This window comes from Pipistrellus hanaki, assembly GCF_964339955.1.
Source record: "Pipistrellus hanaki genome assembly, chromosome: 16".
Taxonomy (NCBI): domain Eukaryota; kingdom Metazoa; phylum Chordata; class Mammalia; order Chiroptera; family Vespertilionidae; genus Pipistrellus; species Pipistrellus hanaki.
In genome coordinates this window covers 28,687,189-28,758,997 of record NC_140518.1, presented here as the reverse complement: position 1 = coordinate 28,758,997, position 71,809 = coordinate 28,687,189, and the positions used below count along the sequence as shown (strand labels likewise).

At 44.7% G+C, this 71,809-nt stretch overlaps 2 protein-coding genes across 2 annotated transcripts; both read right to left on the bottom strand.

Moving 5' to 3' along the window:
- Positions 1-29,569: 29,569 nt before the first annotated feature.
- On the bottom strand, positions 29,570-38,416 carry COPRS (coordinator of PRMT5 and differentiation stimulator). The gene is made up of 4 exons (XM_084862783.1): positions 38,230-38,416; positions 34,899-34,965; positions 32,367-32,585; positions 29,570-31,327 (listed from the first exon to the last, which is right to left on the bottom strand). The coding sequence occupies exons 1-4, from the start codon at positions 38,326-38,328 to the stop codon at positions 31,158-31,160; spliced, it is 555 nt and encodes a 184-aa protein (XP_084718909.1). The 5' UTR covers positions 38,329-38,416; the 3' UTR covers positions 29,570-31,157.
- A 2,349-nt stretch (positions 38,417-40,765) lies between these two features.
- On the bottom strand, positions 40,766-69,123 carry UTP6 (UTP6 small subunit processome component). The gene is made up of 19 exons (XM_084862764.1): positions 68,929-69,123; positions 67,090-67,174; positions 64,033-64,074; positions 63,704-63,796; positions 61,798-61,845; positions 61,138-61,201; positions 58,825-58,943; positions 56,121-56,198; positions 54,126-54,207; positions 53,546-53,627; positions 52,097-52,281; positions 51,463-51,542; positions 51,030-51,107; positions 46,947-47,126; positions 46,045-46,125; positions 45,726-45,835; positions 44,907-44,973; positions 43,207-43,279; positions 40,766-42,279 (listed from the first exon to the last, which is right to left on the bottom strand). The coding sequence occupies exons 1-19, from the start codon at positions 69,018-69,020 to the stop codon at positions 42,122-42,124; spliced, it is 1,797 nt and encodes a 598-aa protein (XP_084718890.1). The 5' UTR covers positions 69,021-69,123; the 3' UTR covers positions 40,766-42,121.
- Between the last annotated feature and the right edge of the window lie 2,686 nt (positions 69,124-71,809).

Genomic DNA, 71,809 nt, shown 5'->3' with positions numbered 1-71,809 from the left:
TGGCTTCTCAGGAGACGGGGGCTGAGCCAGTGAGCCTGGGCCTGCTCAGGAGCATCACCTGTGTGCTTGTTAGAAATGCAAATTCACAGCCTCCACCCAGCCCTGTGGAATCGGAATCGGAGTGCGGGCCCATCCAGGGTCCTTTATTAAATTCCTGAGGGGATTGAACCTGCTGCCCTCGGCCGATGGTGCTTAACCCCCATGTCCATTAAAATCGCCTAAAGACTAAGGTGACCAGACGTCCCGCTTTTGGCAGGATAGTCCCGATTTTTAACAATTTGTCCCGCGGCGTTTGGAAATCGGGACTTATTTTATTTTATTTTAATATATTTTATTGATTTTTTACAGAGAGAAAGAGAGAGGGATAGAGAGCCAGAAACATCAATGAGAGAGAATCATCAATCAGCTGCCTCTTGCACAACCCCTACTGGAGATGTGCACACAACCAAGGTACATGCCCTTGACAGGAATCGAACCTGGGACCCTTCAGTCTGCAGGCCGAAGCTCTATCCACTGAGCCAAACCGGCCTTGGCGGAAATCGGGACTTTTTAAAAAACGCCGCGGGATGCGGGACAAATTGTTAAAAATCGGGACTGTCCCGCCAAAAGCGGGACGTCTGGTCACTTTACTAAAGAGGCTTTGAAACATACCAGTGTCGGGGCCCAAAATGCTAATATTTTTAAAAGCATCCTAGCCTGGTTGGTGTGGCTTCAATGGTTGAACATCGACCTATGAACCAGAAGTTCCCGGTTCAATTCACTGTCAAGGCACATACATGCCTGCGTTAAGGTCTCAATCCCCAAAATGGGGCTTGCAGGAGGCAGCCAATCAATGATTCCCTCTCATCACTGCCGTTTCTATCTCTCTCTCTCCCTTTCTCTTCCTCTCTGAAATAAATAAATAAATACATAATTTTTTTTTTTAAAGAATTGTGTAAAAATAATAAGTGATAAAAGGATCCCAGGTGAGTCTAAGTCGTGGCCGGACTGAGGACCCCGGAACACACCGCTCCATGTTCGGTCCCTCCTCAGCCGTCTCTCACGTTAGGGAGCAGCTGCGTCTAGTGGGAAGCAAAGCAGAACTCATTTCCCAGTTAAATTCCCTGGTGCTTGGAAAGCATAGTCACTCCCCAGAGCTTTTTCACCTTCATAATAAGAACCGGGATTTATCAGCACGTCCTCTGCGCCAGAAATGGTGTGGAGAGCACTTTACAAGCATCATCTCATTTAATCCTCACGACAGTCCTCTGAAGTCAGAGCTATTATCCCCATGTTTCAAAACAGAACGTCTCAGACAGGTTAGGAAAGTTGCCGGCTGCTAAATTTAAAGAGTGTGAACTCTTAACCATGAAGTTAAACTGCCTCTCCTTACATATAACCCATTTCCCCTTTCACCGGCCTCCTGACTCCCCATCAGGCAGAGAAAAGCCGGATGTCCCATCACCAGGCACTGCGATTAGTCAGGGGTGAAGGGCGTGGAGCACACTGAAAAGGCTGGGTGTTTGACCTTACGGAGGAGGCTTGTCTTTCTGTGGGAAAGTTTGGGGATGAATGAGGATGATTAAAAGAATATTAAGCAACCTGGAGAACAATAATGCAATGCTGAAAGCATTAGCTATTAATGGCAGCTGCCACAACAGACACGTCTTGAAATCTCAGTGGCTTAGCCCAGAAAGGTTTATATTTCATCCACATCACAGGCCTGGCTCTCCTCCAAGGGGTGACTCAGGAGCCAGGCTGCTTCCCTCTTGCTACTCCACCATCTCAGAGTCCCTCACGCCACCTGCCTGGAGGGGAGAGCCAGCGTGTAGAGAAGGCCTCCGGCCGCCTTGGACTGAATGGCCGTATTACCTTCACTTGCATTTCCATTGGCCAAAACGTAGTCACATGGTCCCAGATGCATTGCAAAGGAGGCTGGGAAATGTAATATCCCCTGTTCCCAAGAATAGACTGGGGGATGAACTACATAGCATTTTTTCCTACCATCTTGTATAAGAAATAAAATGTAATCATTGTACCTCATGCGATTCAGCCTAGGATAATACTGACGTAGTCATAATAAGGCAAACACTGGATGTTGGTTTAACCAAAAATCACAATGTAGTCCGGCTGGTATGGTTCAGTGGTTGAGCATTGACCTATCAACCAGGAGGTCACGGTTCAATTCCCTGTCAGTGCACATACCCAGGTTGTAATAAGAACTAGGATTTATCAGCATGTCCTCTGTGTTCCATCCCAAGTAGGGGTCATGCAGGAGGCAACTGATCAATGGTTCTCATCATTGATGTTTCTGTCTCTCTCTCCCTCTCCCTTCCTTTCTAAAATCAATAAAAATATTTTTAAAATAAAAAGAAAGAGAAAAAATCACAACATAACTGTATTAGGAGGGCGAAGAGAGCAGAAGTGAGGCAGGCTGCAGTGCAGGAAGCTGGACTCAGGCAGAGCCAGGCGGACTCCCTGGTTAAGGAAACTGAGGCAGGTGGATTTCCCTGGGCAGGGTACCAGAGAGGAGAGAGCTACGCAAAAAGACAACTCCAGAGACCCTCGGTATCTCTACTCCATCAACTTCTCTCCATTCTCTCTGCCATCCTAAGCTCTGTCATCTCTCATGAAGATTCCTGCAACATTCCTGCCATCTAACCACACCACACAAATAAACACGCGTGTGATGGGCAAACACTCCTGTAGCTCTCCTGGGGGACGGGAACTGTGGCTGGTGTATCTTCATAGCCCCGGTAGCCTGTACCTGGGAGGCACACGGTGCAGGCTTACCGTCTATCAGGCAGAAAGACATGCAGGTAGATACACAGCAAGGAGTGCTAGGAGAGCCCTAACCGGTTTGGCTCATGCGGGCAGCAGGGTCCCAGGTTCAATTTCTGTCAAGGGCATGTACCTTGGTTGCAGGTGCATCCCCAGTAGGAGGTGTGCAGGGGGCAGCTGATCGATGTTTCTCACTCTCTATCCCTCTCCCTTCCTCTCTGTAAAAAAAAAAAAAAAAAAAAAAAAAAAAAAAAAAAAATCAATAAAATATATCTTAAAAAAGAAGTGCTATGAGAGGTAGTTACAACGAAAACACTGGCACCGGAGCCAGACACGGAGCTTGTCTCCTGTGGGGGACAGGGAAGAAATAAAGCACAAACCTGTCCCCAGAAGTCCCTCCCTCCCGCCCCCCAGGCTAGGATAAGTGGGGAAGGGACATATCATTTCCAGTTATTAACCCGGGGTTCTTCAAGGAAAAATAGTATTTTTTTCTTAATTTTCCAACTACAGTTGACAGTCAATATGATTGTATTGAATAATAGTTTCAGGTGTGTAGCATAGTGATTAGATACTCGTGTACTTTACAAAGTGCTCCCTCAGGATTTCCAGTTCCCACCTGGCACCATACGCGAGAAGTGGTATTTGAACTTGGACTGAAAAGGGAGGATTGCAGGTTTGAAAGAGCAGACATGGGAGGGCAGGGCACCCCAGGAGCAGGGGACAGTGGGAGCCACGGTCTAGCGGCAGGAGCCCGGAGGATATGTCTAGGAGGGTCTCAGGAGACATGGGACCCAGAGCAGAGCATCTGGGAATTGGAAAGTCAGAGGCAGGAGACTGAAGGGACCCCACGCCTCTCTCCTCTTCCTGGCTCCCCAGAGTGGAGTCGCCTATCCGTGCTGCACAGCAGTGAGGTGGGGCAGCCTCGCAGGGTCCGGAGGTGGCCCAGTGGAGTCTCATTGCAGAGACGGGACCCTGTGTAGGTTTTGTTCAAAATAGATCACAGGTTCCAAAAAGGAAGGGGCTGCTTCTTTTCCTGGCCTTCTCTCTTGACCCCCAGGGCTGAGGCCAAGGTCACGAACCCAGGTCAGAGCCCAGTGAGCACCAGGGCACCTGGGTGCCTCATGTGGGGAGCTGGGAGGGTGTTGGGCAGCCCTGGGCGCAGGAGTAGCTGGAGAGAAGGAACCAGAAGTCTGTTCTTGAAACCCCTGAGCTGAGGGAGAAAGAGGCAAGAGCACTAACCAGGATGGAGCAGGGCCAGCGGTCTGAGTAGCTAATGATTGCAGCAACACAAGAGGAGAAGAGTATAAAGGGCAGAGGTCAGAGGTCATCGCTACTGAGGATAAGATACAAGCTGTGCACTCACCAGGATGTCCCTGCCACAGGGGCTAGAGACTCAGGTTCCCTCCTCTTTAGTCTATGCGCTATGTTGTGTCCGTCTCTGACACACGGAAGAGCTGGCTAGTAGCAGGTGGCAGGGTCCATGCAGCTCTGGCCACAAGACATTCCATGCAAGCCACCTATGCCATTTTCATTTGTCACATTCAAAAGTAAAAATAAAATTTAAAAATGTGGCTCAGCAGTTGAGTGTCGACCCAGGAACTAAGGGGTCACAAGCTGATTCCTATGAATATGAGCGTCTGCCCCACAGTAGTCAGTGTGCATCATAGCAAGCGGCTGTTCCACCATTCGGTCGATTTGCATATGAGGGTTTTATTAGATAGGATTCGTGACGTCTACTCCTGGCAGACCGAGGAATGACTCCACCCCCTTCTGCATTGAGAGCACAATGTGCCTTAATGAAAGCACAGTGACCCAGCCCCCGCCTCAGACACCTCAGTCCTGAACAGCAGCAGGACTGACGTGGCTATATGGATATTAAATGATAAAGTGATCTCTTTCTGTAGCTACTGTCTGAGGCTTGGGCCTGATTGCTCACTTCCGCTTGGGCTGCAAGTTCCTGAAGGCCACAGCCCTTACTTATCTTTGTATTTCCAGAACGATCCTGGCACAGAGAAGGGCTTCCCTAATGACATAATGCAGGGCATCGGAAGCCACGCCCAGTCCTGCAAAGAGGAAGGCTGAGGCCCGGGGGTGTCAGGCTGTCAAGGGTCAGAGAGGAACCTGGGAATCTGGGATGGTGGTTTTTCCCTCTACTTCCCGACAGAAACAGGCAGCCCGCCCTTGAATATGCCTTTTAACAGAAGTCACCTCTGAGAGAAACAGTATGGAAAAGCCAACAGAAAATTGTAACAGAAAAGAAGGGGAATGGTTAGCAGTAAGCCTGGGTCCAGGCACACATTCTTTGGGTGAGGAAGAAAAATAGTCAGGAGCAAACCCTGGACAGGGTCAGACCACCAAGGACCCCCTTTCCTGGCAGTGACCCGTTTCTGAAAGTAACATCCGACAGCTGTGAATATGACGAGTGGCCACCGCTAATCTCAATAAATGTTTGGCAAATGAGTAAGTAAAGGTATTAGGTAAGGATGCTGGGCTCCCAGACACCACACAGCAGTTGGAACCCATCGCTGTTTGACATTTCTCAGTTTACTGCACATTTTTGAGTGCACTTTGTACTTCCTGCTAGCATAGATCATGCCACATAGGGTGACTGTTGTTTATATAATTGTTGGAGGCCGATGCACGAAATTCGTGCAAGGAGGTCCTCTCAGCCCTGGCTGCATCCAGGTCATCCAGAAGGATGTCCAGTGGCATTAGCACATTACACTTTTATAATTATAGATTATTATTATGATAGCTAATTTGTAGAAGCATTTACAATGTGTCTGTTGCTCACACACGTTATCTCAATCACTCCCCACACTAACCTGTGGGTAGGTGATGGATGACTGTCAACATTTATGATTCTGGCGGTGGGTCAGGATGAGAATAAGTCAACAGAAATAAAAAGCGAAGTCAGTGAACTCAGAATAATGTAAAGATCCAGAAGCACTTGTAGAGAATCAGAGAAAATAAGGAGAGAGAGACTTGGACATGTTTACGTTTTTGTGACCACAACATGAGGAGCCTAGAAAGAGTCTAGAACACAGGGGAAGTGGAACCAATGAAGTCAGGACTCAGCAAAAGCTAAACCTGGTATACCCTACATCTGGTAACCCTGGCAACAGGCCCCCCACACACACTTTATGCTATGATGTTATAATGAGAAAAAGCCACGTGCAGATAAATTACAGGGTCACTCCGGACAGGCACAGAGAATCCTTAGGGGAAGTTCTAGGGAGGAGTTTGAGAGGAGGTTGTGGGAGATTATCATCTGAGAGGAATATCTTGAACCTGCACACTAGAGGAACCTGTGGCTTCAGCCCATACCTGCTGCTTCTCCCACTGAGGTCGGTCAAAGTCAGTTTGTGTGTTCATTTATCCAGATGGTCTCAGGTGCTCTCCTCCCCGGCACCTCTGCCTGGAGGGAGCCCTGACTGGAGAAAGGAGGGGAGTTCACTCCCCCAGTTTGGATTGGTCAGCTGTAGTAGTAACCTGTTGCCTACACTGCTCTCTTGATCCCTACTACCACCCAGCCACAGCCCGCCCAAAAGAGATTTGGGAGTAGGGTTCCCTTGGGAATGGAAGATTAGATTGGTTAATTCCCATGCTCAAGATTCCCCAGCTAGCAAGAGATGAAGCAGGGCCTGGCATGGCTCAGTGGTTGAGCATCTATGAACCAGGAGGTCACAGTTCGATTCCAGGTCAGGGCACTTGCCCGGGTGAGGGCTCGATCCCCAGTGTGGGGCAAGCAGGAAGTAGCCAGTGATTCTCTCTTCATTGATGATTCTGTCTCTCCCTCTCCCTTCCTCTCTGAAACCAATAAAAATATCTTATTGTTTAAAAATAAGTGAAGTAGGGATTTGAACTCAGTCTAATTCCAAAGCCCATCCCCTTAACCACCAGGAACGGTGGCAGATGCCTGTTCAGGCGGTAACTAGCTGCGTGCCCCTAACAAGTTCCTTTAGCCGAGTCTGTTTTCCCATCAGTAAAAAAGGAACAAAGATTTGCCTCGAGGGGTGTTGAGAGGATTGGAAATGAGGGTCAAGCCTTAGCTCTTAGCCAGGCTCCCAATAAAGGAGAATCAATGAGCAAAAGTACCGTTCTCGTCTTCAGGTGTAAAAGTCTCGGCCTCGTAGGGTTAAAGAGCATGACCAGGGCCACATGTCCATTTGCTATCAAAGACAGATCTCAATCCTGGGTGTTTACCCCAACTTCCGCATCCGTCTGGCTCATTGGAGGGTTCGGGTGAGAGTGTGGAGAGAACTACGTCTAAGGGCCCTCCGTAAGAAACTCAGTGTTGTTTCATGGAGGCCACGCCTGTGTGCATCTCCTCTGTGACGAGAGCTGTGGCCGGCCCAGCTGGCGTGGCTCAGTGGTTGAGTGTTGACCTGTCATGATTCAATTCCCGGTCAGGGCACATGCCCAGGTTCTGGACTTGATCCCCAGTGTGGGGCGTGCAGGAGGCAGCCCATCCATGATTCTTTCTCATCATTGATATTTCCCTCTCTCCTTTCCCCTCTGAAATCAACAAATATATATATATATATATATATATATATATATATATATATATATTTTTTTTTTTTTTTTTTTTTTTTTTTTTTTTTTTTTTTAAAGAGAGCTATGGCGGGCACTGCAGAACGGGGCAAGGTGAGGGCACCCAGCTCTGTCCTCAAGGGCAGTGGTGTGTGTGGCCAGTGAAATGGGCCTGGTGCAAAGCTATGGAAGAGCGCTTTTCCTCTCTCCTTCCATGGGAAAGTGGGTGTAACGTGCCAGTGATGCTTAGCCTTGGCTACACATGGTTATCACCTGGGATGCTTTAAAAATGCAGCTGCCTGGTCCCAGAGGTTCCGAGTGAAGTGGTTAGGCGTGCAGCCCGGGCAGTGGTGAGTGGGCAGCCAGGTGGAGAACCCCCAAGCCAGGCAAAGATGAAGTTCCGGGGCCAACTGGGACTTGGGGGAGGAGGGAGCATGAGGCCTGGGCTTTGTGTCAGGGAAATGAATGCAGCGATGAGGAAAATGCCCAGGGCTGTGACCTCCAGGGCCCCAGACACAAGACCCAGGCGCTCAAGACAGGAGCAGGATGGGGCAGCTACGAAAATTACAGGCAAGACCTCAGACCTGCGGTCAGGATGCAGCCCGGGACCCCGCCTTCATTGCAGGAGCTGCTCACTAGGCCACGTGGAAAGGAAAGGTGTGGCTACAGGTACCGACTGGCCTTCCCGACCGAGGTGGGGAGGGGGAAACATGGCCATCTGGAAACAGTATGTTGCATCTCCAAAGTCAGATAAATAAAATATGTGACTATTTTATTAGTGACTCTTAAGAGCTCCCACAGTGGTGTGAGTTACAGCAGAGACCGCTCGTTTTATAAATTTACTTTATGTGTTCAGTACTTCATTCCACCGGCTTGCATTACAAGATGCTCAGCTGTAACACATTTTTACTATGTTGTGTTCTTGCGCATTAATTAGACTTCATTGATTAGTCACAGCTGGGATTTTTAGAGAGCAGTTGTCCTTGTTCCCGCAATTCCCCTCGCGTTTCAGTGTTATCTGGCCACCTCTGTCATGCAGGGCTTGGTTTCCAGGTTACATTCTCTTTCATTTCCAGTCTTTCATTAGAGTGTTTTTTTATGGTTTCTCGGAGTTCTTACGTATTATTCTACAGCTACCAATTCAACGTTTGTGTGCCCAGTGTTTCAGAAGAGGCCAATATCCAAATGTCAGAGTTTGGGCCCAGCCAGTTTGGCTCAGTGGATAGAGCGCCGGCCTGCAGACTGAAGGGCCCCAGGTTCAATTCAGGTCAAGGGCACCTGCCTGGGTGGGGGCTCGATCCCCAGTTGGGGTTGTACAAGAGGCAGCCGATCAATGATTCTCTCTCATCATTGATATTTCTATCTCTCTCTCTCCCTTTCCCTTCCTCTCTGAAATCAACAAAAACATATTTAAAAATAAAAAGAGAGCGAGATTTTCACTCTGACACTACTATGTTACACTTCTTAAAATATTAAAGCATAAGGTTATTTGAGTCAGGAAAGTGGAAAACACAATTTTTAGAAATACTTTCATGTTCTGTACTACGTCCAGAACTGGTGGTATGTTGAACGTTAGTTGATGTAGAAATTATAGCCTTGGCTTTTCAAACACTAAACAAAAACTCCGGAACAGGCTCTTCTCACTAGCAGTCGCCACCTGTGCGGGTCTGGGTGCTCCAGGAAGCGGCCGGTGGAGTCAGGAGTTCGTAGTCGCAGAGTTAGAATTAGGAGTGAGAGATTTCTTGCAGGACAAGAACTACAAAAGACAAAGGGGGCGGCGGCAGGACTGGGCATGGGAAGCCCTCAGAGGGCGTGCAGACCCAATCCTGTGAAAAGAGAGGAGGACGAAGAATAGAGCAGGGAGTGTCTCGGGCCACAGTGCCAATTAGGCAACGTCTTGGACAGCCCGGAGGGGAGTGGAGCAACGATGGCCATTCAAGAGGTCCCCCACGAGGCAGAAATGGTGGGTGTGGTGCCTCCGCCACTTTCCGTCCTTGGCTTGGGAGCTGCCTGGGAAAAGCGTGAAGCTGGCTCACAGGGGGCAGCGGGAGGCGACGGGCTAAAAGCATCCTCGCAGCTGAAAGCACTTCGCAAGTCCTTTCTTGCTCTCTGCAGCCGCCACGCCCCTGCCATCTCCTGACAGTGTAAACCCTCCTAAATGAAAAGACACAGCTCCATTCGGATGACTAAATGCTCCTCTTCTTGGCCTGGAGTGATCAAATGGATGCCATGCCCAGGTGTACTGTGCAGGAAATGCAATTAAACACATTATACCGGGATACGATTGATTGACAGGGGTAGAACCATGGGTAACTTTTTTTTTTTTTCTTTCTGTTTTTCTCTGTATTCCAAATTTTAGACAAATGATCACTTATTTTCCTTTTGATTGAAAAAATGTATAATGAATATTCTAAAACCTATCTCCACAATCATACCTTTTTTATCCAAAATGGTATTAAAAAAAAAAAAAATGGTATTCCACCCTAGCTGGTTTGGCTCAGTGGATAGAGTGTCAGCTTGTGGACTCAGGGTCCCAGATTCGATTCCGGTCAAGGGCATGTACCTTGGTTGCAGACACATCCCCTGTGGGGGATGTCCAGGAGGCAGCTAATCGATGTATCTCTCTCATCGATATTTCTAATTCTCTATTCCTTTCCCTTCCTCTCTGTGGAAAATCAATAAAATATATGAGGGGGGGGGGAAAGAAACTGTTTGCTGAGCAACATTGAATCTTCCTGCAAGTTGTTTTTGAGTTTGACATGCATCTTTATCTAATAATGCTTGCAATTGTTGGTCTTCAAACTTTTTCGGTAGACCTGGATGTTCTTTGTCTTTCACATCAAAATCATCACTTTTAAAGCATTTAAACCAGCGTTCCCAAGTATCCTGAGATGGAGCGTGTTCACCATAAACTTCCCAAAGTATTCAGCAGCACTTTTCTTCAAAATAATGAATTAAAACTTCCCCCAAATGCTTCTTTTTTGCACGAAGTTTGACATTTTTAAGCGTAAAAATGTCTATGATGTTAATACCTTCAGCAAATTTGACATATGAAGTTTTGAAGCTTGTTGTCAATACAAAACAGCATACATATCAAATCGCATATATATCAACATACATGTAACTCCATCTAGTGAAAAAAATTCACATTATTAACCAGTACACCTAGTAAGGGGACATTTTTGTACACTCATGTTCCTAACAGCATTATCACAAAGGTCAAAAGGTAGAAACAACCCAAATGTCCAAGCACGGATGAATGGGTAAGCAAAATGTGGTGTCTATGTACTGTGGAAGATTATTCGGTCTTAAAAAGGAAGGAAATGGGAAATTCTGGCATATGCTTCAACATGAAGAACCTTGAAGACATTATGCTAAGTGAATAAAGCAGACACAAAAGGGCAAATATGGTGTGATTCCACTTATATGAGGTACCTAGAACAGTCAAATTCACAGAGACAGGAAGTAGAATAGGGTTACCAGGAGCTGAGGGAAGGGGGAGGGAGGAGTTATTGTTTAATGGGGATAGAGTGTCAGTTTGGGAAGATGAAAAAGTTCTGGAGTTGGGTGATGGTGATGGTTGTACAACAATGTGAATGTACTGAACACCACTGAACTGCATTCTAAAAAAATGATAAATGTTACATTATGTATATCTTACCACAGTAATATATATATATATATATATATATATATATATATATATATATATATATATATATAGTTTTAAATATATATATAGTTATATATATACATTTTAAAACCTCCTTGGCAATTTGATATTACCACTTTGTATAAAGCAAAGCTAAGCAACCCGCAGGTGTTTTGCACAGAGCAAAGCAACATCGAGCTTGTGCAATTCAATGCATTTTTCATAACTTTTCATTATAAAAACAATCACATTATAGAAAACGTTTAAAATAAAGAAAAGCTCATAACCCCATTTCTTTCACATGATTTTTAATATGATTTTTTATTGATTTCAGAGAGAGGAAGGGAGAGGGAGAGAGGGATGAAACATCAATGATGAGAGAGAATAATTGCTCACTTTGTTCCCGGATGAATGGAAAACACCCCCTCACCTCTGGCTAGCTTCTCCTATTCCCGGCCACCGATTCTTACCTTGCTCCATCCTATCATCTCAAACACCTGAGGTGTTTGAATCTGACAGCTGACATTTTCCTCTAGCACCAGCCCTCAGCTCCCTCTTTCCAGAACTCTCTGGGCTCACCCCTCAGAGGCAAGCTGTCTGACCTCCCCAGGTGAACTACAGTTTTTCTGTTGTAATTGCAAAAATTAACCCAGTTTAGACAAGTGGCCGTGAAGATGGGCACTTTCCCTCTCTGGCCTCATCTGTGTGTCTCCTTAGAGCCATATTCGCAGGCTTCTGTTGCAGACAGCATTTTCCTCATGGAGGGAAAGAGAACGGCCAGCAGCTGTAAGCCCAAGTCATCCCAGTTTACCAGACTTGGTGGGAAAACAGTCTCTTTCTCCTGGCGTCCGTATATCCAATCGCAGGAAGGACTGTAACCAGTCCTTCTTGGGCCACGTGCTGGCCGAGTCCATCACTCTGGCCAAGAGAAAAGGGGATTCTATTGGGCCAGGGCTAGGTCACCAGACAATAATTTGCCAAGCAAACGAAGCCCCTATTTGACTAGAAGAGGAAAGAGATGTCGCGCAGATAAAAACACAAGTCTCCCTCTCCCAGGGGACACCTTCCCCAGGGTCACCTCACTGACTGGCCACCTCCCAGCAGGCGTGATCGGATGGCACCTCCCTACACGGAGCCGGCCGCGGTGCTGCCCGCACCTCGGGGCCGTAATCCACTCCGATTAGCAACCCAGCAGAGAAGCACCCAACTCAGCACTTCTTGGGACAGCAAGGTTTTTCTTCTACAGCGATGCGTCCAAACGTGGCATTTGTGGGGTTTTACAAAGAAAGAAAAGCTGACGTCTCTGCTGCAGAACGCTAAGTCCTCCCAGAACAAAGCGGAGCCTCCCTCCGTGTGACAGGAAGGATTTGGTTGCCATACAAACAGGGACAGTCCCCTGGCTTGAAGGATTGGGCTTACACTGGGTCAGAGCACAAAATGACTGCAGGAGTGGAAGCCTGGGGGACCCATCAAATGCGGCAAGCCAGTGCTGGCGCTGGGGCGGTGAGCTGGGCGCACGGGCGTGTCACAGTGGGGCAATAGTCTGAGCTTTCCCAAGAGCATTTGGCAATCATGTCTTTAAAATGCCAATACCCTTGACCCACAGATTTTATTTCCAAGATTCTATGCAAAAAAAAAAAAAAAAAAAAAAAAAAAAAAAAATGCTGACGATGCTTTATGCAAAAAATAAAGAAGTTCACTGTGGTTTCTATAATAAAAACGTAATATGCTAATTAGACTGGATGTCCTTCCAGACAACCTTCCAGGGCTGCGAGGGAAGCCAGGGTCCTGGGTGCCAGAGGGAAGCCAGTGCTGGAGGAAGGCCTACTCTGGCACAAATTCCATGCATCGGGCCTCTACTTATTTATAACAGTGAAAGTTTAGATATAACACAGAAATGGTTAGGTTACATTATGGTAAGTCCCCTCCATGGGACAGTTCTCAGCAATTAAAAATAATGTCTCATCAGTTCGCAGAAAACAAAGTATAAGTGACTCTGTCCAGCTGGTGTGGCTCAGTGGTTGAGTAGGTCAACCAATGAACCAGGAGGTCACAGTTCAATTCCCAGTCAGGCACATGCCCGGGTTGTGGGCTTGATGCCCAGTAGAAGACATGCAGGAGATAGCCGATAATGTTTCTCTCTCATAGATGGTTCCCTCCCCTTCCACTCTCTTTGAAATCAATAAAAAACATTTAATATATATAGATATATAGATACATCTATAATAATAAAATATGCTAATTAGACCAGACAGCCGAGCGACCTTCTGGATGTCCTTCCAGACATCCTTCTGGACAACCTTTCAGATGAAGCCGCTACAACGGCCTAACCCCTTGCACAAATTCTGTGCATCGGGCCTCTAGTGTGTGTGTGTGTGTGTGTGTGTTTGTAGCTTTGCAAGGTTATTAAGCCTTTCTTATAAGAAAAATGTATATTAAAACGAAATCGGAATACTATTTTTACCTTTCAGTTTGTCACGGTTCAAAGACATTGTTAACACTCTGTTGGAAATGGTATAAGGCAACAGGTACTTTTACATGTTATTGAGTTTAAATCTGTGCAACTCCTATGGAAGGCAATCTGACAGAATCTATCAAAATTTAAAGTGCACCGTTTTATTTTTTTAATATGTTTTTGATTTTAGGAGAGAGAGAGGGAGAGAGCACGCCTCTTACGGGGATTGACACAGCGTGTGCCCTGACCCAGAACTGAACCAGCAACTTCTCAGTACATGGGCTGGCACCCAACTAACTGAGCCACACCAGCCAGGGCTAAGTGTACATTTTTAAATACATCTGTTGACCTCGCCAGATTTCACTGCTGGGGATTTATCCTACAGATATTACTAACACGTGTACATGAAGGGCAAGCCTGTTGCCGGACACACTGTCTGCAGGAGCAGAAGAAAGGAACAGTCTTCCACAGGAATCTGGGAAACACATTACGGCACATGCACACAGTATGTACTATTAGCCATTAAAAAGAAAGACCATGTCAAAAGCACATGTGCTTTTTGGGATGATTTCCAAGACACAGTAAGTGAAAAAGACAAGAGAGCAAGGTGCAAAGCAGTGTGTCTGGTGCTCTAGTATTGAAGGTGTAGAAAAGCTTATTTATGTCAAATATGCACAGAAGGCCTCTGAATACATAAAGTAATGACAGTGGTTCCTCTGGGGAGGGTGACTGAGGTTAAGGGTTGGAACACCACCCTTCATTGTATAGGTAGCACTATTTGAATTTTTTTTTAAATATATTTTATTGATTTTTTACAGAAATGGAAGGGAGAGAGATAGTTAGAAACATCGATGAGAGAGAGTCATCAACCAGCTGCCTCTTGCATACCCCCCACTGGGGATATGCCTGCAACCAATGTACATGCTCTTGACCGGAATTGAACCCGGGACCCTTCAGTCTGCAGGCCGACGCTCTATCCACTGAGCCAAACCGGTTTCGGCCACTATTTGAATTTTTTAAAATCATGAGTATGTATTTTCTTTAAAAAAAAAAAAGCCAATAAAAATAAAATGCATGGGCTATAAAAGCATATATTTATAGTTATATGAATAAATACCTATATTATACTCTTAAGTGAAAAATATAACTTTAACATTGCTCCCACAGAACTATATTTACAATTACATAAAAGAAGAAAATGTTTAGAGAAAAAATGGGGGGGGGGGGGGGAATCTACCCAAATATTAACCTTGGGACTAAGAGTGGCTTATCTTTCAATTTTTTCTGTAGTTCCCAAAGTGTCTACAATAATCACATTTTACCCTTGTGACAGAAAAAATAAGCTTTTATGTTAAAATAAAAATTTTAGCCGAGACCGGTTTGGCTCAATGGATAGAGCGTCGGCTTGGGGACTGAGGGGTCCCGGGTTCGATTCCGGTCAAGGGCATGTACCTTGGTTGCAGGCATATCTCCAGTGGGGGGTGTGCAGGAGGCAGCTGATCGATGACTCTCTCTCATCGATGTTTCGGACTCTCTATCTCTCTCCCTTCCTCTCTGTACAAAATCAATAAAATATATTTAAAAAAAATAAAATAAAATAAAATAAAAATTTTAAATTCTGTTACATTAAAATATGTGCAGAAGGGGAGACAAGAAGTGAATACACCACTCAAGTTCTTCTCAGCTCCATGATTCTGCATTAATGAAACTGGTTATGGTTTCTGAACTCCTTTTTACTTTTTCCGGCTTGGCAACTGCTGCCGATCAGGACGAGACCCAGGTCATAACTCAGCCAAGAGAAACTGTATTTATCACACCCTATTCCACCCAATACGCTGTTGGAGGAGCTTTATCAGACATTTCTGCATTGCAAATTGATACCACCTTTTTGGAGAGCTGTCTGGCTGCACGAATCTGACGCTATAAAAAGTGTTTATGTCCTATGACCCAGTTATTTGCCTTCTGGAAACCTAAGGGGAGAACCTGAAATACTGGAGAACTTTCTGCATAAAGGTCTTCATTAAGAGTGGTACGCGGTCATAAAAATTACAGTTATGAGTAGCACGTAGCGACGTGGGAAAATGTTATGATACAGTGTTAAGTAAAGGAAGAAGAATACTGAGATGTGTGTATCCTACAATTACAACCATTTAAAGGCTGTGGGGGGAAAACCAAACATTCACGAGGTTGTGTTCAGGCGGTGGGCTCTTCGGGGAGTTTTGGGTTTCTCTTCTCCAAAATAGTTTTTTAATTTCTTTATTGTTGAAACTATTGGCAGATGTCTCCTTTGTTTGTGTTTTTTTTCCCCACTGACCCCCTCCACTCCATACGTGGCCTTCACCACTCTATTGTCTGGGTCCATGGGTTAATCGCTCCCCTCCCACCTTCTCCCACCCCACCCCATCCCACCCCCACCTTCCCTCTGAAATTCCTCAGTCCGTTCCATGCCTCCACATCTCTGGTTCTATTTTATTCATCAGTTTATTTTATTCATTCGATTACACATATGAGTGAGATCTTTCTCTGGCTTATTTCACCTAGCATAATACTCTTCAGGTCCATCCATGCTGTTGCAGATGGTAAGAGTTTCCAAAAACATTTAAAATGTATTCCTTTTTAAAATGTTTATAAATACTTGAAAATCTGACACCTGGGCTGTTCTGCAGGAAATTATTACTTTCTATGTCAATATTTCCCTTCAGTGAAAATAAGTCCCCTTCATCTCATAATAACAGTCGCTGATGTTTATTGAGCAATCATTTTTGTGCCAAGCTCTCTATTTTTTATTTTAGTGAATCCAATGAAGTAGGAATTCCTATTACCATTTTGCAGATGGGAAAACTGAGGCTCAAACAGGCTAAATGACCCAACTAAGAGGTGACAGCGTTGGGATGCAAAGCCAGATCCTTCTAGCTTCAAAGCCCAGTTCCTTCCACCGTATCACGGTAACTTCCCATGACAAAGAGAATCCAGACACTCTGAGCCTGGGAAGCTGGCAACATGTCTGGCACAGCCCCTGTCAAAAGAGAAGCATCTGGCAAGAAGGCGAATGCAGTAGGAAGTGCGCTCCCAGGACTGCCTGGCTGGGTGGTCAGCGCCGGGCACTCGCACACCTGAGGCCCCGGCTGCGGGAGCTGGCTGGCTCCGTGCGCTGAGATGTCCACGGGGCCTGGCCTGCGGCCAGCACAGATGTCACGTCCTCCTGCAGCTCTGACAGTGCCGGTGTTAACCTGCCAAAAGGCCTTTTAGAAAAAGCCATTAACGCTCTCTTTAAGGATTCCTGGTTCTGGGGTGCAGGGCAGGACACTGCCTCCTCTATGACAGAAAATTCCAGTGCCACCTGGCTTGGCAAGAGACGGTGATATCTAACCACACTGATCCCACACTGAAATCCTCGTTCCTTCCCCGCCCCCCCACCCTCCCACAACCTTCCTCCTCCCCCCCCACCCCCTCTTAGGGCCCTGCTGGGAACAAATCAGGAGCTAAGGCTGAAGCTGTGCCCAGAGCTCCAGAGGCTGAGCCAACAACACGAGCAACGGCTCCAACTCTCGGGAAGCAGGAAGTCCAGGTCAGCCTGGCGGTGACCAAGCCACAGAGACTCAGGCCGGAAGTCACATGACACCTGAGTACAGCCAAGGGCCCCTGAGACGTGGACACAGCTGAGGGGAAGACAAACCAGCACAGAGACCTGAGCAGGGGTCTTCAAACTACAGCCCGTGGGCCACATGCGGCCCGCAGAGGAGTCTGATCCGGCCCGCCAGGTTTTTTGGGCAGTGAGCGCAGCCGAGGTGTTACAGTAGGAATTAGTAGTTCATATAGTCCGGCCCTCCAGCTCTCTGAGGGACCGTGATCTGGCCCCCACTTTAAAAAGTTTGAGGACCCCTGCCTGAGAGTGTGAAGTGTGGGGACCCCACACACTGTTGACAGGAGTGTCAATGGGCCCAGGCCTTCAGAAAACATGCTGGCGTTATCTGGTCCACACACAGTCTGTGACCTGGCGATTGTACTCACCATCGTTTTACCTAGAGCGGTGGTCGGCAAACTCGTTAGTCAACAGAGCCAAATAACAACAGGACAACCATTGAAATTTCTTTTGAGAGCCAAATTTTTTAAACTTAAACTTCTTCTAATGCCACTTCTTCAAAATAGACTCGCCCAGGCCGTGGCATTTTGTGGAAGAGCCACACTCAAGGGGCCAAAGAGCCACATGTGGCTCACGAGCCGCAGTTTGCTCACCACGGACCTAGAGAAACACTGCCACGTTCTGGGCCCCCGGTGTTCACAGCAGCATTATTCACAAATGCAAACACTGCAGCCCTGGGCAGTGCGGCTCAGTCGGCTGAGTGCTGTCCCATGCACCAAAAAGTCGCCAGTTTGATTCCTGGTCAGGGCACATGCCTAGGTTGCAGGCTCAATCTCTACTAGGACAGTGGTCGGCAAACTGCGGCTCTGTTGACTAATGAGTTTGCCGACCACTGGGATAGGGGCTTAATCACAAAGAACAAAAATAGCCTGTAATTATTGGAATTGAGAGTCTCAGTGGTCAGCAAACTCATTAGTCAACAGAGCAGCAAACCAAGGCTCGAGAGTCGCAGTTTGCCGACCACTGTACTAGGGGATGTAGCTGATCAATGATTCTCTCCCATCACTGATGTTTCTTTCTCTCTCTCCCTCTGAAGGAAAAAAAATAAAAAATTTTTAAGCAAATAACTGCAAACAGCCCAAACACTCATGGACAGAGATTGGATTAGAAAATATATCATCAGCTGAAACCGGTTTGGCTCAGTGGATAGAGCGTTGGCCTGCGGACTAAAAGGTCCCAGGTTCGATTCCGGTCAAGGGCATGTACCTTGGTTGCAGGCACATCCCCAGTAGGTGGTATACAAGAGGCAGCTGATCGATGTTTCTAGCTTTCTATCCCTCTCTTTCTCTCTGTAAAAAATCAATAAAATATATTAAAAAAAAAAAAATATATATATATATATATATATATATATATATATATATATATATATATCATCATACAATGGAATACTATCTAGCCTTGAAAATAAATAAGCTATAACTTCATGAAAGAATTCCATAAACACAATGTTGAATAAAGCAAATCGCAATATAATGTATACAGTGTGGTTTCATTTCCTAAAAGTCCAGAAACCCTCCAGACTAAACAGCGTACTGACCAGGAACACGTGCCTGTGTGGTAAAACTGCACAAGCAGGAGAATGAAGAACACAACGCTCAGGATGATGATTATTTGAAGGGGGGAGGGGGGAGGGTGGGATTTGCAGGGAGGACGTGGGAGGGGAGCGGTTATTGGAAACGCTGTCTTTGTTAAGTTAGGTGCCGGGTCCAAGGGTTTTATTTTTATTATTACTGACCCCATCCATGCATTATATACACTCATATGTATATATAAAATACTTCAAATTGGGGGGTGGGGGAGAACTTAAGAGAATCTGGGGGGGGGGGGGGCCTGCTTGCTCAGTGGAGGTGGCCCAGCAGCTGGCAGCCTGCCCAGCTCGGAGCAGCCCCACTGATGCCAATGCCCACAGAAGAGGGCAGGGGCGCAGGCTCTGCATGGCCTAGAGCAGGGGTCCTCAAACTTTTTAAAGTGGGGGCCAGATCACGGTCCCTCAGAGAGCTGGAGGGCCGGACTATATGAACTACTAATTCCTACTGTAACACCTCGGCTGCGCTCACTGCCCAAAAAACCTGGCGGGCCGGATCAGACTCCTCTGCGGGCCGCATGTGGCCCGCGGGCCATAGTTTGAAGACCCCTGGTAGAGAAAGGGGATGTGACGGAGAGAGCACACAGGTCTGAAGTCAGGGGGACAAGTCCAGATCCCATCTTTGCCTTTGACCGGCTGCATGACTCTGAGCAACTAATTACCATTCTCGGAGATCAAATGGCATCTGTAAAATGAGCATACACCAAGCCTCTGGGCTTTCATTACTGAAGCCTCAGCAGCCGGCATCTCGTTTGACAGAGTCAGTGATAAAAGACACATCAAAGACCAAACCTTATCATAAGAAAAATATCAGATAAAATCCAACAGCAGGCGATCCTACAAAATACCTGACCAGTAACTCACTCCTCAAAACTGCCAAGGCCAACGGAAAAAAAAGAGCAGTCACAAAGTGACAAATACTGTGCAATTCCACTTCTCTGAGGCACCTAGAATAGTCAAATTCCTAGAGAACGTGGAGGTCATCAAGGCCTGGGGGAAGACACTGAGCCACTGGAACTTTCCCTCACTCCCAGGGAAGTGAAAACTGGAACCACCTTGGAAAACCCTTTGGTGGTAAAGCTCCACCTGTGACCCCAACATGATCTGTGACCCCAACATTCCATCTCTAGGTCTATGTCTAACGGCAATCGGGGTGTGTTTTCACCGAAAGACAGAAACAACAACATTCAGCCCAAACGCCTTGGCTCGGTGGTTGAGCATCAACCTATGAACCTAGAGGTCACAGTTCGATCCTGGTCAGGGCACATGCCTGGGTTGCAGGCTCGATCCCCGATCATGCAGGAGGCAGCCGAGCAATGATTCTCTCTCAGCATTGATGTTTCTATCTCTCTCTCCCTCTCTTTTCCTCTCTGAAGTCAATAAAAATATTTTTTAAAAAGAACTTTCAGCCGAAACCTGTTTGGCTCAGTGGATGGAGCGTCGGCCTGGGGACTGGGGGGTCTCAGGTTCGATTCCGGTCAAGGGCATGTGCCTTGGTTGCGGGCGCATTCCCGGTGGGGGGTGTGCGGGAGGCAGCTGATCGATGACTCTCGCTCATCGATGTTTCTGGCTCTCTGTCTCTCTCTCTTCCTCTCTGTAAAAAGTCAATAAAATATATTTAAATAAATAAATAAATAAATAAATAAAAATAAAAGAACTTTCAGAGCAGCATTCCTTTTTTTTAGCAGCATTCTTCATAATAACCTCAAACTGGACATAACCCGTCAACAATAGATAAGTGGTGGTATAGTCACACAATGACACATTACTCAGCGATGTAAGTGAGCAGGTGACTATGATACAGTAATGTGGATGGATGTCACGTTATAGAATATAACCTGCCTAGAGTATAGTCAGACGGAAAAGCAATGTAAATCACGTGGTCCACTTAAAGTTCAAAAACAGGTAAAACTGGTGTGCAAGCAAAACTGGTGTGCGTGCGGTTGCTCATAGCAGCAGCATTTGTGATGGCCCGAAGGTGGAGACAACCCAATGCCCCTCAGCTGATGGATGGATACAGAGACGTAGGACGGCAATACCATGGGTTGTTATTCGGCCCTACGAGGAATGAGGTTCTGATACGTGCTCCAGCGTGAATGAACCCTGAGAACATTGTGATGCATAAAAGATGTCAGGCACCAAGGGCCACCTCCTGTACCATTCCATTCGCCTGAAATATCCACAACAGGCAAGTCCATGGAAACCAAGAGCAGACTGCTGGTTGCCAGGGATGGAGGAGAATGGGGATGGGCGTGGCTGCAAAGGGGATGGGGTTCCCTGTGAAGTGATGAAAATATTTAGGAACCAGGCCGTGGTTATGGTTGAACAACACGGTGTGTGTACTCAATGCCACTGAACTGTATGCTTTCAGATGCTTAAAATGGCAAACTTTATGTGATGTGTGTTTTACCATGATGAAGGTAAGAATATAAAACTCACTGGTGGTGGTGTCAGGACAGTGGTTACCTTAGAGCGTGGAGAGGGGTGAGTGACTGGGAGGAGCACAGAGCTTCTAGGATGCTGGTCATACTCCCCTTCTTTGTCCACCTGGTGGTGGTTCCACGAGTGTCTTCATTTTGTAAAGATTCGCTGAACTAGAGGAGACAAGGATAGACGATTCTTTCCATGAGCTTTGCTGTACGGCGGCGCTGTGAGAGTGGACAGGAGCTAGAGGGGGGAGTGAAACCTAGAGAGGGTTGTCTTCCGATGGGAGGCATGATATGGTTTTCATGCAGATGATGATCGGGTGGAGAGGGGGAAAGGGACGATGAAGGAGAAGTAGGAGAGAACTGCTTGCGTGGCCCTTGAGTAAGGGAGAGGCAAAGAGACGCAATGCGTGGGTGAGGGATCTGCGATTAGTCCATCCACAGGAACAAGCAGGCTGCTGGTCACAAGGGGATGGGGTCAGTGCTGGTGGGCGGGTGGGTGGATGGGCAGTGGGAGCTTGCTGCTGGTTTAGTACCAGGCTTCCTGTTTCCAGCTTCCCAATGAGCAATCCGAGATTCAGGGAGGAGAGAAGAGAGGAGCCCAGGTCTTCCTGACTCCAGGGGCACTACACTGAGCTGCCAGGAGCCTGGAGTCCGCCTCTGCACTGCGTAAAAGAGCACTTTCCGTTGCTTGCCCTGAAACAACTCCCCGAGCTTCCAGAAGTGGCTCCCTAGGCTTCTAAGGATTCCGGGAGCTGATGAACAAGTCTGTCCTGCCTTACCGATCACGCCTTTCACATAAAGGACTGTAATCGCATCCCTCCTCAGCCTCCATCTTCCCAGGCTGCAGAATCCTCACCGTTGGTAAAAGCCCTCCTCACTCCATCGCCTGGCTCTGCTCCAGCTCTATTGCGTCTTTCTTGGAATGCAGAGGCCATAGCAGCACAGCCCACAGTGGCTTCCATTTTGAAAAGCGTTTTGCAGGGACAAGGGCCCCATTTATATATTCAAACTGATGGTCTGCAAGGCTGCGGCTTGCCCGGGGTCACGGAGTGACAACAATAGAGCCCGGCAGAGGAGAATTCCAGCCGCCACGATCTCTGCCCCACACCCCAGGGCCTGCCTGCGTGCGGGGCTCCAGATGGGCACACGCGTCCGGCAGGGCACATTCCGCAGCGAAGCAGCTGGGGAGGAGTCACGTCAAACTGGCTTAAACCAGGAAGGAGGATTGGCTACATTAAATAACTGAGGCCCCCACGCAGGCAGGCAGGCAGGCAGGCTTCCGGGTTGGCAGGTAGGAGTCCAACGATGTCATCATGGTCCGAAGGTCATCGCCTTGCCATCCACAGAAGCCGTAGTCCAGGGATGGGGAATCTTTTCCCTGCCCAGGGCCATTTGGATATTTATAACACCATTTGAGGGCCATATACAATCGTTACCTTAAAAATTACCCTGCTATATTTGGTCAGACATGTAATTAACTCACCCTAAATGCCTTCGCAGGGCCAGGCCAAAGGATTTCTCAAGCCTTATATGGCCCAAGGGCCAGACGTTCCCCACCCCTGCTGCAGAGGGTTGAACGGCGGCCTCGAAAAAGATATGTTTCCTTCCTAACCCTCAGAACCTGTGAAAGTGACCTTATTTGGGAAAAGCGTCTTTGTAGAGGCAATTAAGTTAAGGATCTTGAGATGAGATCATCCTGTCTTCCCCCGATGAGCCCTAAATCCAATGACAAGTATCCTCTTAAGAGACAGAAGATTGACACCAGCGAGGAGAGGCCTGTGAAGACAGGCAGTGATTCGTGGGAGCAGCCGCCAGGTGAGCAGCGACAAGGCAAGGTCGGGCGGGAGTCACCAGCAGCTGAAGGAGTCAGGGCACAGACACCACCACCTCCCACCCTCAGGAGGGAGCACAGCCCTGCTGATCGTGTGATTTTGCACTTCTGGACTCCAGAGCTGTGAGAAAACAGCCCTGTTGTCTTACGTTCATGGTCATTTGTTAGGCAGACCCAGGAGACGAACCCAGAGGACAAGACGTACAATTATTCAGGCCACCTTAGGCTTAAATCTCATGCCCCGCCCATGCGTCCAGGGCAGGGTTAGCTTTCCCAGGAGCCCACGAGCTGCACAAGAGGCAGAGAGGCCCCCAGCGTGTCCACAGCAGACCCCTGTTCTGGAAAGGTGCCACATCCCGAGCGTCCGCTGAGAGAGAAGAGCAAAGGAAAGACAAAGGCTGCCCTGAAGTGTGGCTTTCCCACGCTCAAGGTGCAGGGCGAACACGGCCCAGGGGCGCCCTCGGAACCCTGAGGACAAAGTGGAACAACTGGAACATGGAGCACCTTCCTCTTAAAATAGCGGGCGTGGACGTGTTTATGGATGGAAAAGATCATTCTCACTTAAGCCATTCCATCCACCTGGTGGCCCAAGCCAGGATGGGCCTCAAGGTCATCCAGACTCTTTCCTCTCTCTCACCCTTCCCTTACAGGCAATCCGTCCCCATTCCTGTCAGCTCTCCCTCCTATAAATAGTCCCAATCTGTCCAGCTCCCTCCACCGCCATAGCTATGCTGGTTTAGGTCACCGTCCTCTCTTATTACAACCCTCCCTGGCCTCGCTGGCCTCAGTCTCAGCCTCCTCCCACCGCTCTCCACCAGGAACTAGAAGGATCTTCTAAAAATGTCAGCTTCCGCCCTAACCGGTTTGGCTCAGTGGACAGAGCATCGGCCTGCGGACTGAAGGGTCCCGGGTTCGATTCTGGTCAAGGGCGTGTGCCTTGGTTGCGGGCACATCCCCAGTGGGGGGGGGGGGGGGGAGGCAGCTGATCGATGTTTCTCTCTCATTGATGTTTCTAACTCTCTATCCCTCTCCCTTTCTCTCTGTAAAAAAATCAATAAAATATATAAAAAATAAAAATGTCACCTTCCTGTTAAAAACTCTTCAAGACTCTTCAGAGCTTCCAAGGCCCCCTTGCTTACCTGACTTCATCCCTCACCTTGAACCTCACCAGTTCCCCAAATATACGAGTCCTCTCACAGGAGAGGGTCAGGGGCTGGGGGCGGGGGGCGGGCCTTTGCACCCACAGCTCCCTCTGCCTGGGTGATCCTCCCCCGCCCCTCGCCTGGCCAAGTCCTCCAGGATGCAGCTTTGAGGTTGTCTCCTTTGAGGGATTCCCCTGGCCTCCCACCCCGTTTCCAGGGTCCCCACGGCACCCTGGGCTTGTGCAGTTCTCCTGCGGTGCTTCGCTCGTGTGCCATCGCCTTCCCCCTGGGCTCGGAGCTTCCCACAAACAGGAAGCAGGTCCTCCGCCTCTCCCTCCTGAGCGCTCAGCACACAGCAGCACTCAGAAACAAACCGATGAGTAAAGATCAAAGCTACCCTGGCCCAGCCGGCGTGGCTCGGTGGTCGAGCGTTGAACTGTGAACTAGGAGGTCACAGTTTGATTCCGGTCAGGGCACGTGGCCGGGTGGCAGGCTCGATCCCCAGTGTGGGGCGTGCAGGAGGCAGCCGATAAATAATCCTCTACCGTCACTGATGTTTCTCTCTCCCCACTTCTCCCTTCCTCTCTGAAATCAATAAAAATATATATTTTTAAAGCTACCCTGGATTCCCTTACTTTTTCTGAAACAAAATTCATCCTAGACGTTTGCTGAATCTAGATCTCTCCCACCCCAACAGAGCAAGCCTGCACGCCCAAAAGCTTGCCGTCAGATGACCTGGGTCACGTCTGTGTGAACTTTGGCCAATTATCCTACCTCCCTGGGCGTCAATGTGTCTTTCTGTAAAATGAAAATTAGAAGCCTTACTTCATTTAAAAAAAAAAAAAAAAAATCACCTAACAAACCATCTGGCAGAGGTGCAACACAATGCATTTACTTTCCTTTGCACATATGCCCATTGTGGTGGAAGTCAGCAAGCAGCTATGAAGCACGAACTGTGTGTCAGACTCTGGGGTAGACACCGAGTGGTCACAATGGCAGCTCTGACCCTAGATTTCATAGAAACCTTTTCTGAGAAAACTCATCTGTAAATTCGGAAGTAAACCCTATTCACAAGTGTGCCAAACAGGCAGGAAGTCCACTAGCAGGAAGGTCACCCTGAGCCACTCTACTTCTCCTGGAGTGTCCCCCCGAGGTCACGCAAGGCCTAGCAGAATCACTGGGTCTTTACTGCCACCTGCTGGAGGGACAGAATAAGGCCACAGGCAGCAGCCAGAAATTCAGATGCCTACCTGGAGTTGCCAAACATATGGCCCCAACTTACATCTGCCACATTTATTCAACAGCTAACGAGAAGCTGCCAGGGGAAATTGCTGTTGAAATCAACATCACCTCACCGGGGAAAGAAGGAAATCCAACAGCACCTTGTAATGGTCAGAAAGTGGAAGCGGGCCTCCGGGGGAAGTCAGCTCCAAGGGGAGGCGCAGACAACGCGGCACGCTGGAGAGAAAGATCGCCTTCCGAAACCACGGGTGCGTTTCGCCCCCCAGCACATCGTCGAGCACCAATCCTGCTGGAGTTCTCCAAACCTTGGTGCCAGGAAACACCACTGAACTGCCCCCCTGCCCACCAACACCTGCAGAATCTCGCTCAGCCCCTCAGGCCCGCCACAGCTCGGTAGAAACTGCCGGAAGCGGGGAGGCCATTCTTTCCAAAGGCCTTGGCTTCGCAGCCAGACTCGCTAAGTCAACAAAGCAGGAGCCAGCCCCACCGTTTGCCTTCCTGTTATACCCTCCAGCTTCTTCTCCCTGGCCTGCCACACTCAGACATGTTCTCTCTCTCTCTCTCTCTCTCTCTCACACACACACACACACACACACACACACACACCCCTCCACCTCCAGCATCCTCACTCATTTGGGTGGGGAGTCTGTTCTGGGAGAACTGGGAAGCAGGACCCAGCCGGGCCACAGCCGGGGTTGGGGTTTGTTTCTGTCTTTCCCCTCTTCTCCGTGTTCCAGCCACTCTGTGAGAAGCTGGGCCCCAGAAAGCGACCTCTGGGAGGCCAGGGGCAGCCGCGCCCAGGCATCTCCTTCGCCAGCGAGGGTGAGTGTAGGGTGAGTGTGCTTCTGGCGCTGGAAGACGGGCTCCGTGGCCACGGCGTCATGGGGCCGGGCCGAGTCCAGCCACTTGCTCCTGGACAAGAAGGCTGAGCGGTCTCCACAGCCCCGACACTCCACCCGCCCAGCCACACCAGCGTCCGAGAGCACCGTCTGAGCAAGCGCTGCCCACCAGGCCCACCGGGGGTCTCACGACGACCACTCTCCCCACCATCAACAGCACCAAGCTCATTTGGGGGCGGGAGGATAAAAAGGTTTGTTTCCCCCACCATTCCCCAACGGGAAGAAAGTCCTGACAGACATGCTAGAAACATGCTAGAGCCATCAAAAACACACAAAACTGCCTACATGAACTTGGAAGGGCAATTCTGCCACAGAACAAAAATTGCAAGTTTTTTGTCCAGATAGGAAAGAAAAAGAAAAAAAATCAGCATTCTGGTATTAATCAGCCCCTGATGATACTTAAAATACACCATCGTCACCCAGCTGAGCTGTCCCCGGCCCCAGCAGGGGCTGGTTCCCGTCCTTGCTTGTTAACTGCGCATCTTTTATCTTGGAGGTCAAGAAACAGAAGTGTTTCTCTCTCACCATCCTCATTTCTGACCCCACGCTTCCACCCGGGCCTCCTGGGTTCTCCTCACTCCCGCATGCAGTGCCAAGGTAAATGGGGTGGACATCGGGTCATCCAATGTCCAGCTTCAGGGGCCCACCCTTTCCCACGGCCCCTCTGGATCTGCCAGGCTCTCTGCAGGCTCAAGGCTTGGGCATCATTCACAAGATGGTCCTGACTGCCTAGAAGCTCCAACTTCTATCACACTGAGGACTCAACTCCCCAGGGAAACACCAGGAAACAGGCAGGGTTCATACTGGTTCTGCTCTTAGCATCCCCAGATGTCTCTCTTCTTCAAATCTTTCTTCTCTCACTGGGTTTTGTTTGTATGTTGTTTGGGGAGTTGGTCTGGGGAACTTTCTTTCCCTCCAGATGTCTTCAAGACATATAATCTGTTGGCATAAAACCCACTGCTGCTTCTTTATTTTAAAAAATATACACTGAGTGGCCATATTATTATGACCTCTCAACACATAATAATCTGGCCACTCAGTATATGTATGTGTGTGTGTGTGTGTGTGTATGTGTGTGTGTGTGTATGGCTTAGAGGCCCAGTGCATGACTCCATACATGGGTAGATCCGGCCAGCCTGGCCAGAGGAGGGGACATGGGTGGTTGGCTGGCCTGCCTTTTAGTCAAACTCCTGGTTGAGGGGACAATTTGCATATTAGCCTTTAATTATATAGGATATACACTGAGTGGCCAGATTATTATGCATTCAGAAATCATGATAATCTGGCCATTCAGTGTATATACACTAGTAGCCCTGCACACGAATCTGTGCACCAGTAGCTCACTAGTAGCTCCCTCTGCCCCTCCCCTGCCCCCTCCCTCATACCTTGCTGCCCTACCCCCTCCTATACTCTCCGCTGCCCGCTTATAGCTCATTGCCCCACCCTCAAGGGGTCCCAGATTCGAGAGGATGCGGGTTGGGCTGGGTGCATGAATTTCGTGCACTGGGCCTCTAGTATAGGGTATTTTTTAAACAAAAGCTAGAAAAACTTCTTGACTGTTTTCGGCCCTGTCGCATGCCTCCACGAATGCAATGAGCAGAAGGCCACACCACACTGGATAAACACATTTTCACTCTTTTAAAGTCACCCCAGATTTTTGCTGTGGTCTGTTGTGACCTCCTGGTTCATAGGTTGATGCTCAACCACTGAGCCACATAGGCCAGGCTACACATACACACTAGTTCTTAGAGAACAATTCACTTGGTCATTAAATAAAGGCTTTCAGATTAAAGCATGGTTGCAAAGCTCACTGCTTCTAGACATTTCTCCCTGTTCTATTCCTACATAATTTTCAAAAATAATAAGTGAATAGAAAAGAGATCCTAAATAAATCCCAGTTGGATGTAACAGAGACTTCTTAAAGGTTCTTCAAATACTTCATTCATCACTGGCCTGGGATGTTCAACCGAAAATACAAGGATGTGCAAAAGTAGGTTTACAGTTCTTCGTAAAAATATATAATTAATAATACAAGAATAAACTCTGTGGCCCTAATCGGTTTGACTCAGTGGATAGAGCATCGGCCTATGGACTGAAGGGTCCCAGGTTCGATTCCGGTCAGGGGCATGTACCTTGGTTGCGGGCACATCCCTAATAGGGAGTGTGAGTAAGGCAGCTGAATTGATGTTTCTCTCTCATTGATGTTTCTAACTCTCTATCCTTTTCCCTTCCTCTGTAAAAAACAAAACAAAACAAAAACAACAAAAGAATAAACTCTGTGTTTCAAGCACTCACCACTGTAAACCTACTTTTGCTCACCCGTACAGCCAAGGCCAACAGTGCACCGTTACTGAATTAATTTGTGCCAGTATTCACTGAACAATGTCACGCGGGCCTCCATCCATGGGCCCCACGTGCAGAGCTCTTGCCCTAGAGGCGGCGGCGGAGGCTTAAACCGTGGCAGCAGCAGAGTGGGGAGGTGAGTGGGATGCCTGTCAGAGCGCAGGGCAGAGGAGGCAGAGGAGGCAGCTCTACGGCTGACTAACATTTTGCTCTTAAATACCTTATTGCAAAATCCGTATTATAGTAACAAAAATATAAAAGCAAGCTGCCTCCACCGCCACCGTGTAACCAAATTGTTTCGTCTTTGTCCATATCTGCACCATTATCAGAGCTCTACGATCTGTATTTTCATTTGTCATGTCATGAATATTTTTCCATTTCACTGCTTTTCCTTACTCCTCCAACCTTAACCCCTTCAGATAACCAATGTTCACAGTCTGGGGAGTTATTTTTCTGCATCTTTCTCTATGCTTGACTAACCCTATTTGGGACACTAGATATCAAAATCAGAACAATTGACTAGCCTCCCCCCCCCACCACCACCTTTTCTTGTTCTCATGACATACTCAATGTTCAGCCATAAAAGCCCTTGTTTTTTTTATTATTTTATTAATTTTTTAAATCTTCACCCAAGGATATGTTTCCATTGATTCTTGGGGGGGGGGGGGGGGGGGGGGGAGAAGAGAATATTGATCAGTTTCCTCTCATATACGCCATGACAGATAGAACACACAACCTAGGCATGTGCCTTGACCAGGAATCGAACCACTACCTTTTGGTGTACGGGACGACACTCCAACCCCACTGAGCAACCCAGTCAGAGCTACTTTTATTTTTAACTCTTTTTTTTTTTTTTTTTTTTTTAATATATTTTATTGATTTTTTACAGAGAGGAGGAGAGAGGGATAGAGAGCTAGAAACATCGATGAGAGAGAAACATCGACCAGCTGCCTCTTGCACACCCCCTACCGGGGATGTGCCCGCAACCAAGGTACATGCCCTTGACCGGAATCGAACCTGGGACCTTTCAGTCCGCAGACCGACGCTCTACCACTGAGCCAAACCGGTTTCGGCTATTTTTAACTCTTAAGAGAATAGTTTCCTAGGTCCTTGATCCAGTAGACCCCACCTCCCTCCCACCTGCTTTGCTGAAAATAACCGGGAAGAGAGACCACAAAGATTCACTTCTAAAAAGCAAGACAGAGTTTAGATCCTCATTTGCTCTGTGGATCAGCAGCAGCAGCTAGTGCCCATTCTCTGCCATCACTCATGCTTGGGCACTTTTCAGACTACTTTCTCCCCGCCCTCCTCCCCTCACCTGTGACTCCTGCCTTTTTACTGTTCCAGCTTACACATGGGCCAAAGGAACCCAGCAGGACCACCGCCTTTCCGCTCAGCAATCCCACCACCAGTTTCTCAGGGTCACCTGGTCACACCAGACACCCTCCTATTCACGCCCGTCTGGCCAGCTCGGCACTGGGAGGAGAGAACAGTGGGGACAGGACCTGCAACGGTCCCTTCAGCGAGGACAGTGGGGGACTTCCGTCTCCCTAGGACGGCCTGGGCCTGAGGCCCCTCAGTCAAAACCATGGCCTTTCCTCGGGTCCCGCTTGGTCCGCTCTTAGTGGCGCCTCTGAAAAAAGTGGATGAAATGACTGTATGTGCCTTTGACTGCGGTGGAGTTGACTCAGACTTCAGATCTGAAACTTGTTCTTGATTCAGCTTCTGTCGGAAGGCAGGGAGGTGAGAGCAATGCCGCCGCCTGCCAAAAAGGCCAATGTGGCTCGGTCCGATGCACCGCGGACCGGCCCAGGCCCCCCTCTGGGCTCTCACACTCACAGGACCAACCCCGAGCACAGGCTTCCCGTCACCTGGGCCAGTCCCAGCGCTGCCGGCTCCTGCTGTGTGACAATGACAAGGTCGACATTCTGAGTCTTTTCTTCATCTCTAAAATGAGGTGAATTTTTTCTTTTTAAACGGTGACTTGGTTAAGTAATTGTAAGTATTGAAACATGACATGGAAAACAATTTTTAAATCCTTTCAGGCCAAGTGAGGGTTATACAATTGCTGTTTAGTTTGCCACTTAACTTTCCAGCCTTCAGAAAGTCCTTCTTGACTAAGCAAATGGTCCACTTCCCATCGGCAGGAAAAGAAATCAGCCACAAAGTCGCCAACGTTTGTGCCAGATCTGCAGAAGCAGGACGGGGAGGGTATTTTCTTTCCCGGAGTAGTTTCAAGGCTCCAGGCACTCCCGTCCTTACATGTAAGCCAGGGGCTTCGCATGAAGGAATACGACGTTTCTCACAAGTCTCTAATTAAATGGGGGGTTGCGAGGGATGAAAAATAGACAAAAAGCACATCGATTTTTTTTCTACCTTTATTTATAAAGAACACAACTCTTCCTCCTAACGCAGAAACACACACACACACACACACACATCTAAAGAGGTAACACACTCGTGAACAGCAACAGCAGCAGCAGAAGCAGGGGACAGTGGGACCTCATTGGACACCAGTCTGTGTGCCTGGCCCAGGCAGCACGGGGAGTGTTTCCTCAGAGAGGACCTCTCACCTCAGAGAGCAGACAGACCTTCATCTTCAAGACCCATGTACCTGGCAGGCAAAGAGCCGCGCCCTCAGTCTTCGGCGTCATCGAACTGTCCCGTTTCAAAGACCATCTTGGAATAATGGGGTATCAGCGGAGGCGGATGGTGCCAGCTGGGGTCATAGACCATCTCTCCTTGCGGGGCACAGCACACCCACGGTTTGGCCTCCTGAGGAATGCAGCCCTGGATGTCATCAGCATCTGCGGGCGGTTTTAAAAGGCAGAATAACGCAGAGGTTCCCAGCCTTATTTCAAGCCCGTCTGGCCAGCTCGGCACTGGGAGAAGAGCAGTGGGGACATGGCCTGCAACGGTCCACCTCAGCATCTCTAAAATCCTGATGCCCATCCCCTCCCCCTCCACCCCCGTGATATATAATTCTTATTATTCAAAAAGTGAACGCCTATTCACGTGGAGGAAGCCTAAAAGGCCATTAACTTGGTCTAAAAAAGCTTCCCAAGAACATGGCATCATGAAAGAGAAAAATAAAAGGACAAAAGGACAGTTGAAGTATTGAGGAAGAAATCACTAAGAAATGGTTAAAAAAAATATATATATATATATATAATATGAAGTGATATAAAAAATAGCTTCAAAAAACTGAAATGCATAAATATGTCAAAATATCTATTTATATACTGTATATGAAGCCCCTAGAACCATAAGAAATGCAAAGAAATTCATTGTTAATAACTCATTCTCAAATTGTCCCCCTTAAAAATCAAACTGCTCCCCTGTGGGGCCTGCTGGATTAAAGGAAGAAGAGAAGGGAAAAACGAATAGCCAAAAAATGTCTAGGAGGACAATAGTTGCACTCTGTTTAAGCGCACACACACACACACACACACACACACACACACACACAGTCCTCCTTTCCTGAAGAATTGCAAGCATGTTCTTTCTGAGGCACCATAGTGGTGCTGTTCAGCCAAGAGTTCTTGGCAGTGCAGAGGGAGCAAACGGATAATAAGGCACTTGTGCCTGCAGCTGCTCAGCTCAGACTAAGATATGTGGAGAGAGTAACACTGTTTCGATGTTAAAGCTAAAAGACACATTATAGTCAAATGTGAAATTTGCATGTTTTGTTTTGTTTTTCAATATGAAAAAGCTGTCACAGAAACTGCAGGTCTATAACAGGTTATCAGGCTAAGCTCACAGCATTCCAAACTCTGCCTGCCTTTAAGGGTCATCTGGTAGGAGAGTCTCGAACCCTGCCTAGGACCCCAGACACTCCACACCTACCATACGGATTCCCTTCGTCCGCTTTCAACTCCAAGTCCCAGTCCTCAAGAAGGTCAGCAGCCTGCTCCCTGGGCAGACGGCTGGACACCCCTCCTGACGGCTCCCAGGTATTCGGTTCCCCGTCAGAGTCTTCATCGCCCATAGCAAAGCCTTCCTCCTCCGAATGGACGCCCTCACTGCTGGCTGGACCACCATTAGCGATGCTCTGTGCTCCACGGGCTGAGAAATCAACAAGAGGGAGAAGGTCTTAAAACAACCGGCAAACCATGGGGCCTACTGGTGTGCTTGGCAATGTCTGGCAGACTTACTAGGAGGGCAGCAGTAAAACAGTGTACAGAGTTCTTTAGCCACCTGAGCACTTAAAAAAAAAAGAAAATGTTTTGTTGACATTTTTAGAAGAAGGGCTGATCAATTATTTCCAATAGGATGCTGTGCCTTAAACCAGTCCATTCATTGCCTGGTCTGCCACTTCACACAGGGAACGGGGGCACAGCTTACATTGTAGGTAACTTACATGTCATTAACGCAAACGATCACCTGTCACAGCACAGGTGGGAACTGAGTTTTGCTCTTGTATTCCTCTTCCCTTCATCCTCAAGAGCATGTCCGAGGGGAGCACAGGACAAGGGGGAGGGAGTAAAAGCAGACAGCAGGGCGGAGCCCATCTAGTCCCAATGGACCCCACCACGTCCTCCTCCCAACACGGAGAGGGCTGGAAGGGACGTTTTCAAACGGTCTCAAAGCACGGAGGAACGTGTGGGATGGATAACGAACCTCCACGCATATAGGGCCACGGTGAGGCCAGGTCAGAGCTAGCAAACAAATCAGCCCATTAACACTGCATTATAACGACAGCTATAAGCAATAGAGTCATACTTCAGGTTATCGGCTCGGAAGCTAAACTGCCTGAGTCCAAATCCCAGCTCTGCCCATTACTAAGTGTGTTACCGAGCTGAAATGTCCTCAACTGATTCCCTCGATAGCTTAAATATAGAATTAACATATAACCCACGCCTAAATGTATACCCAAGAGAATTAAAAACAGGTGTGCAGCCGAAACCGGTTTGGCTCAGTGGATAGAGCGTGGGTCTGCGGACTGAAAGGTCCCGGGTTCGATTCCGGTCAAGGGCATGTACCTTGGTTTCGGGCACATCCCCAGTAGGGGGTGTGCAAGAGGCAGCTGGTTGATGATTCTCTCCCATCGATGTTTCTAACTCTATCCCTCTCTCTTCCTCTCTGTAAAAAAATCAATAAAATATATTTTAAAAACAGGTGTGCAAACAAAACTCGTACAAAAACGTTCACAGCAGGACTATTACAGTCACCAAAAGGTGGAAGCCACTCAAATGCCTACCAACTGGTGAATGGGTCAGCAACATTGGGTTTATACGCACGATGGGACTTTTCAGCCATCCAAAGGAATGAAGCACAGGCACACTTCCATTTTATGCAGTTTGCTTTACTGCACTTCACAGATGTGGTGTGTTTTTTTTATATATAAATTGAAGGCAAAACCCTCTATCAGCAAAAAGATTACAACTAACTTTATTTCAATAGTAGCTTTACTGCAGTGGTCTGGAACTAAACCCAAAACGTCTCCGAGGTATGCCTTACAAGGTATACAGGCTACATGAATTAATCTTGAAAGTATTATGCTGAAAGAAGCCAGACAGAAAAGACCACACAGTGTATGATTCATTTGCATGCAACTCACATTTGCCTGTTGAGCAGAGGTCAATCCATAGACAGAAAGCAGATAAGTGGTCGCCAGGGGCACAAGGAAGGGGTGAATGGGGAGTGACTCCTTCCTGGTACCAGATTTCCCTTCGGGGTGATGAAAATGTTTGGAACTAAATAGCAATGGTGGTTACACAGCACTGCGGCTGTGCCGAATGCCACCGAACCGCATGCTTCAAATGTGTTAAATGGTAAATTTTATGTTGTGTCTTTCAACAGAACCAATTTTTTTTTTTACTCTGTGCCTCAGTTTCCTCACCTGCAAAATGGGGATATGATTGTTGTGAGAGTTTTTAAAAACAAAAAAAGGAGCTCAGCCTGCATGGCTCAGTGGTTGAGCGTTGACCTACAAACCAGGAGATTGAGGTTCAATTCCTGGTCAGAGTGCATGCCGGGGGGGGGGGGGGGGGGGGGGGGGGGGGGGCGCACGCGCGCACAGGAGGCAGCCATCAATGATTCTCTCTCATCACTGGTATTCTATCTTTCTCCCTCTCCCTTTGTCTCTAGAACCAGTAAAAGTATGTTAAAAGTGGAAACGATTTTACCCCCAAAGCCTATATTCTTCCTGTTCTCCTACGCTGTCTTCCTCAGTAGAAGGGGCGGGTTTGGACACAAGGTCAGGACTTCCCTTAAGGAAGCTCCAGTGGGACTTCCAAACAAGGGCACTACTGAAACACGAGCCGAAAAGGCAGCGTGGCAGCCGAGGAGGAGAAGGTAAAGAAGACAGGGAGCTGCCCCTCCTGTCGCTCCCCCAGTCTCTCCCAACATCCATCCCCGTCTCCGCCGTCCACTTGCCTAGTCGATCGGTGGCTTTCTCAGTTTCTTTCTCCTGGCCGGAGTGGTCACGTGGGGCAAAGCCAGCCTGCCGGAAGAAGAAACAATTAGTCAGTGCTTGGACATCTGGGGCATCCCCAGTACTAAGTCCTTATCTCTGAAAACCCACCCATCCATCCTCCCCTTTGTGTGTGGGGCTGAGACACTCTGCTCTGCCCTGACTCAGCGAGGACGGAGGGGGAAGAGCGTTGTCCTTCTTCCTCCTGAGCCATCCTTCCAGCGACACTTCCCCCTGGAAGGAGGAGCAAGCTTTCTGCAGCGGCCTGTGAACTACTGCTTGCCAACGCTTGCAAAGCCAGCCTGCATCACCCTGTCCCACCCACAGAGGTCTGACTCCCAGGCTGTAAGCACCCTCCTCCGAGCTCAGAGGCCCAGCACCTGGGGCAGCGCCCCCTCCGCAGAGGCTCTGCCAAGCCCCTCCTCTGAGCTTGTCCATTTTAACCATTCCAGCCTCATCCCGTTCTCCCTAAGCCGGAGGGCTGGTAGCCGCTTCCTGCAGGTGCCACCACCATGTTCATTTTTAACTTTTCAGTTACTTAACAACTTCTTATCTAGTTAACTCCACATATACTGACTTCAGAGAGGAAGGGAGAGGGACAGAGACAGAAACATCGATGATGAGAGAGAATCATTGATAAGCTGCCTCGTACACGCCCTCTACTGGGGATGGAGCCCACAACCCAGGCATGTGCCCTGACCGGGAATCGAACCTAGACCTCCTGGTTCATAGGTCAACACTCAACTACGGAGCCACATAGGCCGGGTAGCTAACAGCTTTTTCTATCCAATTCTGTCTCCTGACTGATACAAGGGTGCAAGAGAGATTTAGCTCCTCAGCAATGATAGGGGAACTCTTACCCCACAGCCAACCATATGCCTCTCTGCTCTCACTGCTCAAAAGTTCCTGAAGCCTTGCCCTGGCCAGTTGCTGTTGATTGGAGCATCAAAGGCTGTGGGGTCGCCCGGCTGGTGTGGCTCAGTGGTTGAGCTTCAACTGCTAAGCCAGGATGTCACAATTCAATTCCTGGTCAGGGCACATGCAAGGTTGCAGGCTTGATCCCGAGTAGAGGGTATACAGTAAGAAACAGATCATGATTCTCTCTCATCATTGATGTTTCTCTCTCTCCCTCTCCCTGAAATCAATAAAAACATTTTAAACAAATCAATCAGGTTTGATTGCCAATCAGGGCACATACCTATGTTGTAGGTTCAGTCCCAGGTTGGGGCGTACCAGAGGCAATGGATCACTGTTTCTCTCTCACATCAACGTTTCTTCTTTCTTTCTCCCCCTCCCCACCTTACTCTCTCTCTAAAATCAATAAAAACATCCTCGGGTGAGGATTTTTAAAAAGTTCATAAAGTCCTATCACCTCTAAAACCTCTTTCTAACTGGAACAAGAAATGTTAAGCCTCGCCGAAACCGGTTTGGCTTAGTGGACAGAGCGTCGGCCTGCGGACCAAAAGGTCCCGGTTCGATTCCGGTCAAGGGCATGTACCTTGGTTGCAGGCACATCCCCAGTGGGGGGTGTGCAAGAGGCAGCTGGTCGATGTTTCTCTCTCATCGACATTTCTAACTCTCTATCCCTCTCAATTCCTCTCTGTGTAAAATCAATAAAATATATATTTTTTTAAAAATGTGAAGCCTGCTTAAGACCTAATTTCAATCCCAGGTCTGCCATTCATTCCATGTGACCCTGAAACACATCATTTCAACCACTCCGCCTGGGGTTCCTTCTCTGGAAATTGAGGGTGACTGTTCTGACCTTACAGAGGACTTAGAATGGCCTAACACTTATGAAGATACCTAGCATGTAGCAGGGATGTACCAACTTGTTGATTCTAAGCCCCACCTTCTTTGCCCCTACTGCACTTGGCACCTGCCCCAGCCAGCTCACCATCTAGTCACACCTGGATTTAAAGCATCAGTCCCACCTCCTGCAGTCAGTGACAACCCTTGGTCACTAGTAGTGTGGGCCAGCTGGTGGGACCTCTCACTTCGAGCACTGCCATGCCATAACTCCATAGCTGCCCCCCCATTCATCCACCCCGCCCACCTTACATTCACCACTACTCTCCCAAAAGTCTTCGACTCGCCCTCCCCAGTTTGGCTCAGTGTATAGAGCATCAGCCTGAAGATGGAATGATCCTGGGTTCGATTCCAGTCCAGGGCACGTTCCTCAGTTGCAGGCTCCTTCCTTGGCTGAACCCTGGTCAAGGTTCGTGCAGGAGGCAACCGACCGATGTGTTTCTCTCACATGGACATTTCTCTCCCTAGTTCCCTCTCTCTTCCACTCTCTAAAGTAATCAAATAACCTCGGGTAAGGATTTAAAAAAAGAATCTTCAGCTCCACCAGGGAAGCATCACATCAGCCACGGCATTCCCAACTCTCCATCCACTCCTCAACCTGTGGAGCACAGTTCTCCCCCAGCTCTGCCACCCACGCCCACAGGGGTTTGCCCCTCTGCAGGCAGCGCCACCCTCGCCACCCTCACCATGGAGGGGAGGTGCGCAGCCCTCCTGCTAAGCCCTCACAAAATTAACCTCACCCCATCTGCACTCCCAAGTCATTTTCTTTGTAAGTCTTATCACTACATTTGTCCTACTTTGGTTAGTACTATCTTTCATGCTTAAACGCCACGGCCATTCCTCCAATCAATGTGTCTATCGGGCCGGGCACCCTGCTAGACGCCAGGTTCAACAGCAGTTACCATAACTGGTTTCTATCCGCCAGGAGTTGACCATCTCGCAGAGATTCCTGACTGCAAACAAGGGCAGGTTATGGCTGTAATAACGGCCTTTGAAAAACCAGGAGCTGCCTGGCGCGCCAATGAAAACAAGTTTCTGGAAACCCTGCGTCAAGCCAGGCCTCTGCGTTTCGCTGAATAGGAGAGCGCGCGCATGAGGCATCCCCCGGTGCTGTGTCTCTGAGCATCCCCACCAGCGGACGCAGGTCCTTCGGGAAAAGTCTCTACCCCTCGCCACCCTCCCCACGCCCCGCCCTGGGCCCGCCGCCCTCCCCTGGCTCCCGTGCAGGCCCTCCAGCTCTCGGCCATCAGCATCGCTTCCCATTTAGCAAGGACGCGGGAGCGCCCAGGAGACCGAGGCCTTCCTTCCCCGCCCCGCGCGCCCCCCACGCACTCGGGGTGCCTCCAACCCCGCACCCCGCACGGCCCGGCCGCCCGGCCGTTTCCAGCCCGAGCGCGCGCTCAACGTCCGCGCGGCGGCCCAAGGCGCTTCCCCGCCCCGCGGCCCCGCGGCCCCGCAGCTCCCCGCCCCGGGCGCAGAGCTCACCTCGGGGCTGGGGGGCGCCTCCCGCGCGCTCGCCATGGGCAGGCCCCGAGGCGGCTCCGCGGCCCCCAGCGCCAGGGCCCGGGCGGTCTGAGGGTCCATGCCCAGCGGCCCGCGGCTCCGCGCCCTGGACGCCACGCGGCCACGTGACACGCTGGCCCGGCTGCGGCCCGAGGATCCGCGCGGAGGGCCAATCAGCCGGGCGCTCCCGGCCGAGGGGGCGGGGCACGGGGTCACGAGGGACCCGGGGGCAGCGCGAGAGGGGAGGGGAGGGGAAGGAATGGGAGGGGCGGGGCTTTTCCCAGCAGCGAAAGCCCATCTACCCGCCCCAAGTCTGATTTTTGAAGCTGGAAGTCCCAGCACTGAGTCTGGAATGCCAAGGGTCATCCCTACCCAGCTTCAAACCCTCCAATCCCTGCCGCCTAGTCCACTCTAACTGTAGCTCCGCCCACATTTCACTTTTGGTCTTACAGATTTCTCTAGAACTCAGTCTGGATTTTGGACCATCACTCGCCCACAAATGGGTGAGACCACTGATCAGCCCTGTGGTGAGGTTCCACCTTGAGTTAATGATAAAGTTAGTCCATTAGAAACCGGGACAAATGATAAAAACAGATTGGACACAACCAATGGGCTATGGAGGTCAGAGTAACCCTAACCATTCTGGGCTGACCCTAGTCTAACCTGGGAAAAGCTCCTTTTTCAATGCTCTGGCCTGGCCCTGTACATCCTGAAGGCTGCAGGAGACGGCAAGCACAGCCTTCATGCGTTTCCCCAGCCACAAGGCCTAACCTGGCTCAAGGTGAGATAATCGCGTTAACATTTAGGTAGCAGAAAAGCTATAAATTGGGATTCCTTTCTTACCAGGACACCTACTACAATCTTTGAGAGATCAGAGAGCTGATTCCCTCATCTCCTTCTAAGTAGGTACTGTTTGTAAACTACATAAGACATTTGAAAAAATTAGTGTATCAGCTGATATATTTTTCCCACAGGGAAGAGAATGTGATGGATTAATATGTGTTCTGTTCTGACCCATGAGTCAGTTTCCTCAAATCTAACTGGATTTGTCTACCTCAACTCTATCCCAAAGAACCTGCTGTGATGGTGGGAAGAAAAAAATTCTATTATCCGTGCTGTCCAATATGGTAAACATATGGCTATTAAGCACTTGAAATGTTGCCAGTGTAAATGAGAAATTGAATTAAATTTAATAAATTTAAAGTGCCATATGAAGCTAGAAACTACCATATCTAACAAGTGAACTAGCTATCGGGACCGGTTTGGCTCAATGGATAGAGCGTCGGCTTGGGGACTTGAAGGGTCCCAGGTTCGATTCCGATCAAGGGCATGTACCTTGGTTGAGGGCACATCCCCAGTAGGAGGGGTGTGTAGGAGGCAGCTGATAGATGATTTTCTCTCATCGATGTTTCTAACTATCTCTATCCCTTCCTCTCTGTACAAAATCAATAAAATATATTAAAAAAAAAAAAAAAAAAAAGTCAACTAGCTACCGTAAATGCATTTCCATCACCTGCAATCGTGAGAACCAGACATGGGGTTATGATAACCCGGGAAACCACCTTCATAGCTTTGCTCTAAGAAGCCAATCACCACACTCTGTCCCCATTCTTACATGCAACATAGTATCTCTTTCCTAAAATAAAATTGCCACCCAAGGATTTATAATGATAAAATCCCCATACTTAATAAGAGGGAAAAAGAAAAATTTTCTTATTTTGAAACAAATGACAAGTAAGCATTTACAGTGCAAAAGCTCAAAATAAAAATGCCCTAAATAGATTATAATATTCACAGGAATTTAATACATAATAAAGATATTACCACACATCAACCAAGAGAAAAATGGCCACAAATAAAAAATGGTTATCGCCCTAGCCAGTTTGGCCCAGTGGATAGTGTGCTGGCCCACTGACGGATCCTGGATTCTACTCCAGTCAAGGGCACCTCCGTTGCAGGCTCGATCCCCAGCCCTGGTCAGGGCTTATGCAGGAGGCAACCAATCACTGTGTTTCTTTCACAACAATGTGTCTCTCTGTCTCTCCCTCTTCCTTCTACTCTCTCTAAAAATCAATGGGAAAGTATCCTCTCATGAGGATTAAAAAAACAAAGAAGTTACCAACGGAAACCACACTTTAAAACACTCCTCTGGATGTGGAAAAGCATACCACATACACACACATTTAAAAAAAAGCAGATGGAGCCGAAACCAGTTTGGCTCAGTGGATAGAGCATTGGCCTACATACTGAAAGGTCCCAGGTTTGATTCCGGTCAAGGGCATGTACCTTGGTTGCCGGCACATCCCCAGTAAGGGGTGTGCAAGAGGCAGCTGATCGATGATGATTCTCTCTCATCAATGTTTCTAACTCTCTATCCCTTTCTCTTCCTCTCTGTAAAAAATAATATATTTAATTTTAAATATATATATATATATATATATATATATATATATATATATATATTTTTTTTTTTTTAAAGCAGCTGAGGAAAATTATTTGCAATAAAGAAGAGACAAACTGAAGGTTAATGTTCTTAATATATAAAAAAAAAAAAACTTACAAATTAGTAAGAAAAAAGTTCAAAAAACTGTCAAAGACATGAGAATATAAGAACCAGGAAAAATACATTAATTTCATTAATGTCAAAGAAATACGCATGTCATTTTTCACTTATTAAAATGATAAAAAATATAAAATATCCACTGTAGCCAAAAGTGCTGACATTTTCATACATTGCTTGAAAGTATGTTCATACATTGCAAATTGGCAATACATAATATTCCTTAAAAAAGTTATATCCTTTAATAGTTCTGTCAGATGTCAACCTACTAAACAAATAACCAGGGATATAAAAAAAAAGTTATAAGAATCTTCATCAACAGCATTTACCATTAAAAAAAATTACAAATGACAAGGTCCAGCATTGAGGATTAATAAAAATAAGTCATGGCTCATCTATTCAAAGGAATGCTATAAATTAAATGTTTTTTAAATCTATTTTAAAAAACATTAAATGAAATATATGTAAACTGTACTAAATGCTTCTCCCAGTGACATTATGTTAAAAATACAAAATACCAACTGCCTCCTCTGCTCCCAGAATGCACTTCTGTGCTCCAAACCATTTTCCATCATCGCTTCCGAAGCCCCTTGCTGCAGCTCTCATCTACTCCCTGTCCCTGCCCTTTGGTTGCCAGGCCTACGCCACAGTGAACATTTCTCTGCAGGTCAGTCCCAGTGACAGAGACACTTTTATAAAGTCTTAATCTTCTTAAAGGACTTTCCCCCCCCCAATACCCAGCATCCTTCTCTGCTACTTCAGCCAGCTCTCAGGACATCCAGCTCTGTTCCTCCAACCCTACCTCCATCCCAAAGAGCTTCCCTTCAATCCCGCTATGAAGGACTGAATGAGTGATCAAAGAGAATAAACCCAATTCTGATCAAGGAAATCAAATTACTAAGTTTACTCCAGATGATATGACAGGATACTTTTATTTTCTTTCCATTATTCTATTCTCGCCGTATTTTCTACAACAGATGCATACCATGTATACTTTCATAATAAGGAGAGAATAAACAAACAGAACTATACTTTCTTCAAATTTCAACCCACTCCTAGGTTGAGATTAGAGATACTCTAATCAGTTGTGTGATTTCCACATATTTTGGAAAGCATTTAGAACCTACAGTAGATTCAGCCTCAGCAAGTAGCCTCTGACCACAAAACAGCAGGTCTGTTTCCTGGAATTAAAGATTAACACAAAATTAAAACATGTCTCAAAATCTTGTCTACAAATTGCAGACGAATTCATAACAAAACCTGCCCAGAGGGCTCAGAATACTATTTTACAAGGTTGCAGTGGTCTTCCTCTTGTCACAAATGGCCAGCTTGATGCATAGCATGTTTAGCGACAAACGCCTCTGCTGCCTCTCCCTGCAACATTTTCATGGCCCGCCAGTATATCTGTCCGCAGTTCTCAGGCCTACCAAGGGGGTGGTTCAATTCTTCTTTGATGTAATCCATCCAAAGATCTTTAAAGGGAACCGAAAACTTACCATAAGTATACAATTAGATAAAGGATGAGGCTTTTTTAGGTAAACTTAATTATTTAATATCAATTCACCACAGGATTTCTAAGAAACTTAATTGCTTATTATTTCCATAGAACCCTATGTGAAACAATACCTCTCTCATCATCTTTACACTAGATATGTCAACACTAATTTTTTAAGTAGAAAACTTCATTTTAATCATAGTAATCTATATAGTAGTATGTTACTAACTCAAATAGACTAAACATTTTAGAGGCAGAATTTTGTTGAGTCTCTGTTTCAGAAATTGACCTCAATGAATTCACTATAAGCCTCTTTACCATGCTTAACAAAACCTGTCTGGGTTAGTAAACAAGTTTTTTCATGCATTCCATCAGAAGGTCCGCTGAAACCTCCTAAGAACTAATGCATTTTTTTAAATGTGGGTTTAACAACTAACATGTAGGTATGTCACGTAAATTACTTGGCACTTAAAAACTGAGTATGGTCTGCAAGTCATATAAATGAGGACAATGTGGCAATAGTCAATGATAACTAATGTCATTTAGCGTGCCACTACTCCTTTACTATAACTCCCATTCCTTCTTGTTCTGACCCACATTATTAACTTTCCCTTACAACTACTACATTTTTTAAAGAGAACCAAACCAAGCAAACCTTCCTCTATTCCAGAATTAATAGAAGACCAATGGACTCGAGTTTGTGAACTTGGAAATTAAAAGTAAAGTTATATCTGCAAGTACTTATGCACAAAGTGAGGGAACAGTAGGGGCAACGATGCAAGTTTTATTCTCAAAGGGGGCCATGACCCAAAAGTTAAGAAACACTGCTTGCTCTAACCACACTGATAAGTGACAAATCACACATGCAAACAGACTTGCGTGTCTGGAGCTGAAGTTTACTTACCAGAATCTACAGATCCAAACTCTCTCAAAGCCCTCTCATAATATTCTCTCAAGTTCGCCATTTTGCAGGATTCCTAACAAAAATAATCAGACAATCTTGCTTCAAAACCTTAATTTATGATGTCACAAATTCGTTTCAACCACATTGTTAAGCAGCTACCATCTATTAGGTATGTGAAGGAGAGGAGGGTTGGGGCTTAAGATGAGCACAGCCTGGCTCTCAACTTACTCAGAACAGTCATATGCATTTACATCAGAGTGAAGTAAAAGCTAGTGATAAAAAGCACTCTGCTATGGTAGCATGGAAAAAGCCTAATTAATTCTCAGTGGCAGGAATATGGAAGCTTCATAGGAAAGTATATTTGAAAGCCCTGAGGAAGGAGTAGAATTGAAATAAATAAATGCAGAAGGTTCTACTCCCTATGGATAGGGATTTCTTCCTTTTGAATACCTGGCCTCTAGCACATTTTAGCTATGTCTACCTTAAAACGTTTTAGCACTAGCCAGTTTGGCTAAGTGAATAGATCATCGGCCTATGGACTGAAAGGTCTCAGGTTCAACTATGATCAAGCCCAGGTTGTGGGCTTGATCCCCAGTGCAGGGGGAGGGGTGTGCTGGAGGCAGCCAATCAATGATTCTCTCTTATCACTGATGTTCCTATCTCTCTCCCTCTCACCTTCCTCTCTGAAATAAAAATATGTTTTTTAAATCTCTGACCTTAAAAGGATCCTCACACATAAAGCAAGGATAATGATATATTAGAGTAACTACAAGACCTAAATTAAAATGCTGACTAATTATGCACCTAGCCAAATAGAGGGTACTAACTTCACAATAAAATGCGAAATACTAAATGCTTCTTTCTCTAAAATTAATAAAAATAAAACATACAAAACTGTGCATATAAATAAACAAAATAATTAAAGAAAACAATAAAAGTAATAAACATAGTTGTATTACTATAATGGGATTACAAATACAATTAATATTCATGTATTAGTTTACTAACAGACTTTCCTGTATTTTTCCTCACGCACATGCTTTGTTAAAAATACCATAAACAGCCCAGCTGGCATAGCTCAGTGGCTGAGCATCTACCTATGAACCAGGAGGTCACGATCAATTCCCAGTCAGGGCACGATCAATTCCCAGTCAGGGCACATGCCTGGGATTTGGACTTGATCGGGGGGGGGGGGGGGGGGGGGGGGGGGGGGGGCGCCGGGGGGGGGGGGCGGGGACACGACACGACAGGTGAATCATACAGGAAGCAGCTGACCAATGATTCTCTCTCATCATTGATATTCCTATCTCTTGCTCCCTCTCCCTTCATCTCTGAAATCAATAAAAATATTTAAATATATATATCAGAAGCAGTTACTGGGTGCCTACTCTTTACCTCAGAACCCAATACAGGAGACAAACAAGGTGCTGTGGAGGCAGAAACAGTGCCTCACCCAACCTGGCAATGAGGGCTTCCTATAAGGGGTGACATCTAAGTATTCCATTTCCTGACAGTTACTTTCTCTTCTTTGCCTGATTACCATTCCTAAATCATCTGTATGGGGGGGGAAAGCTTTAGACAAAGAGACCAGAAATTTATATTGTATTATAATGAGCTTTTTAAATATTAAAATGCTGCAATAAATTAGTAACCACTAATCAATTTTCCCAGACAAGAAATGAATAGATAAGAACACTTACTTGCTCCTTTTCAAATTGGATTACTTTCCTGAAAAAAGCAACTGAAAATGGACGGCTTTCCTGTAAACTAAAAAGTAGAGGGGGCACTGTTATCTTCCACGATAGCCACTGCCACCACAAAATATGGTTCAAAAGATCTGCCCACAATTCAATGCAAGGACTGGACTTAACCGCCAGTCACTCGATGCTTTTAATCTCCAATGATATGCTTCACCACCACCAAATTCTTCCCTGTCCAGCTTTCTTCCTGTTCTTTCTCACTTTCAGAGTCTTAAGTTCCCTCTTCTACTACATCCCAAGGTCTTTTGAAAGAGACCAATAATTCTACTTCTAAGAATATATTCTTGGGCAATGGTTTCCAACATGGATATATTTGTGCAAAAATGTTCATCAAAGCAGTATTACTGTGCCAAATAGTTTATGGCACATCTATAGAGTGGAGTATCATATAGCTATTTTCAATAAATAATGTCTATGAACAATTATTAATGATAGGGAAAAGGCAGGCTTAATGTTCACCAATAAAAATGATAAATAAAATATAATTATAGTATAGTTTCAAATATGTGACAAATTGTAAGCAACAGGTGTTTTTCTCTTGATGGAGGGATTAGAATGAATATTAGTTATTGCTTTTTTCTTCTTTTTCATAATAGGTATGAGTTGCTTTTACTGTTCAAAAAAGTAATAACAATAAAACCTCTTGAAAAAGCCTCTGGGATTACTTCTTCAGATACTATTTGTGATACATGTAATCTGGGTATGAGGAGCTGCGTGCGGAGTGGAGAAACTAGTACAGCTATGAACATCTGCGAGTACCTTTTAAACACAGCTCTGGCCTTTTTGCAGCCACCACTTCGATAAGCCCAATCCAGGTACTTTTCCTTCAGAGTGACTGAGTCAGCACCCGTGACAGCTAAGATAGCTTTCTACAATTTGAAGAAAAAAGAAAAAAAAAAAAGACACAAGCTGTGTGAGGAAATTTATAAATATCAAAACCCTTTCCCAGAGCTATCCCAGGTTGCTCAGTAAACAGTGCTTTAGGAAGAGCTGCTAGAGAAATAACCCTAAAGCCAGCCAACCAGCAATCCTATCTGCTCATTCCCCACCCGCTACAAGACTTAGAGCGGGCCTATACCTTATAGATGGCTTCAGTGTCTTCTTGGCTTTTGGCACCTTCACTCCACTCTGCCCAAGAAATCCACAATGGCAGACAGACCTGCTCATAATAAAAAAGTTAGGAAATGAGAGCTTAGCACTACACTCTGAAACTTAGTCTCTATAAAGACACGTTCCTAAGACAATCATGGATTCATTCCCACTCTGTTCTCGCTTTGACAGAGCCTCCATGACCAGGAATGACATGCCAGAATACAGCCTTCTAAACAAGTCACCCAAAGCAATACTCCTATTAACTCTAGTTCCCTTATGTTGGGGAATGCTGCCTATAATTATGATAATTGATTATCTATTAGTTAATTAAGCAATTAACAGCCAATAGCTAGATGGACCTACACCTACCGAGGTCTCTGCTCTTTAGGGCCCTCAACACAAGTACTACGGTAATTATACAGGCTGAACTATCTAACCTTCACTCATGTCTGAGACACATGCAAATGAGCAGTAAAATAATTGAGATTTCCTCCCCTCCCCCCACTTTAACTTCTGGAATACTTTTTTCCTACTACTAATATAACAGATTCACTGCAAAGCTTTAAGGTGTAGTCTGTTAACCTTTAAAGTTTAGAAATATACGTTGTGTTTTAAAAATCAGGCTTAAGTTCAGCTTTGGTAGCAAGTGAGAATATTCTATTAATATTTCTCACTTGTAGATATCTAGATGGAATATAAAATTTTTATGTAGTCAATTTTCAAATAAAGAATTAGGAATAGTCCATTAAATGGAAGTAAATTTTTCTACTCTTGACCCTTAAATCACAAACGTACTCTAGGGCCAGTTCTCATGAGACAAGTACACTCCAAATATGCTTTGGCTGAAGTCTTATAAGGTTTCCCAAAAATAATGAAATACTCACAGACCTGGGGTTTCAGGGACGCAAAGGCTTCTTTAAAAACACTGGCTATGTCAGGGCTCTTGGAAGCAATCAGCACCTGCAGCTTCATCTGCCACATCGTCACAGAGTCTCTAAACAATTCAACCCCGGCCACTGCCACCTGCAGAGCTTCCTGAAGGAAGTCATGCTGCAGCAACAACTCGATCTGGATAAAACAAAGGATCAGTGGAAAATTAATACTAAATTATCTATGTAATGGGGGGAAATGAGGCAATAGCCTTTCCACTAAGCCTTTTACTATGGCTGCCAAACAAACACAAAGTAAACAATTTCTAATTCCTCCTCCATTCCCTATTCCTACTCCCAAGCGGTATCCAAAAATAGGGAAGAGGTGAAAAGTAGAAGGCCTAAATAATTTAGATTGAAAGTTAAGTTTCTAATAAAATAGGTCACTATAATAAAACCCATATCCACCAAACAGAATATAAAAATCAGTAAAGAACTGGGCTGGTATGGCTCAGTGGTTGAGTGTCAACCTATGAACCAGGTTACCCCTCCATTCCCCCATCTGGGCACATGCTTAGATTGTGGACTGGTCCCCAGTAGGAAGCATGCAGGAGGCAGCTGATCAATGATTCTCTGTCATCATTGAAGTCTCTCTCTTTCTCTCCCTTCTCTTTCTTCTCTGAAATCAATAAAATATTTATTTTTATTGTTTTAATATATTTTATTGATTTTTTTACAGAGAGGAAGAGAGAGGAATACAGAGTTAGAAACATGGATGAGAGAGAATCATCGATCAGCTGCCTCTTGCACACCCCCTACTGGGGATGTGCCCGCAACCCAGGTACATGCCCTTGACCAGAATCGAACCCGGGACCTTTCAGTCCGCAGACCAACGCTCTACCACTGAGCCAAACCGGTTTCGGCAAAATATTTATTTTTTAAATCAGTAAAGATAAAACCAATATTTGTGAGTTGGTAAGGAAACAAGTATATTCATTCAAACAGAGTTGAGCACACTATAAACTGACACAATTTTTCTAAAATATAACTTAACATTATGTAAGAAGAATCATAAAATCATTCATAACTTAAACTTGGGAATGATATTTTAACAAATATGGTCCCAAAGTATATCAACAGAAGAAAATTAATCTGTTCAAAATGCTTCTATCCACAATATTTTATTTTTATTTTTTTTAAATATATTTATTGATTTCAGAGAGGAAGGGAGAGGAAGAGAGAAATAGAAGCATCAACGATGAAAGAGAATCATTGATCAGCTGCCTCCTGCAAACCCCACAATGAGGACTGAGCCCACAACTGGGCTGTTGTTGACCTGAGTGTTGACCTGATTCATAGGTCAACACTCAACCACTGAGCCACGCCGGCCGGGCAACACACTATTTTAACAAAAGGAAAAAACCTGAATCCAATTCACTTTTATAAAACTGTGAAACAGCAAATAAAAGGAGAGTATATAATCCATTCACTAAGATTTTTACTACATGCTGTATATGCTAAATTCAATCATAAGAATATCAGGTGCATTTCTCTACCACCCACAGAGCCTCCAGTCTAGCAATTTGGTAAGTGCCATGACAGAAAAAGCATCATTGTTATCAGAGTATGAAGCAGGGTTAATGGCAGTGATGAGAAAGGCCTCCAACCAATAAAGAAGCACCATTACTAGTAGACTTAAGAAAAAGCAGGCATGCCGAAGCCAGTTTGGCTCAGTGGTAGAGCGTCGGACTGCGGACTGAAAGGTCCCAGATTCAATTCCGGTCAAAGGCATGTACGTTGGTTGCGGGCACATCCCCGGTAGGGGGTGTGCAAGAGGCAGCTGGTCGATGTTTCTCTCTCATCGACGTTTCTAGCTCTCTCTCTCCCTTTCTCTCTGTTAAAAATCAATAAAATATTTTTTTTTAAAAAAAAAAAAGAAAAAGAAAAAGCAGGCATTAGTCAGGTGAAAGCAGAGATTCCAACCAGTATATGGTGAGAGAGAGCTTGGATACAAAAGGAAATCCAAGTTCAGAATGGCTGGAGGGGTAGGATGTAAACTGCAGGGCTGGCAAAGGAGGCTGGAAATACAGGCAGGGGCCAAATTAACGGTAGTGAGCATCTTTATCCAAAGACAGTGGAAAGCCACAGACTAATCTGATAATCAATTTTAAAAGAACATTCGGTGGGGATTAATCTGGACAAAGGATGAATGTAGAAATCAGCAAAGCATTTTAAGTTCAGCAGCAGTATGTTGAGGCACTCTCATTAAAGGCAAGGTCACTGAATGAGTGATGAGGCGATAGAGTTAGGAAGAACAAAATGAGAGATTTGGAGAGCAGAGGATGTTTGATATAGCCAGAGTGGTAAATGGCAAAATAAGCAATAAGGAGCATGACTGCCAAGACAATACTCAAAGCAAAGCCCATCTGGATATACAGAGTGGGACTGTCGTGCAAGCATTCAACTCAAATTAGGACAGCTAACTCATCCAGGTCTAGAATTTTTACCAGATAGATGCTATAGCGGGAAAAGGACACCTCAGTGGTGGTACAATATAATGGTCTAATGTAGAGAACATGCATCATGTAAGTATACATAAAAACTATTTTTGAATGTTAATGTAAAAAATAATATAATACAAAATAGCAAAACACCACTCGTAATTATATAAAAACTAGAGGCCTGGTGCATGAATTCATGAATGGGTCGAGTCCTTTGGCCTGGCCTACAGGCCGAATGGGGCTATCTTGCCCAATCCCAATTGGGGCCCATTGGGGCCACTTGGCCAGGGGAAGGGACTGCAGGAGGTTGGTGCGCCGCTAGAGGTTGGCTGTGGGAGCACACTGACCACCAGGGGGCAGCTTCTGCATTGAGTGTCTGCACCCTGGTGGTCAGTGCGCATCTGGTTGTTCCATCAACCAGTAGTAATAGTAGGTTAGGATTTTATATAGACAACATAATGATATAAGGAGTTTTACAAAACAAAGCACTAAACAAATATAAAGATTTTGGTCCTTTTTTGCCCTCCAAAGGTATTTAAATACACTAACATTCATTATCTCATGTTATGCTCTCAACAATTCTGTGACGTGGCAAAAACGAGGACTGCTATCACTATTTTAAAATCAAACTCAGAAAGGTTAAGTGATTTGCCCAAGTCACTTTGCTATTAAGTGGCAAAATCTGATCTAGAACTATGTACTCCCATAGCACATTACTCTAGTCTCTGTAATAATCCTTACCCACCCCAGTAATGTGCCTCCTATTACCCTGTTTCCCCAAAAATAAGACAGTGTCTTATATTAATTTTTGCTCCCAAAGATGTGCTAGGTCTTATTTTCAGGGGATGTCTTATTTTTCCATGAAGAAGAATACGGTACACATTTATTGTTAAATGAAAATAAAGAGTGTATACGGTATAGTAGTACGGTAGTTGTCAACACAAACCAGACAAACTGTGAATCCTACAGTATCAAGAATTTACTCATTTATTCAATGACAATCATGTCATCATCTTCTGGAACATCATCATAACAATCCAATTCCTGAATTTCCTGGTGAATTTCTTGAGACTCCATTTCTTTCAGAATCAGTGGACCAAATCTCTCATGTTTAGCCTGGGGGGGGGCCTTATTTTCAGGGAGATGCCTTATATTTCACTCAGAAGGAAACCTGTAAGTAGGTCTTATTTTCGGAGGATGTCTTATTTTTGGGGAAACATGGTAGAATGTTAGCTTCTGAAACACAGGGAACACATCTAATCTGTTTTAATTGTACCAATGGTTAACCTGGGCCAGGCATTGAGATTAAAAGCTAGGAAAGGCATGTTCAGTAAAAGATGGAAGTGTGGACAAAAAAACGCAAACTGCGACTCCTGGTTCTGAGTGTTGCCTGCTATATAACATTCTTCCCTTTACTGGTATAGGTTTCATTTTGTCATACATCTAACACTGAGAGCCAAATGTAAATGCAGTCTACATCCACCATGCCAAATTTCCACATGGTCTTAGTCACATGACCATGTGTATTAAAACAATGACACCAGCATGAACCCATTGGAACTGAATACGTATAACAGCAGTGAATGTGTTAGTGTCCTTACCCACTGCTTGTACAGGAATTCTGGTAGAAGTCCGAGTTCATGTGCCTTCCTGAATGCAGACATGGTCCTTTCCAGCCTCTGGAATCAGAAAAATGCCCACTTCATCACAAAGATCCCAGTAGAGGGTGCCGGCCTCTGATAGGACAAATGCAGTTTCACACATTTCTGAGAGCTGGGAGAAGGGACTGGGGTGGCTTCACTGATGATTAGATGAGCTGGACAGCTGCCCCAAGCACAGCCCAGCAAGAGAGCACCTCCCGACCCGGGGACCAGGATAAGGACGAAGCAGACTCAGACCTTCAGAATGACAGGTCACTCAAGGAGAAAGAGCAATTAAGCATGGGGTTCTTGGAAGCTGTCCCAGGCCCCAAAAGTCTGTCCTTCTTTCAAAAGATATGTCACTTTTTACTCAGCCCTGTGACCACGTCCTTACCTGCCCTCTGAGGGATTGATTATTTGTCTTCTTAGCAAATCTTTCCAAGCAAAAGTTGATGTAACACTTCCACATGGCCTCTGAAAAAAGTCAGAAAGATTTCACTGATCAATCACCAATTCTTAGTTTAACAATCATCATACATCTTTCCTTTGAAGGGAAAACTCCTCTGAAGAAGGGTTTAAACTAATCTCATGGGACGGGAGGGGGAGCTATTCTGATTATAGCCAGTAAACCAAACACTGGGGGGAAAACAACTGAGTAATGACATAAATATAAAAATTAAAAGCCATGTTGCATATACCCTCTACCTTAATACTCCAATATTACAAAATTAGGAAGTAATCTATATTAAAAGATAATTAAGGAATTATAGTTAAACAATCTTCCTAATATCATTTCTCACAGATAAGTGAATACATATATATATATATATATATATATATATATATATATATATATCTCACTACTGTCAAGGAAGGCCATAAAAGCTCCATCTTTCACCACCAAAGAACAGGTTGGAAAGCCAAGCGAGATTCCTGAAAGCGACCTCTGCACACAGATTCCTGAAGGGAGGTTCGTTTCCACCATGAACACCATCCCTTCCGCACGCACCGTGGTTGGTGCAGCTCACCTGTCGGGAGAGTCTGGACTGCCTCTTCGTACACGGCGCAGCAGCGGTCCTCCTTCCCGCCCATCTCCAGCGCTCTGGCTTGCTTTGTCGCAGGCTGCTCTTCTCCTGGCTGCGGCTGGATCTGTAATTCTCGCCGTGCCACGTAATCCCAAGTGAGAGGGTCATCCGTGTGCAGAGCCTGAAGGCTGGAAACAGTTTACTGGCATGAATCCTATGGCGGGAGACTAATTCAGAATATCCAAAAGACAGTTCCCTATGCTCTATAAATGCATCCAAGGCAGCCCTTTAACAGTCCGTTACCATAAATAGGCTCTTCAGATTATCTTCACACTCACTGTATAAATTTTGTCTATGGATGGTCAGAGTTGTCACCATTTATTAGGTTTCAGACATCATTCACAAATGTTACCTGTCAGGTTAGCTCTCAAAGTCAAATCAGCAGGGAGGTATGAGGACACAATCCTCCTTGAGCCCTGGAGAACCTTAGTATATCCAGGCTCTTGCATTTCTATAATAAAGACAGAGAAAAAGCAACACCTAATCCTTTACCAAAACCCTGAAGTTGTCTAAGAGAAAACAGATCCAAGTTCTACTTTATCACAGTGAAGAACCCATAGGTAGGCTCCAAGGAACTCACAACCATATAACCAGAATTAAAGAATAAAGTGCCCTCGCTGGTTTGACTCAGTGGAGAGTGTCAGCCTGAGGACCAAAGGGTCCTGGGTTCGATATCGGTCAAGAGCACATATCTTGGTTGCAGGCTACTCCCCAGCCCCGGTCCTTGTTTATCTCACATCAATATTTTTGTCTTTCCCTCTCTCTCAAAATCAATGGAGCCCTAACCGGTTTGGCTCAGTGGATAGAGCTTCAGCCTGCAGATTGAAGGGTCCAATGTTCGATTCCAGTCAAGGGCATGTACTTTGGTTGCAGGCACATCACAAGTCAGGGGTGTGCAAGAGGCAGCTGATCGATGTTTCTCATCGATGTTTCTAACTCTCTGTCCCTCTCCCTTCCTCTCTGTAAAAAAATTAATAAAATATTTTTTTAAAAATCAATGGAAAAATATCCTCAGGTGAGGATTAAAAAAAAAAAGAAAGAAAGAAATAAAGTCACCTGAAGCACTCAACAATAAACATTCATGAGTACAACTCGCATTTTACAGACAAGACATGCCAGAAAAGCAGAAATATAGATTTTTATAAAAACTGTAGGATTTACTTGTTATTGAATAAAGGCAAAGTATTTTCTAAGGAAATCCAGTAGGTGAGTCACACAACTTCTCCAAGAATATATATTTTTAATATGATTTACTATGATACAATGGTCCTAAATGTAGTTTCTCTCCAAGGATTTAATGTGGTATCTTCTTCCCCACTTTCTAAATATCCAACCTCAAACCTTACCACAAAATAAGAACAGCCATATGCACCTTTCCACTATTTTACTTACTCATCATAAATTTCTTTTTGCAGATTTTTAGCAAAATCGAATAGTTGTGCAATTGAAAGCAGTGACACATGAAATTCTGCACCTAAAATTTAAAAAGTGGGAGAGAAGAGTAAGACTCTGAAGTATCACTTTACTCTAAAAGTACCACCTTCCTGATGTACTGAAGTTAGTTTTAAATTGAGAAATAGGACAAAGCAGAAAAAAAGAAAGAAAAAAACGAAGAAAAAAAAAACACCCATAGTTTCATTATACAAGCAAAGCCATTATTAATATTTCGGAGTATTTATAAGTACTTGTAGCTTTATTCTAAACTTTTTAAGGGCATTAAGAAATGTATTAAATCATCTATTTCAACTCCCCACATGAATTAAGCATTAAATAAAAACATATTGAAATGTTCAAGTATATCCTAAAGGGCGATAAATTTTCTGAGAGAAACAGGACAATATTCCTACAATCAGAGTTTTACACATATTCTAATAGAATTTTTAACAGAAATTTTCAAAATTAGCTAAAGGTCTTCCTCATAAGTAGATGGTTTCACTTTCCCATCATAAATAGATTTTCAAAAGACACCTACCTTTAATTATGTTGATGGAATTTTTGTAGATGATCCGTGCCAACTCACCCGTAAGGATTTCTTCAGGATAATCAAGATTTTCCTAAAGGGTATGACATTGAACATAACTTAGTAGGTAGTTCAAGTAGGAAAAGAACTAGGATAAAAACAAACTGTCCTAGACTATCTGTGCCATATGACCTCTGGCAAATCACATCTCTCTCTGCCAGTTCCCTTACTTATAAAACGTGTAGTTGAATAAGATCGATGATCTTCGACCTATGTTCTCTCAGGCTCCTGAGTGGTGCAGGATCACTTGGCTTAAGGTCTCCCCCACATTTAGACCAGAACAGGTCAAGTTTTACATGCCCTATTGGCCCTTCTATGTACAACTCCATGAAAAATTTCAGAACACTGGCCAAGTAGCTCAGTTGGTTAGAGCAGTGTTTCCCAACCTTCTCTCATGATGAGAATCACCTGGTGGAGTTGTTAAAACACAGATTCCTGAATCCCAACTAAGAAGTGCTAAACTAGAATTTCTGGGAACATATAGGTAAAATTGCATACCTAACTTAGTGCTCTGTATATAACATCTGTGTTAGAGCACTAGTTAAGTATATAATTTTACCTATATGTTCTCAAAAATTCTAGTTTAGCACTTCTTAGTTGGGATTCAGGAATCTGTGTTTTAACAACTCCACCAGGTGATTCTCATCATGAGAGAAGGTTGGGAAACACTGGGTTAGAGCATCATCCTAATACACCAAGGTTCGATCCCTGGTCAGGGTACATACAAGAATTAAACCAATGGGGAGACCTGGGGGAGATAAGAGATCAACCGAAGGACTTGTATACATGCATATAAGTACAACCAATGGACACAAAACTCTAGGGAGGGAGGGTATGTATGGGATTGGGGGGGGGGGGACAATGTTAAAATATGTACACAGATAATAATTTAATTAAAAAAATAAAATTTAAAAAAAAAGAATCAACCAATGAATAAATAAGTGGAACAAATCAATATTTCTCTCGCTTTCTCTCTTCCTCTCTCTAAAAGTCAATTTTTTTTTTTTAATCTCAGAGTTCAAAACCACAACAGTAGATGATAGCAAAATTCCTTTTGCAGTTCTAGCATTCTGAAACTTTTCTTTAAAATTATCCTGTCACATTAAAAATTATATAAAAAAGGAGGCTGGAGCCAAAACTGGTTTTGCTCAGTAGATAGAGCATCGACCTACGAACTGAAAGGTCCCAGGTTCGATTCTAGTCAAGGGTATGTACATTGGTTGCGGGCACATCCCCAGTGGGGAGTGTGCAGGAGGCAGCTGATCAATGTTTCTCTCTCATCAATGTTTCTAACTCTCTATCTCCCTTCCTCTCTGTAAAAAAAAATCAATAAAAAAAAAAATATATATATATATATATATATTTTTTTTTTTTTTAAAGAGGCTGGAAACCACACCTTTCATAACCTTTCTCAAGCTCCATTAATGTGTCACTTCATGAAATCATAAAATATTAAAGAGTAGTATTTGGCCATTCCATCGGTAATAATTTTCAGGATCACTCCAATTAGTCCAAATGTCTATTTTTATAGCACAAAATTCCATTTTTAGCCGGGACCGGTTTGGCTCAGTGGATAGAGCGTCGGCCTGCGGACTGAAAGGTCCCGGGTTCGATTCCGGGCAGGGCATGTACCTTGGTTGTGGGCACATCCCCGGTGGGGGGTGTGCAAGAGGCAGCTGATCGATGATTCTCTCTCATCGGTGTTTCTAGCTCTCTATCCCTCTCTCTTCCTCTCTCTGAAAAATCAATAAAATATATTTTTTTAAAAAAAAAAATTCCATTTTTATTACTAAGCCCATTTTACTAAGTCAACTCTAGACTCATCTTAAAGTTTCCAAATATGACATTAAATTGGAAAGAAAAAAAATTCGAAAGACTTTTCTCTTACACCTAGGCAGCTCAAAACACTATGCATTTTTAACAAGTTATAACACATTAGGCTCTTACCACATCCATTTTGGCTTGTTCAAATTCTTGCTTTTCCTTCCTCAATTTCTCAGCATGCATCAGCTCCATCCTAAAGTACTACAGAAGGGAAATAATGAACTGAAAAGCTTTGGAGATAACTTTTTAAAATTAGAAATATGTAAGATGCCCTTTTTTTTACCCATAATAATTGGATCTGGGAAGGGTGTGGTCTATCTGCTATGAAACTAGCTTGGACTGACAAGGAGGGAGATTCTGTGATAGTGGAACAGTTCTGTATCTTGATTTCAATGGTTGCACAAATCTACACATATGAGGAGAAAAAGAACTATATGCACATTATACCAATAATAATTTCCTGGCTTTGATGTTATACTACTTTGATATAAAAATGTAACCAACAGGGAAAACTGAGTATATGGTACACAGGACCTCACTGTATTATCTGAGAATCTGTAATTATTTTGAAGTAAAAATCAATGGCAAATATATAATATCAGGTATATAAAGAGAAACTAATGCATGATTAACATGATTTACTAATGGCATACTATTGTATAATCCTAATGTAGGGATTCTCAATACCCTTTAGGTGATCTGCAAGATGAAAATTACTTTCATAATAATACTAACATGTTCCTTGCTTTTACTCTTATTGTAAGAGTTTAAAGTTTTTCAGAGATTATATAATGGGCCCTGTCCCCCAGACTGAATGCAAAAGGAGATCTGAGAATCCAGCTGTCCTCTATTAAGTCAGATATCCAAGGGATTAACAAAAATGTATACTAGTGCCATTCTTCTTTTTCAACTTTGTTTTAAAATAGCTACTTTCATCTAAAAATAATTAATCTACATTAACATATCATGAATTTATTTTTAAATAACTATTGTTAGATTTCTTGGTTTTAATTTTCAATAAAGTAAAATCTGATAGCTATAACCCATATAAACAAAAGACCTTTGAGGTCCTCAGTAATTTAAGATTGAAAGAGGACCAAAATGTTTAAACACCACTAATTATAGATCAATATATACGAACATGGAACTATATTCATGATATCCTATAATAAAAGGCTAATATGCAAATTGTCCCCTTGGAAGTTCGACCAACCAGTTTGACTGCTCACTATGACGGGCACTGACCAGCAGGGGGCAGCGCGGAACGAAGGCCCCAGCTGGCAGCTAAGGGAAGCCCTGATAAGACCTGATTGCAGGCCAGGCCCCTTGTGGTCTTCAAATTTACAAGGGGCCTTTAGTATTAGATAAAAATACAGAACACAGAATTTATAGAGTACTACTTTCCAAAAATAAAACCTATTTTAAATATCTGTAATTGGCATAAAGTATGGGTGATAAGAGTACTTTTTCTGTTACTTTTTCATAGAACTATTTTCTCTGAGTTATTTATAATAAACAAATTCTAATTACTTTTGATAACAATAAATCTATTCCCATTTTAGAAAATACAAGTATGAACCTTTATTGAAAGCCTCCAAAAAACATGTAAAATAATACCAAGGGGGTGGACAGAGGTGGCCGAGAGGATGTAGGGGAAATAAATAGTGATGAGGAAAAAATAAATAAATAAAAATACCATACAATAATCCTCTAACAGCAGGGAAGATTGATTCTTATAGTTTTTCAATAAAAAGAATCAAGGCAGCAAAGGAATGTCTAATAGAATATGAAAAGAAACAAAGGGAATTAAGAGTATAATATAAAGCCCTTTGGCTCAGAGGATAGAACACTGGTCTGCAGACTGAAAGGTCCCAGGTTCGATTCCAGTCAAGGGCATGTACCTTGATTGCGGGCACATCCCGATAGGGAGTGTGCAGGAGGCAGCTGGTCGATGTCTCTCTCTCATCGATGTTTCTAGCTCTCTATCTCTCTCCCTTCTTCTCTGTAAAAAATCAATAAAATATATATTTTTTTAAAAAGAGTACAATATAAAATATTAAATTACTACAAGACAAAAATAAGGTTGTGACAGCTACAATACCAATTAGCATGAAAACCCATTATCTTTTTCCCCTCAGCATAGAGGTTTAATTTTCATTTGAAGACTAACTAGCAATTTCTCCCTTATCCTGACAAATATCTCAGAAAAGGGTGCAAAGTTTCCAATAGTGTACCATTTCCAACATTTGCTTGGTTTTCTTTCATCAAAAAGATGGCCATCATTGTTCCAGTGTACCCCTCCAAAAGGAAATAAGTCTACCAAGAGGGGAAGAAAGTACCTATCTCAAGAAAAAGAGACAAAGAGAGTGAAAAGAAAATGGAGAAAAAAGGGGAAGAGAAGTCAAAAGGAGATAAGGGGGTGGGGAAGAGGGGAAAAGTGGAAAAGGAAAGAAAGGAGGTAGAGAGGGAAAGAGAAGTGAATGGGAGGAAGGGAGGAGGAAGGGAGGGGTAAAAAAAAAAAAATAAGAGCAAAGGTATAAACATGGCTAAACCCTTGCCCCCAACTGAAAAAAGTAAGGTCCAGTTCCCTACCCCTCCCAACCAGAATGTGCAGGTAGGAGCTTTAATGTCTCACTAAGAACCTAGAAGATGCACAGGGTCAACACCTACTACTGGCCAAAATGTACCCTGCCATCCCCCTTTCTCCAGCAACTCCCTACTAACCCCTAGCCTCCATAAGTTGAAGTTTTCTTTAACTTAAAGAATGTGTGTCCCCAGAGGACCAAAGTGAGACATCACTCTCTCAGTAATGCACACACACACTCACTTCTTGGTAAAGTTTTGCGGACTGGGGATGAAAGCGCAGAGCTCTAAGAAAGAGTTGTCTTGCACTTTCTGAAGACAAGCGATCTTCCATTTCCCATTTGGCGGCCATAATCCACAAGGCTATAAATGAAAACATCAGACTTCATTTTAATAAAATAATTAACTCAGGCACATGCAAAAAATGAATGCTCCAATTATAATACTGAAAGAAAATTTTTTAATCCTACCAAAAGAGGAAGGAAAAGAACGGAGTTTGTAATAGTTATCCTTAAAGTATTGTTGCTTTACCTAAAATTACAAATACCCTAAAGAAAACAGGTAAATATTGCCGAAACCAGTTTGGCTCAGTGGTAGAGCGTCGGTCTGTGGACTGAAAGGTCCCGGGTTCGATTCTGGTCAAGGGCATGTACCTTGGTTGCGGGCACATCCCCGGTAGGTGGTGTGCAAGAGGCAGCTGGTCGATGTTTCTCTCTCATCGACGTTTCTAGCTCTCTATCTTTCTCCTTTCCTCTCTGAAAAAATCAATAAAAATATATAAAAAAAATAAAAAGAAAAAGAAAAAGAAAACAGGTAAATATTAACATCTAAAAGTAGTTATTATGGCCGAGACTGGTTTGGATAGAGTGTCGGCTTGGGGACTGAAGGGTCCCGGGTTCGATTCCGGTCAAGGGCATGTACCTTGGTTGCGGGCATATCCCCAGTAGGGGGTGTGCAAGAGGCAGCTGATCGATGACTCTCTCTCATCGATGTTTCTAGCTTTCTATCTCTCTCCCTTCCTCTCTGTACAAAATCAATAAAATATATTTAAAAAATAAATAAATAAATAAATAAATAAATAAAATAAAAAATAAATAAAAGTAGTTATTATGGTTCTATTAGTATTTCATCAGATATAAAGTCAATATCATTTATATTATCTTTAACATATTTTTTATTGATTATTTTTTTAAATATATTTTATTGATTTCTTTACAGAGAGGAAGGGAGAGAGATAGAGAGCTAGAAATGTTGATGAGAGAGAAACATCGACCAGCTGCCTCTTGCACACCCCCTACTGGGGATGTGCCCACAACCAAGGTACATACTCTTGACTGGAATCGAACCTGGGACCTTTCAGTCCGCAGACCGACGCTCTATCCACTGAGCCAAACCGGTTTCGGCTCAACATCATTTTAATTCACATACGGTACAAATTTTAAAGGTGATAAAATGATGGGGGGAAAGTGTGCATCTTAGAATCAATGAAATAAAATTATTTTGCTCTTTTCGCTAATTAAAATAGTTCATAATTTTTTAAATGGCTCATAATCTTTAAATTAAATTTTTATCATACCTCTAGATGGGAAATTAAACTTGAGTTTGCATTCTAACCATTTCCCTAGAAACTTAATAAAGGTAGGATTACCTTTGGTAAAAGTGACTTATGGTTGGTAACCACATCTGGACTAGGCGAGGGTCCCTGGAAGCTATGCCCATCCATGGGTCCCCTAAGCCAGAGTGGCTCCTCTGCCCACTCATCCCCTCGCACCTGAACTGTTGCTAGCCTCTGAGGTGCTAACAGCACGCTACCTCAGACACCTGTGCTGTCCTGCTGTATTCTTCTGAACAAACTAGTGCCAGACGTAGCCTATTTGAGCCTTGTGTGTTGTAAAATGTCCGGTTGAGCCTAATACTTGAGGACAGGTACAGGAACACCTCCACTGTAAAATAATGTGCCATCACACGGTATCACAGGTTAGTGTTTCTCTTCCAAAACATGACCACCCACTCTGTGCCAGTCACTCTTGTATTCTGTATTAATCTTTTCCCCTGCAAGTTTCTGAAATCCCTTAAATATGTCTGCCTTCAAATAGAATGCCCCACCAAAACTGGTTTGGCTCAGTGGATAGAGTGTCGGCCTGCAGACTGGAAGGTCCCAGGTTCGATTCTGGTCAGGGGCATGTACCTTGGTTGTGGGCACATCCCCAGTGGGGGGTGTGAAAGAGGCGGCTGGTCGATAGTTCTCTCTCATAGATGTTTCTACCTCTCTATCCTTCTCTCTTCCTCTCTGTAAAAAATCAATAAAATATATATTAAAACAAAATAGAATGTCCCTCAAAGGACCAAAGAGTTTCTTTTACAGATATAATGCCTGGCACAGTAACCAGTGCACAGCAGGCAGAGATGAACGAAGAAGCAGTTATTCAGGAACCAAGTCGGCTGAGGCCGAGTACCTAAGCTCACGTTCTCATAGTAAGTTCTTTTAGGTTTAGCAGGAAAAGAGTATGCATTTACATAAAAGGCAGAAAAAGAATTGACAAGGATTTCACCATACCTGGCTTGTTTGAATGAATGGCCAACATGGCAGAGAATACCTTGCTAAGTTGAGCTTTGGTAGCCTGAAAAGAGGAAGAAAGATTATATTTCCTACACAGCAAAATCACTGCTGCTACTAATCTCTTAAGTGATCTGCCTGTATTCTTACCATCTATAAAATCCAATGGGGCTATCATTAGGGGCATTAAGCATACACAGACACTCACAGTTTCCTTCTACTTACTAGTCAACAACACTACATAAATATCCTAAATATAAAATAAAATAAAATTCAAACCCTGGCTGAGTAGCTCATTTGATTGGAGAATTGTCACAATGCATTCGGGTTGTGGGTTCAATCTCCAGGCAGGGCACATACAAGACTCTCTTTCTTTCTCTCTCTCTCCTTCCCTCCCTCCTTCTCTCAAAAACAAATAAATAAAATAAAATAAAAAAATTTTCAACTCTAACGAACAAATACACATAAAGATCATTTTTTTCTCAACTGAATTGAAAGCCACTGAATCATTCAGATATGCCAATGTTGTTACACTAAAGTTCAGCCTTCTTGGGTTCTTTTGGAGAAAACATGGAATTAGGTAGTCAAGTATGGGGCTTAAAAGGCCAACTAACTAAAAGAAGGAAAGAGGGAACAAGACACAGCTGTCCAGATACTCACCCATTTCTTACAGAAGACGACATAGGACAGCCAAAGTTGAACATCATCCTGCAAGAAAAGCAAGGGAGTAAGCTGCCTGAATTTGAACTTTATATTTAAAACAACTTTGAAACAAAGGCAGATTTCAGAAAATCTAATCAGTTATGATACCTGTTAGTGTATATAGGCTCTTCCTCATCAAAGCCTTAGATCTCTTACCCACAATAACTCAATCTGTTCCCTATTCCCACCTACCATGCTCCAAGACAAAATCTGTTGTTTATCCAATTTGTTCAATATAGTTTTTAATATTCTCAATCAAGAATAGCAACCCAGTCCAAGCCAGTTTGGCTCCATAGATAGAGCATCAGCCCAAGGACTGAAGGGTCTCAGGTTCAATTCCAGTCAAGAGCACATACCTCAGTTGCAGGCTCAATCCCAAGCCTGGGGTGTAGTGCAGCCGGTCAGGGCGTGTGTGGGAGGCAACCAATCTATGTGTTTCTCTCACATAGATGTTTCTCTCTCTCTGTCTCTCCCCCTTTCTTCCACACTCTAATAATCAATGGAGCCCCGACTAGTTTAGCTCAACGGACAGAGCGTTGGAATGGGGACTGAAGGTCCCCAGGTTCAATTCCAGTCAAGTGCACATGCCTAAATTGTGGGCCTGATCCCCAGTGGGGGGCATACAGGAGGCAACCAATCAATGATTCTCTCTCATCATTGATGTTTCTCTCTCTCCCTCTCCCTTCCATCTCTGAAATCAATAAAAATATGTATATTAAAAAATAATAATAATATAAAAATCAATGGGAAAAATAGCCTTGAGTTTGGACTAACCAAAAAATAAAAAGAATAGCAACCCAAAATTTGTCATTCCTAGGAATCCAAAGTACTTCCCATATAATCTGTAATAATAAAAGCATAATGTTAATTAGACCAGACAGCCAAATGACCTTCTGGACGAAGCCAGGGCTTCGAGGGCCAAACCCCTTGCACAAATTCCATCCATCGGGCCTCTAGTCCAGTGTTTTTCAACCTTTTTTGGGCAAAGGCACACTTGTTTCATGAAAAAAATCACGAGGCACAACACCATTAGAAAATGTTAAAAAATTTAACTCTGTGCCTACATTGACTATATATAAAGTAATTCTCTTGAATAGGAATCAAATAAACACAAAGAAAGTATTTTATAATTACTTTATTATGAAATATTAAGTAAACAAAATAGTGAAAAATTATAAAATTCTTGTCTTGTCTGCACCTACGGCACACCAGGCAACATCTCGCGGCACACTAGTGGCACACAACAGCGGTTGAAAAATGCTGCTCTAGTCTATATAATGTGTACCAGTCCCAGAGCTGAACTTGAAGAAAATCACGTTACTGAGATACTGCCCCTACTCTAAGCATTTATCTCCCCACATCCAAGTCTTTCCTTAGATATATCAAAACAAATCCCAGACAACTTTCTGATCCTTAATTATGTATCAGCTTTAAGCACCATCCTCAAAGAATAACTATAAAGTAATGAGATCAATTTTCGTTTTTTATACATCTTTTTTTTAATATGTTTTATTGATTTTTTCAGAGAGGAAGGGAGAGGGATAGAGAGTTAGAAACATTAATGAGAAAGAGAAACATGATCAGCTGCCTCCTGCACACCCCCTACTGGGTTATGTGCCCACAACCAAGGTTGACCGGAATCGAACCTGGACCCATAAGTCCACAGGCCGACACTCTATCCACTTACTATCCAAATCGTCGAGGGAGAGGTCTATTTTCTTAATGAGTGGTTTCAAGTAATGATACCATCATTAGAATAAGTACTGAGACACCCAAGATGAGAATAGAAAGACAGTACATTTGAATATCGACACCAATACATATCTTCACATCTCTTACAGTTAAGGAAGCTCTGATCACTTACTTTCCACTTTGATGAAGCTCGTCGGAATATGCCTTGTACCCGGTGTACAATAGAATTCTCAATCTCATCCTTCTTAAATGAATACCCGATGCGCTAAAAAGAACAAAGAAACAAAAAAGCCTCAGTTTAATTACATTTATCCAAAGCAGCATTCCTACTTGGTCATTCAACAATACTGACAGAGAAAGCAAATAGTTACAAACATCCTTTATGAGTACATCATCATGCAACTTATCAATGCCAACTGCTTCCCAAACCCAAGTTCTAGCTATAAAGCCACCCTATTTCATTCCGTATTTTTTCAAACTTCCAGAAAATCATCTACTTACAGCTCTTCTTCTCTGGATCAGCTCCAGAAAATTAATTTCATACTGTGGGGAAAAAAATACCAAAAAAAAGACAAAAATAAGAAAAATTATAATACTTTACATTTATAGGAAATACACTTAGCTAAAATCATAAAGTAAATAAAAATCAGGAATATAAAGTAAAAGGTAATTTGCTATCAAAAAGCATAATCTACAGTAAACGCCTAGCATTCACTGAAAATTCACTTTTCTTCTGCCAAACTCCAAAATACTACATTTGCCCTAGCTGATTTGACTCAGGTGGATACAGGCCCTTAAACTACAGGATCTCAGGTTCGAGTCCAGTCAAGTGCATGTACTCGGTTGCAGAAAGCATGTGGGAGACAACCAATTGATATGTCTCTCTCACATGGATGTTTCTCTTTTCCTCCCCTCCTTTCCACTCTCTCTAGCAATCATGGAAAAAAAAATACCCTCAAGTGAGGATTAAATAATACTAAAAATAAATGTCACTTATACCTCATAGCAAGTTTATATGGTTGTGTGCAAGTGGGGGATGTGGGAATATGTCTAAGAGAGTGTGTTTATATATGTTTTAATCTACTTATTTCAGTCATACTCTTTTAAAACTAAACAAATCAATCTAATCAACACACAATTCTTAAATATTTGAAGAGTGAAGTAATTTGCCACTTCTTAAGACTCCTGAGAGTTAAACTCCTAGAATGAGGTTTCCATCCTGGCTGCCTTCTAACCATCTTAAAATGTAGTCTTGAATCTAACACACTGCTCCACACTTTTTTCAAATCAACATCTTCTGAGTGCCTACTATTTGCAATGTCTTCTGTTCAACTTACCCAGCACCCTACTTTCATTAACAAAAATCCATTAAATTCTATTTTTTTTACATAATATGCTCCTGGCTCATTTTAAGTTAGCAACTTACTATGAGCCCTAGGACCTCTTTAAAATACAGCACTCTTAGCCAGGTTGTATATATTGTTAGGATTTTGTTGTGCTTTTTAAATGTTTTTGATTTTAGAAAAAGAGGGAGGGAGAAAGGCAGAGAGAGAAAAACATTGATAAGTGAGACACATCAATCAGCTGCCTCCTCCACAATCTCTACTGGGGATCAAGCCCACTACCTGGGCATATGCCCTGACCAGGCATCCACCCTGCAACCCCTTGGTGCACAGTATGATAGTCAACCAACTGAGCCACACTGACCAGGGCCCATTAGTTTTGTTTAATTCAAGTTCAGAACCTTTAGTCTTGTAACATTTCATCTTATTATTGGGTTCTTTCTGAATCCTGATTTTGTCATCCAACATATTAGCTATTCTCCCCCATCTGAAAATTAGTCTTGCATGTATATATATTTTTAAATATATTTTTATTGATTTCAGAGAGGAAGGGAGAGGGAGACATAGAAACATCAACAATGAAAGAGAATCATTCCTGCACACCACCTACTGGGAATCAAGCCCACAACACGGGCACGTGCCCTGACTGGGAATTCAACCATGACCTCCTGGTTTATAGGTCGACACTAACCACTGAGCCACTCCAGCCGGGCTAGCATGTATATTTTATCCTCACTCAGATCTTCTATTCATTTACAGGGCTGAAGAATCTTATGGCAACCTCTTTCTAAACTGACAGACTTACAGACATAAACTTTCCAACTTTCCAACCAGCTACTATCATCAAACTCACTCTCCTTTTTCCCCCCACAAGTTAGTCTGTCAGAAATTAACCAAAGAGCCGAGACCGGTTTGGCTCAATGGATAGAGCGTCGGCTTGGGGACTGAAGGGTCCCGGGTTCGATTCCGGTCAAGGGCATGTACCTTGGTTGCGGGCATATCTCCAGTAGGGGGTGTGCAAGAGGCAGCTGATCGATGACTCTCTCATCGATGTTTCTAACTCTCTTTCCCTTCCTCTCTGTACAAAATCAATAAAATATATTTTTAAAAAAAAGAAAAAAAAAAAAAAAGAAATTAACCAAAGATCTTATATGCATACTAGAGTGGTGCACGGATTCTCACACCAGTGGAGTCCCTCAGCCTGGCCTGCACCCTCTCACAATCTGGGACCCCTCGAGGGATGTAGGAAAGCCGGTTTCAGCCCAATCCCCACAGGCCCAATTCCCACAGACCAGATACAGACAGGAGGGAGCCTGATCCTGTGCACTGAGCATCTGTCCCCTGGTGGTCAGTGCGCATCACAGTGACCAGTAGACTGGTCATTTGGTCCCTTAGGCTTTATTATAAAGAGACACTAGAGACCGGTGCATGACATCCGTGCACTGGGGGGGAGGGGGGGGGGCGTGAGGGATCCCTCAGCCCAGCCTGCATCCTCTCATAGTCCAGGACTCCTCAGGGTATGTCTGTCATCTCACAGTCCAGCACCCCTCACTCCTTACCGCCCATCTGCAGCAGAGGTATAAGGCTCCCACCACCACAGCTGTGCTCACCAGCCATTAGCCCAGCTTCTGCTCAGCAACACTCCCCTCTCCCCCCGTGGGAGCACACTGACCACCAGGGCAGCTCCTGCATTGAGTGTCTGCGCCCTAGTGATCATTGCAGGTCAGAGCAACAAGTCATTCTGCCATTCAGTAAATTCACATATTAGGATTTTATTATATAGGATGCATTATCTATGGATACAGACAATAGGGTGGTGAAGACTAGGGGTGGGGTGGGAGCAGGTGGAAGGGAGTAATGGGGGCGGGGAACATCTGTAATACTCTCAACAATAAAGACTTTTTTTTAATTATTTTTTTAGCCGAAACCAGTTTGGCTCAGCGGTAGAGCATTGTCCTGCGGACTGAAAAGTCCCAGGTTCTGTTCCGGTCAAGGGCAGGTACATTGGTTGTAGGCACATCCCCAGTGGGGGGTGTGCAGGAGGCGGCTGGTCAATGTTTCTCTCTCATCGATGTTTCTAGCTCTCTATCTCTCTCCCTTCCTCTCTGTAAGAAAATCAATAATTCTTTTTAAAAAAAAGAAAATTGACATCAAGCTGACCATTCAATTAATTTAGAATGTGTGAAGATTAAAAGTAACGAAATTATTCACTTACTTGAACATAATTGATAAAGTCTTCTTTACAAAGTGCTCTTCGCTGTATTTTGTATTCTAGATCTGAAGCCTTCTTAATGATAGCCCTGAGGAGAAAGCCATTTAAAATGTAACACTTGAAAAGAGCAAAGCTTAGCCCTAGCCGGTTTGGCTCAATGGATAGAGCATCAGCCTGTGGACTGAAGGGTCCCAGGTCCGACTCCGGTCACAAGCACATGCCTGGTTGCAGGCTCAATCCCCGGTGGGGTGCATGCAGGAGGAATCGAATCAATGATTCGCTCTCATCATTGATGTTTCAATCTCTCTCTCCCTCTCCCTTTCTCTCTCTGCAATCAGTAAAAAATATATATTTTTAAAAAGGCAAAGCTTAAATCATTATGGGTTTTAAGTCTCAATTTTTAATATATTTAAAATTCCCAGATAATTATCCTTCATAAGCAAGTATGCTCTTACATGATTACTTCTGTCTCTTAAGGGCATCAGGACATATTTTTAAACTTTCATGAAAATCATCTTAATTGCCAGAACCACTAACATTCCCACTGGCGAGAAAAAAAAAATTTCTTAAATATTTTGCATTATTTATATGTGGCATTAATAAAGATTCCTTTTCCTCCAAATTCAGATCACTTAAGTTTTAATAATAATCAACTATCTTTCCTAAATTCCTTCTGTGTTCCCAACTTGAACACTAAAAAAAAAACAAAAAAAAAAAAAAAACACCACATACACACACCCCCACACATACCCCCAAAACCTAGATTGTCTCTACATAGGAAGGTTTGTCATTTCTACAAGGACTTTATGGGAGAAGACTTTCTGTATTTAGCTAAGAAATAAACAAAGGAAATGTGCGTTTTGGGAGAATGTAATGCAAGACCAATAATTGTCTCCAGTTAATAACAACATTCGCTGAGCCCTTATTAAGAGTCCACACTTAATATGTTACATTTCATTAACAATGTTTACATCGGGACATTCACGGTCGTTGTAAAATGAAGAAACGGTCGCAGAAAAGCACTTAAAGCTATGACACTTAATGTTAACCCATTACTGAATGCCAATTTTAGGCCAGACATTGTTTAGTGCAGTGTTTTTCAACCTTTTTTGGGCAAAGGCACACTTGTTTCATGAAAAAAATCACGAGGCACACCACCATTAGAAAATGTTAAAAAATTTAACTCTGTGCCTATATTGACTATATATAAAGTAATTCTCTTGAATAGGAATCAAATAAACACAAAGAAAGTATTTTATAATTACTTTATTATGAAATATTAAGTAAACAAAATAGTGAAAAATTATAAAATTCTTGTCTTGTCTGCACCTACGGCACACCAGGCAACACTAGTGTGCCGCGGAACAGCGGTTGAAAAACGCTGGTTTAGAGAACAGGTTATTGAACGCAATGGGCCCCCATCTTCTAGTCCTGTTGGAAAGACTTAACTCCTCCGGGGTCCCCTCGGTCCCCTCTTCGCATCTCTAGAGCATCCACCATCCTCGACAGAATGACAGACAGAGCACCCCTCTGTCACCAACCGTCTGTCCCCTCCACCCACAGGGCCGTGAGCGCCCGGTGGGCAGAGCCCGGTCTTTATCACCCTTAAAGCCCCAAGGCCTGGCCCCATACAGAGCTGTCGGTATGTTTTGTGGGACGGGTCCCCTTGCAACAAATAATGAGGAGCTAATTCCAGGCATCCTCAACACCTAGGGATGGGCTTCCGCCACGTTAGGAAAAACAAACACCGATCAGGGACTCCCGCCCCGGCCCGCCACTCAAACACGCCCGCGCCGCATCCGCCCTCCGCCCGCCCGGCTCCCCTCCCCGTCCCCCGCTCACTTTATCTCCGCGTGACTGAACAGGCCCACGCGCTCCAACTGCTCCAACTCCGGGAGCCGGTCTTCTATGCGCTCCTGAATGATCTCCGCCATGAGGGCCGAACTAGAGCCCGACCAAGCGCGTCTCCACTTCCCACACGCACTGGAAGGACCCGCCGGTTCCGGAGTCCCAGCCCCGACGCTCGCACGCGCTAACGCAACGTGCGCTCTAGGTCCCGCCTTTTCCGTTTCCGCCGCCGCCGCCGCCGCCGCCGCCGCCGCCGCCGCGGCCACCGCCGGCCGGAGAGGCCCTCTGGCACTTGCGGCCGCTGTCTCCTCCCTGTGGCTGACTGTGGTATTGCAGCGAGGGCCCCTCCTTCGCGCGCCGGTCCCAGGGGACTGGAGGGGAGAGAAGGGGAGGGTGGGGCTGGTGTGGGGCGAGGTTTAGAAAAAGCGCCTCCCGTTCTGTGAGAGCTACCTGAAAGAGGCGTGAAATGCAGTTTCCACTGAATATTGTCTCCTTTTATTCTGCTCTCAGCCCATTGTCCTTGCTTTCCAACACCAAGAACAATAACAAAAAAGAAACAAAGAAGGATAAAAGCGTATTGTACAGGGTGAGACAAAAATAATACAATAATTAATAAATAATAATATAAGAGTGAACTGTTTCGTAGAAACATTTCAAGAAGTTAGTTGCCAAAACCGGTTTGGCTCAGTGGTAGAGCGTCAGTCTGCGGACTGAAAGGTCCCAGGTTCGATTCCGGTCAGGGGCATGTACATTAGTTGCGGGCACATCCCCGGTAGGGGGTGTGCAGGAGGCAGCTGGTCGATGTTTCTCTCTCATCGACGTTTCTAGCTCTCTATCTCTCTCCCTTCCTCTCTGTAAAAAATCAATAAAAATATATTAAAAGAAGAAGAAGAAGAAGAAGAAGAAGAAGAAGAAGAAGAAGAAGAAGAAGAAGAAGAAGAAGAAGAAGAAGAAGAAGTTAGTAATGTGCCGAAACCGGTTTGGCTCAGCAGTAGAACCTCTGTGGACTTAAGGGTCCCAGGTTCGATTCCGGTCAAGGGCATGTACATTGGTTGCGGGCACATCCCCGGTAGGGGTTGTGCAAGAGGCAGCTGGTCGATGTTTCTCTCTCGACGTTTCTAGCTCTCTATCCCTCTTCCTTCCTCTCTGTGGAAAATCAATAAAATATATTTTTTTAAATAAAAAAGAAGTTAGTAATGAGCCCTAGCTGGTTTGGCTCAGTGGATGGAGCATTGGCCTTCGGACCTGAGAGTCCTGAGTTTGATTCCGGTCAAGGACACATGCCCTGGTTGCAGGCTTGATCCCCAATAGGGGGCATGCAGGAGGCAGCCGATCAATGATTCTCTCTCTTCATTGATGTTTCTGTCTCTCCCTCTCTGAAATCAATAAAAATATGTGTAAAACAAAACAAAACAAATTAGTAATGAAAATCCTAGGGGGTGCTAAAGCTGATCAGGCTATCCAAAGCACTATGTCTTTTTCAGCTAGATTTAGTCAATTAGTGTGATATCACTGGTTGTTCACGTGCCAATAATTGGCTGATTTATTTTTTTATGGGGAGAGATTTTTATTATTTAAATAATGATCCTGGCTGTGTAGGACAGGTCTTTAAAAACTTATGGTGGTGGGTGGATATCAGAAACTTTTTTTAGAAGAGATCTTGGTATTGAAAAGTTTGTGAGTTATTGAATAAAATCAGTAAGATATAGACACTGAAAAAAAAAAAATAGACACTCCTAAACCACAAAGCAACTTAGCATTTCTAAGAAAAACATCAGACAACCCAGCTGGGAAGCTACATTGTTGTTGTAATTACTAAACTCAAAATAACTACACAGCTCAGTTCTTTTTTAAGATGATACAGAACCAAAGCAGGAGTTCTTGCTAGACCTGTTTATTTCAACATTCACATGCGCACCTTGATCCTCTGTGATTTATGAAAGAGGAATAGGGTTAGCATTAACCATGCCCCCACCTCTGTGCTTTTCTGTTTTTCCTTTCACATTTTATCTCACTGGTTTTGTCTGTTCTTGTCTCCTTGAAGGAAAGATTACAATCAAGAGACAAAGTGTAGGAAAACAAGCAAGAATGTATTGAATGCAGCAAAAAAACATACTGAGTGGCCAGATTTTTATGATCTCTAAACGCATAATAATCTGGCCAATCAGTGTATATCCTATATAATAAAAGGCTAATATGCAAATTGCCCCCTTGGCCAGGAGTCTGACCAGCAGGCAGGCCAGCCAACTGCCCATGTCCCCTCCCCCTGGCCAGGCTGGCCAGACCCAACTCATGCATGAATATATTCATGCATGAATATATATATATATATATAGAGAGAGAGAGAGAGAGAGACAGAGAGAGAGAGAGAGAGAGAGAGAGAGAGAGAGAGAGAGAGAGAGGCAGGCCAGATTATTATGCATTGAGAGATCATAATAATCTGGCCACTCAGTATACTCAGGGCTGTGAAACAAGGAAGATTTTAAAAGAATCAACAGGAAAACTTAGGCTGGGCTGCTCTGACTCACTGAGATGTGAGCAAAAAGGGGGCCTTGGAGACAAGTTCAGGGGGGTTAGGTTGGGACAAGCTGCCACTGCCCATTGCTCCCCTGGTTACAAGTCTTATGGGGTCCCATGGAGCTTATGAGATGCAAGTCTGTGGGGGAAGAAGAGAGGAAGGGAATGTCAAGGGCATGCCCCCTGGAGGGAGAGGGTTTTAAGGCTGGGTGTTTAGGGGAGGTCTTAGGGGAGGATCTCAATAGATGTAACCAAAATGAGGTTTAGTCTCTTAACTGCATCTGTCCGTGAATGCTGTTGGCAAATTACACTAATTGACTTTCTGCTGTCTCCCTGAGTGGGGTGATTTAAGCCACTT

What these genes read in the sequence shown, in the direction of transcription:
- UTP6 (XM_084862764.1), bottom strand. Translation starts at nt 69,020, where the DNA reads ATGGCGGAGATCATTCAGGAGCGCATAGAAGACCGGCTCCCGGAGTTG. An exon ending in TCGTCTTCTGTAAGAAATGG is followed by an intron (nt 61,202 to 61,797) that starts GTGAGTATCTGG and finishes TCCTCTTTTCAG; the next exon opens with GCTACCAAAGCTCAACTTAG. An exon ending in TCCAATTTGAAAAGGAGCAA is followed by an intron (nt 43,280 to 44,906) that starts GTAAGTGTTCTT and finishes TATTTTTGTTAG; the next exon opens with GAATCCTGCAAAATGGCGAA.
- COPRS (XM_084862783.1), bottom strand. Translation starts at nt 38,328, where the DNA reads ATGGACCCTCAGACCGCCCGGGCCCTGGCGCTGGGGGCCGCGGAGCCG. An exon ending in AGGCGCCCCCCAGCCCCGAG is followed by an intron (nt 34,966 to 38,229) that starts GTGAGCTCTGCG and finishes TTCTTCCGGCAG; the next exon opens with GCTGGCTTTGCCCCACGTGA. An exon ending in GAAAGCCACCGATCGACTAG is followed by an intron (nt 32,586 to 34,898) that starts GCAAGTGGACGG and finishes TTGATTTCTCAG; the next exon opens with CCCGTGGAGCACAGAGCATC.